We start from the raw sequence: 72,089 nt of genomic DNA on the forward strand, positions 1-72,089 counted from the left end.
GCAAACCCGGAAGTAGGTGTTTTGGTTTGTGAACTTTGCCTTGGAATAAGAACATGTTTTGCTTCCTGTTGAGTGTGTTCCATTTGTCAATGGAGTCCCCCGGTTCTGTGGGAAAGCACGCTTTGGTTTAAGAACACTTTGGTTTAAGAACAGACTTCCAGAACGGATTAAGTTCATAAACCAAGGTACCACTGTAGTCATACCTCGGGTTGAGTACTCTGCGGGTTGCGTACTTTCAGCTTAAGAACGCGGCTGACCCGGAAGTGTTCTGAGCGCTTCGCATGTGTGCAAAAGCACTCTATCGGTGCTTCGCACATCCGCTAAAGCGCTGCTCGGGCTGCATACTTTTCGGGGTGCGAACGGCATCCCGAAACGGATTGAGTACACAACCTGAGGTACCACTGTATAGCACAAAATAATATGCATTTAAAAACATATTTTATCTCAATGCACACATTTCTGAATGTATACTATCCTAAGATGCAGCTTTTTAGGGCAAGAGTCATGACACAAAATTTGAGAAGCATGAAATCCAAGGAATAGTTACATTCCAATCCATTTATTAGAAGTGCAAATTAAGGTCACTTTGTTTAAAAACATGGATCAAGTTAAATTCTTTCCTATCCCTAATTGCAAAAGCCTAGGATCAGGGCAGGACTGCCAACTTTTAAAATGCCCCCTGCTCCTGTGCCTTTCTCAAGCAGCTTGATTTGCAGACATTAGTAAATGGTCATGTTACCCTTGTGCCAATAATGTGCCATGAAAAGTTTCTTTTGCTGATTTCTGCATTAGAGACACAAGAGCAGACCAGGCTGTCCCTTCCTAGTGCCAGGCAAAGGGAGGGTTTTTTTCAAATCTCTACTCATCCAGGAACTCTTTTGCTGGCTTTGAAAAAGTTACAGTCAGCCACATCTGCAAATAATGGAATATGAATAATCTTCCAGGATTTTATGAGGATAAATGAAGCTTCAAGTCTAAACACACTTCCCAAGAAGTAAGCTCTGTTGGTCACATCCACAACATACATCTAAAGCGCATGGCTTCCATCAAAGAATTCAGGAAGCTGCAGTTCGTTAAGAATGCTGGGAACTGGAGCTCTGTGAGGAGTGAACTACAGTTCCCAGGATCCTTTGCGGGGAAACAGTGTGATTTAAGTGTGCTTTCAATGTATGGTGTAGATCTGCCCACAAGTGGGGCATACTTCTGAGGAAACATCACCTGGTGCGCAGCAGAACTACTACTGTCACCTGTGGAGCATGTGTAGAGGGAAGGATTGCATACTATAAATTTGGGGGTTAAATTAGGGGTTGTAAAATAAGCTCTGTGGGAGATTTGTTAGTGAGAACTAACCCAGCCAATGTCCAGGGTGGAGGGTGCATTTTGCCCTCAAATTAGTTCCCATACACAAACATTGCAATGCATCCCTGGAGAGAGTTGCATCTGTTGGATTTCCACCTGTCACACAGTGGCTAAAGACTTACCAGCTCTGCCAGCAGAGAAAAAAAGGCTGTGACTCCCATATTTAAGTTAACCATCAATGGGGAGAGTATTCAATGAGCTTCTGCAAATTTCCCAGCATTCAGATTCTTTACTTAAAAGAGTATTTGGTGATGCTGGCAGCTCTTGGACATTTGAGAAACAGGGGTCTCTCTCTGTCTCTGTTTCTGTCTCTGGACTCCAATCGCCCCTCTGTTTGGTGTCAAGAGAGAAAATGTAAGACATTAAGTAGCCAGCACTAAAAACATTCCAGCAAAGGCCAGAAAGGGGTTAATTTTCTTTTTTAAGAAGCAGACCCAAGGACTTATCATAGATAAGGGTGCATTCTAGTGGCAAAAGCAATGCAATGCAGGCATTTTCAGCACAGTCAGGAGAACTGAAATCCACCTAGAAGAGGAAGAGGAGAGGCCCGGTCGCTCCTTGAGAATCCCCAATGGAAATTGACAAGTTGTTCTCAGTCATAGACCCCACTCCCACCCCCCCTACCCTGCTGCTTTCCTTTGATGGAAGGAAACACCAACTTCTTAGTGGTTACTATATGCAGAAGGGGAAATTTTCAGAGCGCCAAGCTGTGGTTCCACATCTCCTGTGTTTTATTCAAAAGCCATGTTTGCATTTGAGCCTACTGGGAAGGGTGGTAGTAGGCATGACCATCCCAGCCACTGGAATCTTGACAGTATGCAGCCTTTCAGCACCCATGAAAATCAGAGAAGGTCATTGGTTCTATAACACGCAAGAGGAAAAACTTTTTCTTTTCAGACATGGTTTTTTAAAGTTACAGGTAGGTATCCGGGTTGGTCTGACGCAGTCAAAACAAAATTGGTATCTGAAGAAGTGTGCATGCACACAAAAGCTCATACCTATGACAAACATAGTTGGTCTCTAAGGTGCTACTGGAAAGATTTTTTTATATGGTTTTTTTAAAAAAAAAGTGTTTCAAGGTAACAGGTCAGAAGAGCATTGGGAAGGGTAGAAGAGGTAAAGATGCTTGGCAGTTCATGAAGTGTGGCTCTTTGATGTGGCAAAAGCCCTCTGATGATGCAGCTAACTTTGTTTCTGGTTTCTGTTTAGGTTCCCTGCTTTTGCTGGTTTGTTTGGCTTTGCTCATGCTCTGGGTTTGCTTAAGCAATTGGTATTTGAGAGGTAAGGAGCTTTTGTCAGACACACACACACACACACACACACACACACACACACACACACACACACTGGCGGAGAGCCTTGCTGAACAAACCAAGCGCTGCAACTCCACGCAGGTTATCGCCCTGCAGCGGTGATGTCATGCAAATGGGCACCTGCCATGTTAAAACCTGCAGGCGCGGTGCACAGTAACGGAATTGTCAGCCTAATCCTGCAAACAGCTCCTGGGGCCTGGAACGATGCCTCTCAACTGCAAAATGTCAGATTATACACAAAAGGAGCCACACTAGGCTGTGATAACCCACATTCTGTATACGAGCCTGATTTCAGGAACACTCTTTGGCATGGAGCAGACAAGGGTGATTAAGGTGATGGGAGGTTCCAGAAGGCAACACTTGCATAGTGAGTGTTGCCGGCTGAGCAGAAACGATGCCTGCCTGGCTACCGTTCAGCAATCACCAGGTAAAGATTTTTTGACAGGGTCTGCTAGGCAGCAGCAATTCCATACTGAGCTGCTGTTAAGTGCACAGGAGCAGGGATCAATAAAAAAGTTGGCAACTCCACATGTACCCTTGTGCAGAGCTACTCAGATTTGAAGCCCCACTGAGGCTTGCTCCCAAATCATGGTGTGCACACATGATTATAGCCTTGGGCATTTAATAAAACAAAAACAAGACATCAATTTCGCCCAGAAACTCTGACCTTTTTCCTCTCTTCCCTGCAGTCTGGAGCATAGAGAACTTTATTCCTTCTTGTCCGGTATAAATGAGGCAATTGGATGCCTTTGGGGTGGTGGTGTGTGTGTGTGTGTGTGTGTGTGTGTGTGTGTCTGCGAACAATAATGTTGCTGATCATTGCCAAGGGCTTTGGAAGCCTAGAAGTCAGAAGCTGCAGAGCCCACCCCCACACACATTTGGAGTGTGCACTGATCTTGCCCTGGTTCCTGGCACCCATTCAGGCTGAGGTGTCATTGGGATCTCAGATTGCAGCGAGGGGCTGGCAGGCAGCCAGGGCCAGTCTATTTAAAAGACATGCCTGCTCGGCACTATTCAGTCTCTTTAGAAACTTCTCCAGGGGAAAAGTGTTGGGAGATCTACAAAGTGGATTTTTTTTCCCTTCTTTTTTTCCCCCCTCCTCCCTCTTTCGTTCTCTTTCTACTGCCGACTTTGTAGAAATCCTCCAACTTTTACAGAAAACCTCTTTGTTGTTCTTAACCCAATCTAGGAAGAGGAGGATAAGGGGGGAGGAAAAAAATTGCAGCCAGTCCCATGCTAAATCTCTTCTTGACAAAGCCCAGCTCTACCTGCTTTAATGCTACTTCTCTCCAGGCGTTTTTTCATTTGCTGCAGATAATATCAGGACAGTCGAAAAGAAGCTGATTCCCTTCTCTGCTTCCTCCCCAGCCTCTCTTGCAGACGTTGCTTTTTTGAGTGAAGCCTGTGGATTATTATTATTATTTTTATACCTCTCGGTGTGCAGCTTCACCAAAGCTCTCCTGGCTCTTCTCTCCCCCCCCCTCCTTGACTCCCCAACCCACCCTCCCCATTTCCAACCTGTTGCATGCGTAATTCTTGCAACTGCAGATTTTGACAGCCAGGTTTTGTTTTTTGCATTCCGATCCTGAATCGTTTCTGAGTGGAAAAGCTCTTTTGGAATCTAAGGAAGGAGACGCTTCTTTTTTCTTCTTTTTTGGCAAAAGATTATTTTCCTCTTTTTTTTAATAGAACATTTATTTTTGCAAAAGAAATAAAAAGAGGACAATCGATATTGCCTTGGGTGCCTGCCACGCTGCATGCCTGCCTGTGCCTTGAAGATGCTGGTGACCCAAGTTTTGCTCCTGTGCCTCTGCCTGGGGCTGTCCCAAGGGCTGGGCTCCTTTGTGCATTGTGAACTTTGCGATGAAAAAGCCCTTTCCATGTGCCCTCCCAGCCCAGTGGGCTGCGAGTTGGTGAAGGAGCCCGGCTGTGGATGCTGCATGACCTGCGCCCTGGCTGAAGGGCAGTCTTGCGGGGTGTACACCGAGCGCTGCGCCCAGGGCATGCGCTGCCTGCCGCGCCAGGGTGAGGAGAAGCCCTTGCATGCCCTGTTGCACGGCCGAGGGGTCTGCCTCAACGAGAAGAGCTACAGGGAGCAAGCCAAGAACGGTGAGTCCTGCCCCTGGGCCTTGGCTCTCGAGGGGGGGGTCACGGGGCACCTCTTCATTTCGCTCCACTCTCTTGCCTCTGCACATCCCCGTCCACCGCCTGCCATGCTCTCTATGCGCCCTCTGAACATCTTTCCCTGCTGTCTCCTTGGAAGCACCACCTATCCCATCAGGTCACCTTTCCAATCCGATTACGCCCAGGTCACCCCCACCCCACCCCACTCACTTGCACCTCCCTTACCTTCCATGACACATAAACCTGTGCAACCTCCACGGTGCTGCCCTATGTTCCTCCCTCGCAGCGCATCTTAACCTTGCTTCACCTGCAAGTGTGTTTTCCTTCTTTGCCCAACTCTCACCTGGTCACTCTCCCCCTCCCCAAGCCTGGGCTTCTTATCTCCCATTGCATAACTTTCCCCCCATCCTTATTATTATATGCCTGGTTTCTCACTCAGATGAATTTTCCACCTCACCTGTTGCCTCATCGACCATCTCTTCACACCACCACCTTTCACACTCCCACCTCCTCCTTTGGTCCTTCCACAATCCTGTCACATTTTACTAGCAGTCTATCTTCTCTGGGTTTATTTTTAATGCTCTGCATCTATGTGGCAAGAGCACTCCAACAGAAACACCCTATCAAGTCCCATTCAGTTCAGGCTCCATACCTTGTGAGTGACTCCATACATTCTCTGTCCAAACTTGAGAGCGGCTTTTTCCTTGTGATGCATCTGAATGTTTTGATGGGACATAGAAAGGAGCAGGTGCGATACAGTAACAAAACAAAAATGCCAAAGAAAAGAATACTTTTGAACAGGGAACTTTGATACAGTATACGTTTTAAGGGGGTGAAGAAGCCAGCATTTCCTAACCTGTATTCCATTTGAGCCATTTCTTCTTTTTTGCACACCTGGATGCAAAAGAGAACATTCTCTCTCCCAAAACAGCCACTGATTTGCCCCCCTCCTCTTTCCATCTTCTGCACACAAAAACCCAAAAAACACATACTGTACTAGGCATCTGCTTTCTGCCAGCATGCCTGTTGCATCCATACAGTGAAGATTTGCAGTTACAACTTCTCCTTCCCAACACCCCATAAATCTTCCTGCTTTTATGACACCTCCCCCCTCTCCCCCCAACACAGAGCCGTTGCCTTTTCCTGCTGCTGCTGCTGCTTGAAAGCATTTGCTGGCTTTGGGTTGTCATCTCATCCAGCGGAGTGAAAATATCCTTAAGAAAACAAAAACAAGTTTCCAAAATGTCAGGTGCTTCATTTGGAAGAGGTGAAAGGCGAAGGCATTTTGCTTGGATCGTTCCATAAAGTGGAACTAGTCTGTTAGGGGGGAGGAGGAGGAGGAGGAGGAGGAGGAGGAGGAGGAGGAGGAGGAGGAGGAGGAGGAGGAGGAGGAGGAGATACGACTTGATTTCCTGTCTTGGAACCCAGTAAACTCTGTAACAATCCACTCACACTAAAACTATGTGGAATATCCCCATTGCACGTCATCTACAGTGCGTGTGTGTGTGTGTGTGTGTGTGTGTGTGTGTGTGTGTGTGTGGTCAGTAATACGAACAATATGGTTCAGTGCAAATACGGCAGCGTGCAGAGCAATACACTCTGCTCTTCCTTTTGGAGTTGCAACAGTGCCACTTACAGACAGATGAGACCAGCAACAGTTTGACTTTTTCATTTAGTCTGAACGTGCCTGAGCGTTTCTCTCTTTCCATCCCCCTTTCTCACCCCTCCCCCTTCTCTCACGCTTTCGGATCCAGCTGTACAGCAGGTGCTCCAAAATTGTCTGTAAGAGGAATAGCCAACTTCTGAATTCTTGGGGGCCACTCTGCTCTTCAGACAGCAGTCCTGAGGCTCAAAAGTATGTAGCTTGATGCACAAATAAACCAAACAGGGTTGAATCTAAATGTGGCCTCTCCCTCTCATGCATGCAGCCATTATATCATTATTTTTGTTTCCTGGGGAGGGGGGAGGGCTAAAGTCCTCCTTGATCTCCTGGAGACCAGCAAGGAAGCATGATGATTGGTGGGTCGTGACCATTCTACAAGTTTATAGCAGGACATTCCTAGTCAATAAGAATGGACTACTGCTTTAAAAAAACTTTTCTTAAAAGTAACTTAAGGTTTCTTGCAAATTTTATCTCAGTTGCACTTTCCAACTCTAAAAAAGTGGGGTGGAATCAAAAGGAGATGGAGAGAAAAAGGGAGAGAGAGACCTAAAAATGGCAGCTCAACTACTACCAGTAGATTGGCCATGAACCTATTTATTAGGCTGATGGAGGCTGGTAGGTTAAAAGGGTGACAGTTTTTGAGGACTTTGGAGTCAGAAGGTGGACTCTGATCAGAAGCAGACCTTTGTTAGTTCTCAGTAAAATCAGTACTATTTTTCTGGAAAAAGAAGTGCCAGAACTCACTATGAACGCCTCCCTTGTTCTCTTATAATGGCAATGGCACCTAGCTGAGAGGTGCCAGAACTGAGTTCTGGTGAGTTCTGGTTGGGGGAAAAAGCCCCAAGTAACATTATCAGGAACTGTTGGCATGACTGCTAAACTGTATTCTTGCCGTTAAAAGTTTCAGACATGGTGGATGCTGTGGATCCTAGGTGTGTGTCGTACTGCAGAAGTGTTGCTCTAGCACTCTGATGGGGCTGCAATGACATTTCCTTGCTGTCCACCTCATTCCTGTTTCCAAAACCTGCCAGTGAATATCTAGGGGCCTCGTTTTGCTCCTTAGTTAAACTTTGATCCAATAATGTAAAAAGCAGCCGTTGAAAATAACACCAAAGTCACCTTTTTCTGGAGATGGGCATGTGCTGGGAACAGATGACTTGCAGGCATAACTTTATGCCTGCAGGAGCTTCATATATATACCGTATATATACAGGAATTTCTGAGGGCAAGACATAGGGAAAATAAAAGCTCTTGGCACCAGAACAGTAGAGTGTGAGAACGGAGAAGTATATTTTCATAGGCATGTTTCTAAGCAACTGGTGAAAAGGAAAAATGAAGTTTGACTTGAACTTGAAGGCTTCTGCCAGGTTGGCCAGAAATCCAAGGAGCAATTGCTTAGGAAGCCAGTCCCGGCAATGACCAAAATTGGCCCAGAGCTGGAAACTGAAGAGAGTGGGGGGAAGTCAGGCCTGTATACAATAAATTAAGCACTGGTGGGGAGAGATGGTTGATTCTTCCCTGATCTTAAATGTTATTCTGCCCTTATTGGTTTTAAAGTGGGGTTTCCTCTCTCTCTCTCTCTCTCCCCTGACTTTTTCCTCTTCAAGATAGGCTACAATAGCCTAGTAGACAGCCTTTTGGAAACAGGGGCTAATCTCTATACCTCTGCTTGTCCATGCCCACTGATAAAATTGCATGACTGCCAAGTCAGGTAGAGTGAAGCAGTGGTCAAGCCCACTGAAAGTGCCTGCTCATTCTAATTGTCACTGCATGCCATGGGATGCTGTTGTTAATTACCCACATACCTGGTCCAGGGTACTGCAGCATCCTGTGCCCAAGGCAACTTGACCGCTTACATCCTGAGTGCCCAAACTGAACCGCATGCTCAACGTCTGCCAGCCATTAAACAGCAACCTTACCTGCAGCTGCTTTCCGCTATGATGCTTTTCTTTAGTTATTTATTTTTTGGCCAGCCATTTCCCAGCTGCCTTTCTGATCATTTGGTTATATGCTTAATGCTTATGCTTCCACCATCTGTAAGCATCCAGTCATAGGAGCAGTCATAGGGAGCTCCCATATGCCAGGTCAGACCATTGATCTATCTAGCTCTGTATTGTCTATACCAGGCACCCGAAAACTTCAGCCCTCCAGATGTTTTGGACTACAATCCCCAACATCCCTGACCACTAGTCCTGTTAGCTAGGGATCATGGGAGTTGTAGGCCAAAACATCTGGAGGGCCGCAGTTTGGGGGTGCCTGGTCTATACCGACTGGCTGTGACTTTCTAAGATTTCAGATGGAGGTCTCTCTCAGCCCTACTTGGAGAGGTGAACCTTCCTGCATACAAAGCAGGTGCTCTGAGCCTTTTCTCCCAAAGTAGACAGGTAGGCGCTGGCAGGCTGCAGAATGAGGTTGGTGGGGCAGAGTCCTTCCGGAAAGGCATGCAGCAGAAAGATCATAGGGCCCATTCTTCCTGAGACCAAACCAAATCGGAATGTGTGTGTGTGTGTGTGTGTGTTCATATAATTGAATACTTATCCATGTTCTGTTTTGTTTCAAAAGCCTTTCCTGCATGCAGAACATTGGCAGATAAAGGAGGAAGACTGAGTTATACTCCTTCTTCCTGATATGTTAGCCTTTGTGGTTCTTCTTTTAAGATGGGAGAGCATTCAATCATTTGATTCCCCTACCTGTCTTTTGAATGGTAAACTAACCTGCTGGAAGTTCTTGAGAAGGGCATCCAGTCATCTCATTCCCTGCCAGCTTTTTGAAGTAGTGTAATTCCCACCGAGCTTCCTTGTGTCATTCCAATGAACACATTGCTAACCTCAGACACCAGCCACACCCTCACAACCCTACCTGAGTAATGAAGGCTTTCAGAGTAATATCCAGCTGCCACAGAAGCATCCCCTGGTGGCCACATGCAGAAACAACAGCGGCATTGTAGAAAATAATGACTAACAGAAAAGACGGGTTGTGTGATAACAATTATATCATTGGTGTGATTTCCTAAGGAACCAAGCAACAGGAACAAAATGGCCAAGTTATTTTCCATTTTTATTTCTCAATTAAAGTCAATGATTTTGAGAATAGAATGCCAGCAGATATACTTCCCGGTCACTGCGAAAATATGGTAGTCATTTGGGGTGAACAGGCTACTGGATATTTGCATGCCTAGTTCAGAAACCTACAGCTAACCAACATGGATTCCTTTTTTCTCAAAGAGGCCAATGAAATCACCTACGAAGAGTAAATGGGAGATATTGTTTATTATTCATGCCAGCACCACACATATATTCCTAGGATCAGTATATCCTTCATATACAGATGAGTGGTCATATTCCTAGCAAACATTTGAATCATAGAATTGTAGAGTTGGAAGGGACCCCAAGGGACATCTAGTCCAACCCCCTGCAATGCAGGAATCTCCTCTAAAGCATCCTTGACGGATAGCCATCCAACCTCTGCTTAAAAGCTTCCTAGGAAGGAGAGTCCACCACCTCCCAAGGGAGACTTTGGCCATGTGGCTTACTTGCAGGGGAATTGATGCAACAGTGAAGAAATGAAATGGCAATCATATTTAATATGGCTGTTCCGGATTTATCCTTTTTTTATTTTAGAAATATGACCACTTTTTTCCACCACTTTTTTTCCTCACCACATCACACAGGCGTTTTTATTTTTCTGAGAGAAGGCAATTAGCAGCCCACTCTTTCCTAGGCATGTTTCTCCACCAGAAGACCCACTGTGGACTCCTTTTGCACATTACATTTCCCCCTCTTTTTTATTAATTGCTATTTAATGCAACACAAAAGTGACACTCATTCACGTATAATTTTCCAGACAATTTGCACATTACATTTTTCATATATGCATGCACATCAAAAGAGGAGGGACTGTCGCTCTGGGCCTGAGTACATCCTTGGCATGTAGAAGGTCACTTGGTCAGTTAATTCTCTCCCTGCTCCCTGCATCTTCACCCAAGGGTTGGAAAGGGGCCTGCCTGTATCCTTGGAGAGGTCACTCTAGCCTCAGAATAGACCGTGTAGAGTTAGAGGGATCTGACTCATCCTTTGCTCAAGACTCCATGCCACACCTTCCGACTTCACGTATTTGGCGCCTGAGATGTGTGAAGCATCCCAGAGAGGAATAGGACTCATGATTTGATAAGCATGCAAGGGATTGCAGAGTTCAAGGGGCCCAATTAGTGTTTGCTACCCAGATCCCCAAACCCAATGGAAGGTAACACATTTCCTAGAACTCACATGAAAGAAGAAGTACTTCTTCACACAATGCATAGTAAAACTATGACATTTGCTCCCACAAGAGTGGGGATGGTTGCCAACTTGGATGGCTTTGGACAAATCCATGGGACTAGTTTCAATTCCCTGATTCCATTAGTGGAAGCAGGATGCTGGACCAGGTGATCTTTCGGCCAGATCCAGCCCGGCATGTCCTCCAATATTTATCTGATGAAAATAGGGACGTCCTAAGGAAAAGTGGAGGGACGCGGGTGGCACATCAAAGTGCAAGTAGATAAATAGGTACCGCTACAGCGGGAAGGTAAACAGCGTTTCCGTGTGCTGCTCTGGTTTGCCAGAAGCGGCTTTGTCATGCTGGCCACATGACCTGGAAGCTGTACGCCGGCTCCCTCGGCCAATAGAGCGAGATGAGCGCCGCAACCCCAGAGTCGGTCACGACTGGACCTAATGGTCAGGGGTCCCTTTACCTTTTCAAGGAAAAGTGGGACATTCCAGGATCAAATCAGAAACCTGGATGGCTGTAAATCCAGAACTGTCCCTGGAAAATAGGGCACTTGGAGGGTCTGGCAGGGGTCTTCTAATGTTCTTATGTTGCTCCAAAGTTCTCTGTTCTTCCCTTCCCTCATGCATGTTTTAAAAAATATGAGCTGAAGTAATGAGGAATGAGTTGATAAACTACTGATAGGCTTTCTTATGAGACCATGAGCCAATGACAGCTGTTACTAGGGAGGAGAGAGTCTCGGAGGCTGGATTTTTTAAAAAAAAAAAGTTTTTGCTGTATCAGCTTTCACAAGACAGGAGAGAAGCGTCGACTTGAGCTTAAGTTTCCTGCGGCTAGTAGTAGATTTAATATTTTATCATTCCTTTGACATGCTTTCCCTTGCACTCCCCACTCAAATGAGTTTAACATGGGGTTGGGTATATAACAGACACACAACAGCTGCAGCAGGGTGTCTGGGATATAAAAGGGGGGCAGGTGCACAGCTAGGAATGGAGGAGGGAGGCCCTGGGTGAACTGGGGTTAGGGGGGGTGAGGGTTGGGGCAAGGGTCATGGGAGCAGCCAGCTGTGTGTGCCTTTGACAATTGCCAGGATGCGCTGTCCTTCCCAGGGTGTAACTGGCAACCCTTGATGAACCGTTCTCTCCCTCTCTTCCTTTCTCTGCATGAAGCCAAGACAACATTAAAAAAAACCCTCCAGACTGTTAAAGCCAAGGCTAGTAGCAACAGGTCTGTGGCTTGCTCAGAAACTGGAAAAACGCCATTCTTTTTTCTTGCCCCCCCCCCCATCTACAGGGATAGGGGGAAAGGGTGGGAGGAGAGCAACATGTTTAAACTGTCAGGTCCAAGCAAGAAAGCTGAGTTTCTGTGAACTTTGGGGGAGACGGCAGAGTGCTCCAGAGGGAAAAGGTGGCATGTGGATTTTGAAGTGGGAATGGGTTTAAGGGAGAGAAGCAAGTCAAACTCCAGAGAAACTCAGATTTGCAAAAAGGGTGTGTGTTGGGGGAAAAAAGAGTACAGGAAGCTTGCTTTCTGAAGTCAGTTTACCTTTTCATCTAACCTGGCTTTATCTCCTCTGGCTGGCTTTGACTGGGGTTGAGCAGAGGACTTTTACATCACCTTCTGTCTGATCCTTTTTCTCTTGAGAAGCCAGGGTTTGGACCTGGGATCTTCCTGATTGTCTCTACCACTGAGCCATGGCCCCCTCCTGAGAGGAAGGATCTGTACAATGGAGGCAGAATTTTATCCACAAAACTTATCAGTCAAAATTAGCTTATTCATGTGTTGGATTTTACATGCATAACGCTGATTCTAACATCACACATACATAAGGCTGTATTCTAACATCACACCCCCAAAGGAACATCAAGAGTCATTGGAGACAGGATAGGAATGAGCACATTGCTCCCTTCCATATATGGCCAGTATTATCTGTCATGGCCCCACACATGTATAGTGTTTACTGAATTGAAGCTGAGTATCATTTGTCCATGTGCTTTATGTTTGATGCCCCACCCATCATTTGTATGAAGATGTGTCCCAATTTTCCACATATGATAACATGCTGTCCTAGGTTGTATTTTTCTGCATTATTATTATTATTATTATTATTATTATTATTATTCAGATTGGGGTTGATCTGATGGTTAGGAGTGGCTGCTTGGGGTCCTGGCTTAGTGCAGAACCTTAGAAGACTAGTTGGCCATCATCAGAGGTTTCCCAGTCCCATAGTTTCATGATTGCTGCTATCATTACTGTGATTCTGTCATTCTGCCTGAACAAACTGAGATTCACTATTTCTCTTTGCAGAAGTTGTGATTAGCAAAAGTTTTTTTTTAAAAAAAAAACACCAACAGCAAAAGGCTAGGTGAGATTCCCTGAAACCCAGCAGTGTCCATGCAGCAGTGAACCTGATCAGCTTTGCTTTATAGCAGTGATCGCTCTGGCAGAAGAGTTCAAGTCAAGGGTTTTGGTGACCAGGTTCCTTTCCGGCTCTTGAAGCAGCTCCTGTAGCTCTCCCTTTAAAAGCAGTCTTATCTACAGCAATTAGCAGCTGATAATGCTCGACTCCATGCTCTGAAAAGCCTCACTGCTGATTCCTACAGATCAAACCTCTGCCAGAAGAGCAGGCCAGGCTGTTTGTTTTTCTGGATACAGTAGTTATTGAAGGTGGCATAAGGAGGCAGAGGTGTCAGGTTCAGCCAGCAAAGGCAGACCTAGAAGATGTCTAATGCTCTTCCATTGCAAAAAAATAAATAAAAATGTGAGGGTCCCCACCTGCCTTAGGGGCCTTCTGGGTCAATTCTAGACCTTTGGGGGTACTCTTTGGCCTCATGGTTACCACTGGATAACAGAAAAGCATACCAGAGTTGTTCTATATGGCCAACGGACTGAATAGCAGGCTCTTAGGGTGGGCAGGCTTGCTGCTCTCTCCCCCCCCCCCAATCACCAATTTCCTTGCTGGCAGCAGTCTTCTTCCAGAATTAATTGCTGATCAAAGTGATATGGCCTTGAAGAAAAAAAGGAAGAAATTGAGTAATTTCTCATTTTTCAATTTCCTCTCCTAACCTGTCAGAATATTGCCTTTTTCACTTGCCAGAGAGAGAGAGAGAAAGTCTGCATTTCACAAATTTATTTTATTGCACTGCACTGCATTGTATTTCTATCCCACCGTTTCCTGCATGGAACTCAGGGTGGTGTACATGGTTTTCTTTTCCCTGTGGTATCCTCACAACAACCCTGTGAGGTAGGTTAGGCTAAGAGACAGTAACCTGGCCCACAGTCACTGGCTCTCCTAATGTGGAGAGCAAGGCTAGATCAGCTCTTGGCTTTTAAAGTAACTCTGCCACCACCCCAAAAGAAAGAACATCACCAGCAACCCTGTCTAATTTTTTTTTTTAGAAATTGTTTTTTTCCCCTTTGCTCTTGCATAAACCTTGGGGTTTCCCTAAGCCAAATGTGGGGAACCTTTGGGCCTCAGGATGCTTGGCCCATTGGCCATGCTTGCTGGTGCTGATGGGAGTTGCAGTTCATCAACAGACCTAAGCCTTCCCTTTTGTGCCTGGATGGTGTTGTTCTGGATACATACCAAATCAGCAATTGGAGAAGGCATTCACTATTGGTGTAAGTACCGGTAGGATCTGCCCACCAACATACTGCAAAAGTTCACTCTCCAAGGCTCCCCAATTTGCATCTGGATCCTCCAGTTTTGTGTATGCAACCTGCAGGTGTTTGCATGTGCAAATAGACTTTCCAAAGGATGCAGGTGTTGGTGGGTGGCTTGAGAATTTAACCCATTAGGAACTGGACTCCATTAGACAACCCCTCCCACCTACCCACTGTGTGTTTTATTTTGATTCTTTCTTTTCCTTCGGTTATATCTTGCCTTTTTTTCTGTCATGCAGCCCAAAGTGGTGTTCCCAAGGGGTCACCCATCCAAGTACTGACTTTAGCAAGATTCAGTACTATGTCCCTGCAAACCATCTCCCCACCCATAATAGCAGCTACAGAGAGGGAAGGATTAAACAGGATTAGACAGGATCACAACAGAGTGGGAGGAAATTAACCCCCTTTCCCCCTTGTGCCATTTTGCTGATTAAAATCCCCCCCTCCGAAGCTGCTGTTTACACTAGGAGGGACGACTGCTTCCAGGTGTCACTTGGGTACCAATAAATGTTTCTCTGTAGGCTAAACACTAACTTTGGTATCGAGTGTTGACAGGATTAGACTTCCCTTCTTCAGCACCAGTTAAGGGGCCCTGAAGCACAGTGTGTGTCATGATGCTGGTTGCTTCCTCACGAGTAAGCAGCTCTAAACCCCGTGCTTGGTTTTTACAGGGTTTATTTATATACATATGTACAAGACAGAGCATCAAAAGGCATGACTGTACTATTCTGATTCAGAATCTGGAAGCACCTCCCATCGTGACTTCCGCCAACACAGCCCACTGGGCACCCTAAACTGCCTCCACTGTCCCCTTCTCTGTAGGGGTGAAGGCGCTGGCTGAGCGCCCTCTCCGCTAGAGCTGCCCAGCTGAGGGACCTATGCTGTATCTTCTGGAGCCTCCCCTTCGAGAATGTTTTGTCCGCCCCCTGCAGCCCTCCCTCTGGAAACCTAGCCCTCTCAACATCCCCAAGGGTCTGCACCTCCTCCTGAGCCCTAGTACCACCTTCCGGAGGAAGTTGCCAAACTCTAGGCTCTGGGGCTCCGGGTTCATCTGAGAGCCTTCGTCCCGATCTCCTGGGCTCTCCGCTGACCCCTAGTGGTCCCCTGACAGTGTGGGGGGTGTTTTAATGGAGACCCTAAACACAGATCTCCCACATCATGTCTAGCTTGGTTGGGTCCTGCATGAGTGTGGTCTTGGTCAGTCCCTCGGATGGGAAGCAATTGCAGGTGAGATCAGTTAAAAATCCATCGCAAAACATGGAAATCCAATCATGCCTGTTTCCCGGCTGCCATGTGAACTGTTCAAGGTGCAGAACCTTCATCTGTGAGTGGGGATAACACTGGCAACATGGCGCTTACAATTTGTGAGGACTCTTTTTGTGAGTTCTCCTCCTGGAGGAAGAAGGGAAGCTTCTGCAGAATGTGGCACCTGGTTGTGAGCCCTGCCAGGGCAAATTATTCAACAGCACTTTGTGGCTTTGTTGGGCCAGTCTATCCAGAGGCAGAGAGAAGGGTGGGGTTAGGGAAGAATTTGGAAAAGGGTGGGTGGGAAACAGGGTCCAGGAAAAACAATTTATTTGCTTGGCAAGCTTCTGAAGATGCTCCAAAGAATCCAGAGTTTCTGTTCCCTTACATTTTTCTAATTGCAAACACAAGCCAAAGGAGTTGATGTTGGGAGGTGCCGCAACTGCTTATTTCTAATGAGTAATCTCTAGGCTGCGGACCAATTACATACTCAAAGCAGATTTAGATGCTGTTTTCTCTTATTTATTTGTGCTCAAAAATACTACAATGTGAACACACACAAGTTAACTTCACCACTCTCAAGGGACATCACTTGAGCTACTCTTTACTTAAGTTGACACTACTGTAAGCCTCCTCTAGTTCCTGCAAAAGTAATACGAAGCACATAATTCTGGGATATGTGCAGAAATCCAGTTGAACTGAGCATCTTGGTAACAGCAATTACCTTCATTCCTGGCCATTGGCTGGGGCTGGTGGGAGTTGAAGTCCAATGTGGGATGTGTGTGGGTGTGTAGGGCTCACCTACAGAACTTATGAATGCTGCTTGGCTGGAGGGCTCCCAAGGCTGAATGAACTTAAAACAGGGTCAGAGTTTTTTAAAAAATTTTTACCAAAGTTACCCAATGGGAAATGTCCTTAATAGATAGGGTTTTTTTTTTGTTTTTTCTGTGTGTGCTCACTTGTCCTTACTAACACACATACCCCTTGGTAGGCAATTCTCACCATATACACCATAGAAAGGAGGCTCGCTGGTAGAGTGACCAGATGGCTCTGGCAAAGCTGACCAATATTTTTAATTAATTGCCCCTGATCCATTGATAGGTTAATTGTGCTGATTAATCAAAGTAATGCTTTTAGACCTGGCAGTTTCTGATTCATGGATGGCTTGGAAACCTGTCTGGCTCCCACTCTGCCACCCCACCCCACATCCCTCCCCCTCCCCCAGCCAGTTGAGGCAATGCTTCAGCTTTCAGATGGGTAAAGGTGAAGGAAATAATGATTCTGCTATTCCTTTGAGACCAGGCCACGCTTTCTAAGGAGCTTACTGTTTCAAGTACCCACCTATCCATCACTCAACTCCCCCACCCCCACCCCTTTCCAGTGTTATGCCTTTCAGGGAGCTTGTTGAAATCCCTCCTTTCAGCCAAAACACAAGGACAGAAATACATTGTGTAAACAAACAGAGCAAATAACATTGTGAATGGGTTTCCCTAAGTCACCAGGTGTTTGTCCTCCAAGCAGCTGCCCTGGGGGACCAATCCTGCTGAGCACTGAGAAGCAATGTTAAGAAGTTGGGAGGAGGGGCATTGAGGGAGCTCAGAAACCTTGTGTGATTGAGATGTTGTTAGGGTATTGGATCCTGGGCTGCCTTGTTTGATTTGTTTTAGCTGTAGGGTTGTTGATGGAGACAGCCAGTCTGTGTTTGCCATTGAAGGCAGCAAAGCAACCCAGGTGGAGGTTATCAAGGGAGCTGCTAATGTGGGGGTTGGCCCTGGTTTAAAAGAGCCTTTTCTGCTTGCGATAGGAGGTTTCTTATAAAAACAGCTGAAATGGATGTCACGTCTTACATCCTCCCCATTTTCAAATCCAACGTATCTATTTCAGAAATAATGTTACAAGAGTACAAGCTTCAACTTTTGGTGCAACGGTGTAATGCCACATGCACACCATATATTTAAACTGCTATTATGTGCAAGTTAAACAGCAACGGCTTCCCCCAAATAATTCTGGAAGCTGTAGCCTGCTAAGAGTGCTGAGAGTTATTAGGGGACCCTGGCTCCCTGCAAAGAGTTGTAATTCTCGGGGTGCTTTAACAAACAATCAGGGTGCTTTAACAATCACAGGGAACTCTGGAAATTGTAACCGTGAGGAGAATAGGGGCCTCCTCTCAGCACCCTTAATCAACCAGAAACTAGAACTCTTTGGGAGAGAGAAACCATGACTGTCTATTGTGATATCATAGTGCATGGTGTAAATATGGTCTAAGTCTAGGACTGCCTTCTCCAACCTACTGACCCAACCACAGGTATTTTGGACAACAACTGCCACCAGCCCCAGCCAGCATGGGTACTTGTCAAGGATGATGGGAAGTGCAATTCAAAAACATTTGGAAGGCACTGGGTTGGAGAAGACTGGCTGAAAAGTTTGTCTCAGAAGTGAGGCCCATAGGGTCCAATGCTGGGCCGACCTACAAGGTGGGCTGAAGCAGCCACCTCAGGCAGCAGAACAACAACAGGCGGCACCCCACCCCACACCCCACCCATTCCACATCCTCCACTAGTGGAGAAGCAGCAGCCGCTTCCGACAAGATCTTGCTGCAATCTCATGTGTTCCCTAAGATTTTACAACAGCTCCACAAGGTCTCACTGAACCTTCTGCCTTTGACATTTCTTCACAGGTGCTGCCACACGACCCTGTGACCCTTAAGGTGTTGTTGGACTCCAACTCCCATCAGCCCCCTGCCATCACGGTCAATAGTCAAGAATGATGGGGGCTGGAGTCCCACAACATCTGGAGGGCCACAGGTTCCCCATCCCTGGTGTAGACAGTACTGAGGTGAAGGGACCAATGATCTAACTGGGTATAGGGCAGCTGCCTATGTTTCTGGGCAGTGGTGCAGATTGGACCCAAAGGAATGGAGCAAGCAAATGGCCTGTAGTGTCTGTGGCAAGGGAGAGAGGCTCAGTGAGGGTATCTTGCCTGAAGACACACACACTGGCATCACCAAATAAAAATATGGAGCCAGTATTGTTGAAGTATAATCTGTAGCATGAGACACTGGAGGAAAAGCAATCAATATGCAAGTGAGCAATCCTGTTTCATGGACTGAGTGCTTGCCCACCTATTTAGCAGATGGTTGGCATTGCTTGGTTTGTCACCATTGACTTGAGAGTGATAGACCAATAACATTCATAACGCATGGTGCAACTTTATTGCTGTAAGATTCTGCTGTATCATCTACTGCTGGCCATTAAAATACTATCTTGTACAGCAAGCCAAGAGCAAACTTTGCAGAGGGACGGGAGTTGTGGTGAGGTCAAAAGGGAATCACAGTTGTTGACACCCTTCACTTGCCAGAGAGTATGTGTTGTTTGCTGAGTGTTTTGTCAGCTAAATTGTAATTCGGTTTGGAATGTGGTGTGTGTGTAGAGTGAGAGCTATGTATTATTGCTTCAGGCATGGAAAAAATGTACTTTTTCTGGTGCTGTGAGGTGTGTGTGTGTAATCTCTCCAAGCTTTCTACAAAGTATTCAAGGCATCTAACAACATGATATATGTATATATGTATATAAAGTACAGCAGTAATGCAAACCCATAATGCGTCAGAATTAAACAAATCAAAACAAACAAAACAAAATCCTGAAGAAGCAGTGGTGGAGATAAGCTACATTTCTGCTTGTCATACAGCTGTCAGGAGTCACCGGGGCTCTGCCAAATGAGAGAGAGAAAGAGAGAGAGAAGTTGGCAACCCTACACTTCACATACTGCATTCTTCACAACGCGCCGGAGTGACTCAGCATTAACCAAGCAGATTCTTCAGAGCCTAAGTGGTCCCGTTAGAATGTCAGGAACGCTTTTGGTACTCAATATAGCACAGCACAGGCAGTGAAGTGCATTGTGGGATTTGTTTGGCTGGCTTTGAATTATTATAAAGTGGGTCACTGCTTCCCGAAGCTCACATCCCAGCAGAATCTATGTCTTTAACAGCTGTATTACGGTCAAAGCTCAACAGGTACCGTATATCTTTTTCCCATGTAGGGGAACCACACTTGTTGAATTTCTGCATTTCAAGCAGCTGTTAAAGGCACAAGACTTCTGACTAGAAAATGGGGAGGGGCGAACCTGAGTTGTGTCAGTTACAGTAGTTGATTGGTGCCATAATGTTTTCAAACTTTGCTAGGCCATAGGTCTATCACATTGTCCAGTAGTGGCCACTAAAACCTCACAAAACACAGTATGAGGAGGTGGGTCTCATAGGTTTTTATAAAGTCAAGATGAGAAGATCAAAAATTGAAACGGAGGGCAATCCACAGACATATGAGGTAAACCAGGAGAAATAGGCTAACTCGGTGCTCAAATTATAGAGGGCTAGTGGGGCTGGCTATGCCCTTTGGGGGTCTTTTTTAATGGCTCCTACAGCTGCTGCTTTTAAGGATCGCAGAAGTAGCATGATAAAAAAAAATTCCTTCAGTAGCACCTTAAAGACCAACTAAGTTTTTATTTTGGTATGAGCTTTCGTGTGCATGCACACTTCGTCAGATACACTGAAACAGAATCCACCAAACCCTTATGTATATTCAGAGGGTGGGGGTGATGGGAATGGGTGATGGGCTGATGGGAGTGGTAAACCTGTAGATGGCTGTTAACGACTGATGATAACTGCAATAGGTCCTGGGGGGGGGAAGCGAGGGCTGAGGCGCTAAAGAAAGCTTGATCATGCATAATGAGATAAGAATCCAATAATGAGATAAGAAGTAGCATGGTTTGGCTAAAATAGGGAGGGGTGTCAGAGGGTGGGGCTTATATATTTAATAAAGAGTTAATAGTTTAAGTCTTTATATAGCTTTACATTATGGAAAAGCGAGGAACCTCTGGCCCTCCAGATGTGGATGGATTAAAACTTCCAACATCTGGTGCTGATGAGCGTTGAGAGTCCAGCAATATCTGGCCATTGCAGATATCTGCATTACAGTGCTACCTAGATTTAATAGCACTATCTGTTCTGGAAGTGGGAGCAAAGTATGAAAGTTCCAGGTGAACTTTGCTTGGATTCTCTCCAATCCTATCCTATGTGTGGTTGATATTACCAGACAGTCTATTATCTTTCAGTGTACATGGAAGCAATGCTTTCCTTGACTGAGATTACGCGAGTATGATTTTGCATTGCTTTCCATTTTAAAGGTTTTTTTAAAAAAAAAAATGGGTTGGAACAGATGACTAGATCTGTGGTGGGATAAGCAGCCTGCAGGGGAAATAGTATCTTAATCAGTTGGAGGGTTGGCATTAATCAGTGAGGCATCAATCAAAGGGTGCTTTTAGGTGTGGGATATTCTGTCCTTGGGTAGTAGGATGACCCAACAGTGTCTTTTCCAGCTCTCTGATTCTAGGAACATTTTGCTTCACAGACATTGTCAAGTGTAGTGTGCATCTTCCCTCCTTTAGATTCTTCTTTCAGACATTGCTATGCTGAATTTCCACTTGTGTGCATAGCAAATCCTCATGGCAGTGCCTCCTTTTGTAAAGTTTCAGCTCCTTCTCCTCCCCCTCCTGTTGCATAAATCCTTCTTAATTCCACTTTGCAGGTCAAGAGGTATTTGCATGACTGGCCTTTTCGGTCTGATAACCTGGGGATCAATATCTGCTGTTACATAGGGTCTCTGTGGTATGAGGACTGCAGGGGACAGGTCCTGTAAACCAGCATATCGGAGCCCCGGCCGGTACAAAACACATGCCCAGAAGGGATTTTGTCTTCACTCTTTTGTGCGTCTCCATTGATCAGGAGACACAGCACTTTCTTAAGATCACAGCTCTTGTCTCCCGTGTGCACCTAGAAGGTAGAAGCAGAGAGGGGGTGCAGTTTGCTACACAGACACTTGACCTCTAGGAACTGAACTGTGATGAATTCCCATACCCTTTTCCCCTTAGCTGGACACCAAACAGCTGTTCCCCAATAACAGCTTTCACTCACCACTCGCATGGCTGGGAGCCCAAACCAGAGCCTTAGAAGCAAAAGATCCCTATCCAGTTACCACCCCTTGGAGCTGATTCTAAACATGCAATGTCTTCTCCTTCTCCCCTCACCCAGCCATTTTTAGCTAGCAGAGAGAGACTTCTGGTGGGGATCCCATTTTGTGGCTCTAGAGAGATGTTGACAATCTGTACTGAAAGTCCTAACAGGGAAAGTGGGGTTGTTGTTGTTGTTGTTTTCTTTCTGGGGAGCAAACATAGGACATTATTGCAGTACCATGGAAGTGCTGAGGCAGCATGGAGATCACAGGGGAGGGTCCTAGTGATGTGATCTCATCAAGCTGGCCTGGCAGTTCCCAACAGGAGGAGGAGGAGGAGGGATGCTGAATTCAAGAACAAGAGAGCAGGATAATGACAGGCAGCTGAGCTGTAGATTGCAAGAGTGCAGTCCTAACACGTCCTTCCCCAACCTGGTGCCCTCCCAACATTGTTGGGCTACAACTCCAAGCATTCCTGCACATCGGGCCAAGCTGGCTGAGGCTGGTGGGAGTTGGGAGTCCAAAAAACATCTGGAGGGCTCCAGGTGCAGTCTAAAGCAATTATTAAATGTCAACTCTTGAGTCTCCAAGAGGACTGCCAACCAACAGTGGGTGGGGAGGGGAAAGCTACCTGGCTAGATCTATTTTCAGACCAGTGAAAGTTATTTGCAAGGCTAGCCTCCCCGCCTCCTCCTTCGGTCCCTTTTCCCTTAGAAGAAGGGGGACACATGTGAACAGGCAACTTTTGTGTTATGCTCCACCACCCGCAGGTTGGCTCTGCCGCTAGATTTGCTCAGGGTTCCACCCTGAGGTCTCACCCAGTAGCAGAATTTTTAGAGTTGGCAACCCTAATCTCTGGAGCCCGCCAAGAACACATTAAGCAGTCAGTGAAGGCAGTTGCAACCTTACCATGGCCACACCAGATCTATAGGGTTACTATTAAAATAATCTAGAGTCTAGACCAACCAGCATTTCGGATAGACTGAAGAAGACATGGGACATCATGTATATGAACAAGCTGACTTTAGATAATTTGAAGAAAGTATAGGCCTGAGGAAATCCTTTTGTTAGAAACTGGAGCACTGGCTTTGCAGAACCTATCAATTAATGGTGTACGTTTTGATCTAATGACTGGACTATCTTTCTTTCTTTCAATATTACAACAGTGAAGGATTCTTAAAATTAAAGATGAAAACGATCTAACAATACATTAGATTGCTACATATTGCTCCTGCTGGGTGGGGCCCAGATCCTGAGAGATACCCAGGAGCAAGTTAAGGCTGAAATTCAAAACCCATTTACTAGAAAGCAAGCCTCCTTGGACACAGTGCGAGTTACTTATGGGAAAACATGCATAGGATGCCTCTGCAAATAATGCTTCCCTGCAAAAGACTAATTGCCTACCGAAAGCTATACTACAAGTGTTCCTTCGAGCAGAATCAAAGACATCCCAACACTTTGTAACACTTTGACTGTTGGACTGACAAATGAAATAGTCTGGTGGAAGGTCCCCCCCCCCAATATTCAATCTAATTTTTCTGACTTCGCCTCTCACTTTTATTTCTAAAACTCCTCTGAGCACCTGTGAGTAATCTCACTTTGGTGCCTACAACCTGCCAATATTTCAAGCTCATTAAGAATATTCATTGGCTTTCCTCTTAACCTCCTCTAAGTGAATCAATGTCTTTTATATTATTAACAATAGGTTCATTGATAGTGGGAATTAAAGCGCCCCTTGAGCTGGGGGTGGGGAAGGGGGAAGGGGTAGAAAATTGAAGCCTACAGCAGCAGCCTTTCCCCCTGCTAAGGGGTTATAGTGAGTTGCACAGTAGAAAATTAAGTGTGAATGTTTTTCCAGGCTCCTTTGACATAATTTCATTTAAAAAGCGGCAATTTTTCTACTACGGTAGGTGCAGCATGAACTAAACAAACTAGTTGTTATAAGTATCACAACTGGGCTCCAATAATTTATCCCAGCAGCCTTACAAGTTCAAGCTTGCAGATGGAAATTTTTGATCCCCCTTTTATATCATTTTATGGTTAGTTTTTTGTTAATCATGCATGACCAAGACTTGCTTTGACCTTTCCTACAGCTATGTCAAAACTGCCACAAACAAGAGGATTGTTCTCTTGTCATTGAATTTTGTGGTGTGTGTATTTAAAATGATATTGTTCCGAGTGCATTGCTTGTTTGTGCTTCTTTGCAGTATTTTGTGTGATTCCTCCCAGTTTAGTGTTACCTGCCTCTGCAAGTGTTGCTCATTGGCCCAGTAATGGAAACGAGACCTTTGGTTTAGCCACTGGCCCATTCAGCAGTTTGTTCAATGCAACAGTTTGTTTAACCTTCTTGAACACAGAGATATCAGAACGAAATTTAGTACTGTATAAGTGTTGAGGACACACTTCTTTGTTTCAGGCTCTGGTACCAGCTCAACTTCCAAACCTGTTTTTCAAAGCCGTGGAGGTAAATTGAAAATACACTGTAATGTGATCGCTGCTTTCGAGACTGAGATAACCAGAATGAAAGTCAGTGTACATGTTCAGGGCACCATTTTACACGCCAAGTTCATACCCAGTTCCACCAATCCCTGCTTCACAAGCTCTTCACAAGTGTTGACAACCAACATGTGAAAATATGACTAGCACCCAAAGCATTTTCCAACCCTTTGGGCATGAAGCTGCTGCCCTCACTTAGAAGCCAAAAAGTCCCTGGGACTTGACCATAACTCATTCTTTGGCATCGTGAGCTATGGCTTGGCAGTGAATTCAGCCTTGGCTTGGCAAGCTGGAAACTGACACTGATGCTCTTTTGGAAATTCAGAGGCATTGACATCACCAGCTGACATCATCAGGGTGTGGGTCCCAAGCATGATCCTAAGATGTGATGGTTCTTCATGTTCTAACTGATCCATATTCAGCCTCCTGATGTCTCTACATGGGCTTTCTCTTCTTGCCTCCAACTCAATGGCAATCAGAATCCTTGCTTCACCCCTTACTGCCTCAAGGGCTTCGTCTTACTTTCCAGACTGTCTAGAATGAGGCCTTTTGTTTGAAGGTATTATTATCCAGCTGTAAAGGCTCCCTTTCTTGGAGTCCAAAGGGACTGCAAATTTCAACCACTTATTCTGCTTCCCAGTTAATTCAAGGATGAAAGTAAAGGTGGGTTTTTAAAATATATATTAAAAAACAAAAACAATGACGCACCTTCTCAGGCAAAATATTGCATATAATTTAAATGAATTGGCATGGTGTATTTGGTAACAAGGTGAAGGTCCCTACATCACCTAGTCACAGTTCTTACTGGAGCTGGATAGAGCTTCTAGCTCCTTCTCATCCAAGGAAGAAAGATTGCTTTCACCTTAACACTGTCAATTTCAGCATGTTATTCTGCATGACCCTGTGGGTAACTGAAATAGTCTTTGTGAGTATGGAGAAACATCATCCCTAGCAGGACATTTAAGCAGTTTGCTCAGAAATTATCCTATTAATCACAACTCTCCAGGGAGGCAATCTGAGCTCAAGGGATATCTATGAGCAGGTGATTCTGATGACCCATTTAGGCATAAAGTTTTCTTATGTACCTGCATAGTAAGTGGGATAATAACCCACAGATCAGAAACTCATGAGGAATATCCTGACTATTTAGTTGGTAAATAGTCTACGTTGTAGCACAGTTATGTAAACTTAGTCTCTGGACTTGATTGTCTTATGGGGAGCCCTCTTTGACTGATAATGGCCTGGTTCATGCATCACAGCTTAGCACAAATGTGTGCACTCTGGGAAAGGAGATCATGGCTGCCTTGCTTCTCCCAAGTCATTCTGCTGATGGACTGTGGTTTGGTTTGGTTTGGTGTAAAGCAGGCATCCCCAAACTGCGGCCCTCCAGATGTTTTGGCCTACAACTCCCATGATCCCTAGCTAAATAGACCAGTGGTCAGGGATGATGGGAATTGTAGTCCAAAACATCTGGAGGGCCAAAGTTTGGGGGTGCCTGGTGTAAAGCAACCTGAATCAGTGGGTGGGGGGTGATAGACAGAAATGCAACCTCAATCATTGTCATGTTGAGTGTGTCTCCTCAGACTTTACTTCTTCCTGCTTCTTGTTACATTAGTATTACTGTACTTTCCTTTTAGTTAACCTCATGACTCCATGAAAGCCATATATTAACTTCTCCTCTGAATGGCTTTGTTTGCCAGGGATAATAAACCTTAAGTGGTCTTACCAAACTATTTATTCCTGCAGTCAACTGCAATATATATACCGTACCAAATTCAATAGGTTTAGCATCTTGTCCACACCCAGGGAGGTTTTTTCCCCCCTAGATGCCAAAGAACTTGACCAGCCTAGAGTGAAGTACGAGCCTTGACCATTGCTGTCCCACCTCAGAGGCATCCCCTCTTCTTTTGCCTGCAGCGCCGAATAATAAAATCCACTTGCCCTCAAAGCCATTGCAGATTTCCTAGGGACTCTTCTTTCATCCAGGCTGGAGGGGCAAGTGGTTGGTGGTACATGGAGATTAACAGCAAAGTCCCAGAGGAGAGGAGGACCTCAGAGATTGTTTAGAAAACACTAATGTGTGGTTGACGTAGGTGGTGGATCCTGATTGCATCAAGTGAGTGTCGCGCAAAAGCCCAGCTGGAGGGGCAGCTCAGGTTCAGGCAGTTTGAGTGAGCCTCGAGAACCAGTCGGGGGATCAGGTATCAGCGCAATGCGGTATCAGTGACACGGCCCAGGCCGAGTGTGTGTGCTCCACCGGATGCAACCCGCTCCTCTGCATTCTAGCCGAGGGACATATGATCCCTGCATAATCCTACCAAGCTTCTGTGCAGGGAGAGGAAAAGAGAAGACACCTCTGCCCTTCAGAATTCCAGCTCTCCATTCCTTCAACTTTAATATCTGAGTTTCTCCTCACCACCATCACATCTACCCTTCCCCCCCCCTCCCCACCACCCCATTTCCACTATAAATGATAGATGTCTCGTCGATTTTCCTACAGACAGAGACCACCAAGGGTTGCTAAGCCGGCTAAATTTCAACCAGTCGAACCAGTTTGCAGCTAAGCCTGCCACCTGGCTGGGGTTTCTTCTTGCTTTTAAAAGCTGAAGCCTGCTCAGCTTATGCACAGAGATCCATGGAAAACTGCAGGATGTCCTTTGCTTGCGATCTCTCTTTTCCCCCCTCCACTGGCAAGCTGCGTGAGGCAGGGATCCAAAAGAAAGGTTGAAACTGAATTCTCATTTTGGCATTACCAATGCACATGCAGATGCACACAACATATACTCCTAGCAGTAGCAACTAAAATTGGTGTTGCATCCAAATCTAATGTTTTGGCACAAGGTGCCTATGTACTACCTCGAGGATCATGCCTTTAAATACCAGTTGCTGGGGGGTGCAAGTGGGAGGTGGCCATTGTGCTCACATCCTCCTTGTGGGCATCCCGTGGTTGTCTAGTTGGCTACTGTGAAAATGAGGTGCTGGAGACAGATAGGCCTTTGGTCTGATCTAGGAGGGCTTTTCTTACAACTGAAAAAAGCCAGCTTCATCAGGTTGCAAACCCCTATTCTTGCAAATCTCTAGGCTTCCCCATATTTCTCTTTCTGAAATGCATTTATATTTATAAAAAAGGTATCTATAACCTTTCCCTGTCTTTAGGGTGCTGAAATGCAGGACAAAACTCCTGCATCTTTCATAGAATTTCCTGCAATTCTCTTTTCTGCACAACTATTAAAGGTCCAGAAGCTCTGCCTTCTTTTTGCACCTGGCCACCCCTAGCGCCACCACCGCATGGGGAGATTTAAAATGAACAGGTTATTGTATGCTAATTGCATTTACTATGTGAAAAACCATGAGTTTGCATCTCTTCCATATCCAGCCTAGATGAGGCAATTGTAATATTACAGGGTCTAGATAAAGGACTGGGTCTAGCCATGCAGCAGAATGGCGTGAAGGGACATTGGAATGGTAGAATGGAATGGAATTCAGCTGAAGGATCGCGTCTGAGTCATCAGCACTCAGCACCACAGCAAGTTAGAATGCTGTCCTTGATGTAATAATTTTCTACTTGTGGGGAGTTTTTACATGGCAGGTGATATATTTGCCACCTGCAATGAGCAGTGTGCACTCCATTCTTCTGCCTCAGCTTTCTACCATTTCATTCTGAATTTTAAGACCAGCCCAAAGCCACTGTTGGTTTTCCCAGCAGTGGCTCACTTGGTAGCTGCTGTGGGCAGGACTTCTCATGCAGAGCAAGCCAAGTCGGTGCTGCCTAGATATTGTTGGGCTCCACTTTCACCAGCCCCATCCAACATGGTGCGTAACCAGGGTTGGGGGAGCTGAGGTCTAACTACATCTGCAGGCACCATATTGGCTACACCTGGTCGTACTGTAGCTACACTCACAAGGGAACCACTGGGCTAAATAATTCCCTTCTTGCACAGCCAGCGATCAAGTTTTTGGATGTGGGGAAAGAAGCGTCTGCCTAGCCATTGTTGCAATGAGATGCTGGAGTAGGTGGATCTTTGATCTGCGCCAGCAGGGCCAGTCTTGTGGTCACCTGGCTGCATGCTGGACTCAATGACTTGCCATCTGAGCATGGGGAAAGTGAAGGAAGATCTAAGATACATGAGGGGTGAATGATAGATAGTGTGCTATATAGTTCAGGGCGTTAGTAACCTTCTCCCCGCCACACTAGCACCCCCTTTCTGATCTTCTCCCCACCCACTGACCGCCCCTGTGGCTGCTCATATCTCCCCTCTGATTACCAAAAGGAATTAGAACTTGGCCAGCACTTTCCTGCCCTGGCTTGCTGACAAATTCCAGGTTTAAAGAATTGTTTATACTTTCCGTAATTTATAACTTAACTCTGTTTATGTGCCCAGATTCTATTTCCCGGGCTGATACGTGCGCTGCTGGTGCCCTCTTCGGGGCAATGGATAATATTGCAGCCAGGGCGGAGAGATTGCTTCCAGGCACTAGAAAAGGACTCACTTAGTGAAGGAATGTGACCATAGACACACACCACAGCTCTGCATAAAGGAGGTGGTGCTTATAGCTGTGGTTCACTATTCCTATGCCACACCCATGGCAAAAGAAAAAGCCTAACCTTTGAGCCTCCAAATGTCGGCGACCGGACCATTCCTGACCCTCAGCCATGCTGGCTGGGGCTGATGAGAATCATAGTTCAACAATATCTGGAGAGCCACAGGTTAGCCACCCTTCCTCTACAGACAAGCAACAAGGAGCCGTGAGTATTTACCCCCTCAGATGTGAGCTAAATAGTAGCTGAGGCTTGTTAAAAACACATGCCCATACGTTAAGCAGAAAAGCAGAATAATACACTGGACCAGCACTTTTGATTGGTCCTTTGTCCTCTGGAGACAGGAACGGACAAGAATCATGGGCCTAGTGCTGATCTTGAAGTGATTGGTGAAGTTAAGACAGGTTCGAAGGAAACCCCTGAGCCCTTCAGATGCTGTTAGCCTCCAACTCCCACCAGCCCCAGCCAGCATGGCTAGTAGTCAGGGCTGGAGCTGTAGCCCAGCAACATCTCCCACCCCTGGGTTGAGGGGTAAAGGATTTTGATATATATCCTTCATAGGACAAGAGGGGAGGAAGCCAGGCAAAGGTACCTATTTCACCAAAGCAGGATGCACACCTGTTGCCCTGAGTAGTGTTTCTGCAGACCTGATGACAGATCTTTGGATCATGACACTTCAACAGCATTCCCACCCACTTACTCTGGCTCCAACTCGCTCCCACCGCTGGTGTTTGAAGTCATGTGCGCATGACCTTAGCCACAATCCATATCTATCCTTTTCAATGAGTTTTTTCTTCAAACCAGCTTCCATCCAATATGAAAATGAGCACAATGTTCATTTTGCTCTTAAGCCAAGGTGTGCACATTTTTGGCAGCCATTGCCCATGTGCAGATGGCAACTTCATGAATAGGTGTTTGGGAGGGAGTTGCAGGTGTGAGTTAAAAAAACCAGTTAATGAGCATTGAGTAAAGACATCCCCATCCCTCTCTCTGCAGCAATGTAGAAATGTGGCTTAAAATGCAGCGGTGGATGAAACAACCTCACTGAGTATTAAGCCTCTATTGTTACATGTCTTGGCCCTAGTTACATGTCTTGGCCTGAGCTTCATCTCTATGTAACCAAAGCAGTGTTGTCTACTGAAGCAGCGTGCATAGGGTCCATACAGGAGATGGTATGGATGTGGATTGAATAGGTGAGGGAAGAAGCAAGAGGTGTGGCTCTCCAGATGTGGTTGGACCACCACTCCCATCAACTATGACCGCTGGCCCTGCTGCCTGGGGCTGATGGGAGCTTGGGAGTCCAACAGCACCCAACAGGTTGCCCATCTCTACACAGCACTACCAACCAAAAGGAACATCTTAAATCTGCAGCAGAGTCAGAGCCTCTATTTGGTGTGCTAGGAACAAAAATTGGTGTGTTTGGCATGAAGCAACAGAAAGATTAATAGCCTAATTCTAGGTAAGTGTTCAAAAGCTCATTCCCATTGGGTTCAGCTGTGCTGCAAGCCAGCAAATCGCAAGCTGGAGAACATATGCAACAGGAGATGGGAGAGCTGCCTGCTCCACCCTCACCCCTGTCACCTCTCATCTCACAAGCAGGACCTGAGGTTCACTGTACAGCAGTGGGGGAAAGGGCAGGTGATGATGTTTGCATACAGCTCCCCCCCTCTGCTCTATCAGGGTGCATTTGTGTTCTCAGGATAGCAACTTGGTACCCCTTCAAGGACTTATCCCCTAGTCCTTATGTTTATGACTGCATGGTAAAGTGGGGAGTACTTTGCAGGAAGTCCTGTCTTTAACCAATGACACTTCACTTCTACTTCTGGATAAGGATTTTTAGGATCGGCCTCTTAAATACAGTGAGGGAGATCTGTTCTAGATTAAGTGCCCATAGATGGAGATTGGAGAGAGGGTCGTCTTGGAAGAGGTGTAATAGTGGACTACCTTCTCCAGCAAGCTCGCCAACATAAGCTTAGCACCAAGTGGGTCATCTGTGTGACAGCTCAGATTCCAGGGTGATTTGAGGTTGTTGAAAACTTTAAGGAGACTGGGCACATCCTGGGTGCAGACAAAGCCAAGCTTCTGCCCTTCCTTTCTTCCACTCTGTGCTTGCTTTTAATCGTTTTCCTGTGACCACCCTAATCTAGTCTCAGCTGCCCTGGGTGGCCTGGTAGAAATGGGCAGTGCGGGATTCCATAGTCTCTGTGGGGTTAGGACTTTATTGAAATTTGGAGCTAAAAATAGCCTACTTTTGCTCTAAGGGCTGTATTAAAGGTCACAAGTGAGCTAAGTATAGGCTGTCACCAAGTCGTTCCTATATATAACTGTGCTGGAGCTCTAAAAGCGACCATCTGTTAATAAGATCATATTGGCTAGGATCAGAGAGTTTGAACACACACAGAGTTTAGGAGGCAGGGTGGATTTTCTCTGGGGAATGCACTGCCACAAGAAGGTAGGAAAGGCCACGTGCATAAATTGATGTCTGCAAGGATTAAATACATAAATGGAAGGCAAATGAGTGGCTGCTAGCCAGACCCAAGATACCCTGAAAAGGTTACATTCATCACCTTTTGTGATCAGACACTGAGGATTAATAGGGGATGGGTACCAGCATTTTGCCTGCTTGTAAACTTTGTGAGACATCAGGTTGGCCACCATCACCTCCAGGTTTTCTAGATAGCACTGGTGACTCTTGATCATTGCTCCTTTAACAGCAAACTTGAGTGGGGTGTGCAAATAAGATTGCAGCCAAAATGGGCCCACCAAGTCAAGAAAATATTGGTATGTTTGAACACTGAAGTTTGATGACGTACATAGATTTTTTAAAAAATAAAAACTTAAGGGGATATCTCAAAACACACACACACACACACACACACACACACACACACACACACACACAAAGTGGGAAATTGCACTTGCCCCCTGTACATATATTTCAAAATTCTGGTGGAATTCAGATATATTTGAAATGCTAGCAAACTGCTGGATTGGAAAGGAGAGGGGGAGATTTCCCCCTCCCACTCAGCTGCTTAATATATGTCTGCATGTGAGGAGGAGACTACAAATGTCAAGACATTTGACTGCTGGCTTCGTGACAGATTTCAGTATAGTCTGCTGCATGTGAACAACAGGACAGTTGCTGCCCCTGGGTATGTTTTGGCCCCTCACACAGTCTGCCAGAGTGTTTACTGATGAGAGCTGAGAAGATCCGCTGTTACTGAGAGGATTCCAACCCACCCCTTGGAAAGCCCTTCCCAGGCAACAAATCTGCTGCATCTCTTCACTCGGGGGAACTATACCTTGCAATGTCTCTTTTGACCTTGTATGGAGCACCACAAGCTTTTCTTAAAGAGGGCCTCACATTAAGATCCAGAAGCAGAGCGTTGTTGCTGCCCACTGAAAAGCAAATGACACTTGCTTCTCCCAGGGCATAGGCCAAGAAAACTCTTCTTGTGAACAAGCCTGAATGTGAGCCATCATGAGTAGGGAACTTTTTCAACCTGAGGGCTACATTCCTGCACTGGCAACCATCTGAGGGGTGGGCGGCACATGCTAGGGGTGTGGGGAGGGCCAGAGGCAAGTGGGTGAGTCTTCTCTTTGTGCAGTAGGCTATATTCCTGCCATGCAACAGTTGGAGAGTTCTTCGTTTGGATGCTTTCAGTTTGGCACTTAATATAACCTTTCCATTAATAACTGTGGCAGTAGCAAGAGTTGTGAATTTATCAAATTTAGTACACTCCACCTCCAAAAGAATAACCCTGGGAACCCAGATTATCCTGTCTTCTGCTGTCTGATTTCTATTCTGGCAACAGGATCGTGGTACAATATGCTGTAGTTTAGTCACCCTAGAAAAGCAACACTGTATTCAGCAACCTTGGATTGTAGCAGGTTGGGCTGTTATAATAACCTTTAGACAGTTTCCAAGGCTTTGTAGCAAAAGCGACAAAGATGCCTTCCAAAATGACCTGTTTATTGAGCATGCATCCTGATTTCTTTGCACAAAGTTTGCAGGAAGGTTACACGATGTTGCATCAGACACTATCCCAGTGCCTTTCCCCATTGCCGCTTTTATCACAAAAAGTTGCAGGGGGTGAGGGGTAAGGATTTGTTGTGCAAGAGCTCCAAATCAGCATTAATTCCATAGCTGCCAAGTTTTCCCTTTTCTTGCGAGGAAGCCTATTCAGCATAATGGAATTTCCCTTTAAAAAAAGGGATAACTTGGCAGCTATGTAATTCTGCAACCGGAATTTGCTAGTTTGTGATTGAATCCCACACAAAAATAGTCTGGAAGCGCACAAAGAGTGCTGTTGCACTTTAAAAGCCAACTAGTTTGTTTCCATGGTCTAGAGCAGGCATCCCCAAACTGCGGCCCTCCAGATGTTTTGGCCTACAACTCCCATGATTCCTAGCTAACAGGACCAGTGGTCAGAGATGATGGGAATTGTAGTCAAAAACATCTGGAGGGCCAAAGTTTGGGGATGCCTGGTCTAGAGTCTATTTCCTCAGAGACATAAAGTGTTTATCTAAAGGAGGAAAACGTAGAGTGGGGCCAAACGGCAATGAAATGCACCAATTACTACTGTTGTGAATGGTTAGTTTAACTGAATTGTCCTAGATTGTACTTTTTGCATCTCATTGCCATATGATCCCAGCCTTCACATATTTATCCACTTTTCACGCACATGTTCCAGCTAAAGATAACATTTCATGCACCTACCAAAGCAGATTCTACCAGCTAGCCCATGAAAACTTGTGCCACAATCCCTTTGTTCAATTTCGGAAAGCTACAATATTCTCTGTTTTTTGCGAAGCCTGGTTTAGTGCCAGGCTTGATCAAAGAGAGCCCAGCTTCTGCAAGATAATATGTGTCAGGCTTCAGGGAATCTGATTGTCCCCCCATGGCAGGCTACCAGTAATAGATAGACAAGAAGCTCTTACCAAGTCTTTTATTCAATATTCACAGAGAGAGGCTTAGAAATGCTGCCTCTAGGAGTAATGGTGTTGCTCTGAGTGAAACCCCACCCCCTCCATCTCTCCCACTATACGTCATCCCTATGGTGGCTGATCTGTGTCTTCTGCTTCTGAGCTCTCTGCTCTTCTACTTTCAATGCCCGCCAGGTTCTGGGAGAAGAGGGATCTGGAATGTTTTCTAAAGACACCGAGTCTGTCAACTGTCTCTCCCCTGATGATGCTTCTTCTTCCTGCTCCTCTCCCATTATTTACCAGCTTTTCACCTCATCTGTCTCTGAGCTACAACCTCCCACAAACCACCGTTGTAAATCTATACTGTCTTCCTCTTCTCTGGAAGGGTCAGGCTGAGGAGGCGCTTCCCACCATTCCCCCTCTGTCTGGTCCCTGACAATATGTGAGGTTTCTCAGCATGTGGGCTTCATGTGTTCCACAAATACAGACAAAGACAGATGGTGTGTTTTATGGATCTTGAGACTGCTGTTATGAAAGCAACGAGCAAAGAAGGATGCTGTGGCTCAAGGAAATGGGTGAAAGTGACCATCAGTCCAAAAAGCAATTCTTTTTCTTGCTTTCTCCCATCCAGAAAGAGAATCCCGAGAACACGAGGACCCAACCACCTCAGAGATGGCAGAAGAGACCTACCCTTCCAAACCGCACAGGAACAAGGGACACGTACGCCTCTCTGAGTCAAAGGTAGAGGCCCTGAGGAAGGATCGCAGGAAGAAGCTGACTTCATCCAAGTTCGTTGGTGGGGCAGAAAACACGGCGCACCCTCGTGTTGCTGCCCCTGAGCTGAGACCAGAGTTTGAACTGGTAAGTGTGGTCCTTCCCTGCACCACATGTGCTCTTGCCCTTCATTCTCTTACTCCATGTCTTGTCTCCTCCCCTCTTCCTACCATTTATGTTCCCACCATTAACTGCCATGACAGTTAGAGAGGATGGTTAGAGAGGGATATTGGTAAGTGGGAGAAATGGAGCTGGTGGGCACAATTCTAGCTGCTAGTTTAAAGCCCACTCTGCATAGTGACTCTTCCCTCTCCCCACACCCACCTTCATGAGCTCAGCCACCCACCACATAGTGAAGCTGCTTTCCTCCAAGCAGTGCCAGTTCCAGGTTTTGCCAGGCTAAGATGCTCTGTGTGTGTGCCCATTGCCTCACCACTATTACCATTGCCCATGTGCTTGCCTCTTGGCTCAATCTGCACATCCTCACTGAGATAAGCATGCAGAAAAAAAACTACTAATCTTAATGAATTCTACTTAATCTGACCATATCTTGGGAGTTCAGTGCTTCATCCTCCTCAGCACCTGATTGCTTTCTCTTCTCTTTTTTCAGGGCCCTTGCCGTAGACAGATGGAGGCATCGCTGCAGGAGCTCAAATCAAGCCAGCGCATGATCCCCCGTGCCGTCCACCTTCCCAACTGTGACAGGAAAGGCTTCTACAAGAGGAAACAGGTAGAAGCTCTGCTTGGAGTCAAGCTCAGCTTTGTGGTCCAGGGGTACAGGCAGAAGGGACTCTTACGCATCACACAGCTTTGAGTCAATTGACCCAATCTTCTAACAATTATTTCACCACAAAATCTAAACTGGTGTCCCTCAACCTTGGGTCCTCCTGGTGTTGTTGGACTACAACTCCCATCATTCAAAGCTCACTTAGCCATTAGGGATGGCAGGAGGTGTTGTTGTGAGCTTTGAATGATGGGAGTTGTAGTGCAACAACATCTGGGGATCCAAAGTTGAAGAACACTGGTCTGAACCAAGGTTGTTGGCCTATGGATTTATGCTCTGTACGAGCCAAGCATTATGTGGTGCAGGAGGTGATTAAATGAATAAAAGAAGATAATACGATTGCAAGTGACACCATTAGCATCATGTGTAGTTAGGAGCCCAAGCAACCCTACAGCAGACCCAGGACAATTGCCCACATTTAATTGCCTTAACCTACCTCTTGATCCACCAAAATTGCTCATCATCTCCATACTGGAAAAAAGTTTATTTCTTCAGATTAAGCTGCAGTTAAAGGAGCAGGCTAGGCTGGCTTCCACCTCTCTCACTCCTTTAGCCAGAAGCAAACTGTGCTTAGTCTAGTTAAGGCCTTAACCAGCAGGCCAGCTGGTTAACTCCCAGGTTAACTTCCTCTAAGGTCAGCAAGGGATGCCTTCCTTTCAGAGGAGGAGTGACCATCCTAAATGTCCTCCACTCACTCTCCACCCTTTTTGCCCCCTTCTCTCCAGTGCAAGCCATCTCGGGGCCGAAAACGTGGACTGTGTTGGTGCGTGGATAAGTACGGACTGAAGCTGCCGGGAACAGATTACGTAGCCGGAGACCTCCAGTGTCACAACTTTGACAGTGGCAACACTGAGTGATTTGTCCCTCTTTGCCTCTCCCTGCCAGAGCCCTTTACCCCACCCACCCACCCATTACCCACCCACACCTCACGACGTGCCCAGGAGACTGATTCCTTTCATCTCATTTTAAGAAACTGAGGACCTCGGAATCTACGGTTATTACCATCAACTTCTTTCAATGGCAATGGCAGAGACTAAAGAAGAAAAGGCAACACTTTGAAGCCAAATAAATGGATAAATAGAAAAGGAAGGAAGGAGGCAGAAGATGAAGATGACAAGGCAGCCACCACCTCCCTTGGGACATGTAGCCCGCCATGCTTGAAAGTAACGTCATCCAGCCGCCCAGTCAGCACCAATGTAGGAAGCTCTCAGAAGCACTTGAATTTTGTTTTTGTTTTCTTCCCCTCCCCCTTTTTTACTATGGTGGGTTTGAAATCTTAAGATTTTGGGAAGTACTTAGTTTAACCAGCAGAATCCTAGGACAAGCAGGCCACTCGCCACTCACTCTTTCAATCCACACGCACACACACACATATTCTAAGGTTCCTTTTTTCAATGTTGTCCTTTCTCTACTCCTTCCCCCAGGGCTAAGGCTCTCTCTCCCTTATTTTCTTTTCAAATAAAAATCAAATGGATCGAAGAACAGCAGAACCTACAGCAGGGTGAAGTTAAGCTATTGGTTAAAAATCAAAATTCTTCAGTTCCTGCTGGGACTGTTTCCCTGGGCAGTTAAGTCAGAGGTTTGACCTGATTATTTGAGGTGTCATTGTCCATCCCTCTCCTGTGTAAATACAGCTGTGCTGCACATGTTTACTCTTTGTTGAACAAGTCCCTTTTCTTCCAAGAAGAGTCCTTTGACCTCCAATCATGTAAGAAGCTCCACAAACCTCTGTGCAGTTTCTTGTGTATGTCAAAGGCATTCAGGTTTGTGTATTTGCAGGATCATGACCCAAGCTGAAGCAATAGCATGATGTCAGACATCCTGCAGGCACTTAAAGCATATTTTTCTTGTTGTCAGTTATGTAAACCGACCTGTGGATGTCCACATAATGCTGAGCAATTATCATCACTCTCTACCTTTTAATGTAAAGGTGAGGACAGGTGAAATGACTCCTGTTATTGTACTCACATATGCTAAATCATTGCCCGGAACAAGGACAATACAAAGGAGTTAAAACATGATTCATAAAATCATGCACACTAGATTTGTAAATCTAGTCCACAGCTAAGAAAACTATTTTGCCATCTTTCAATGTCTACAAAGTGACTGAGAGTAGGTTGAGACCTTTTTCTTTCTTTCCTGAAAGAGACTCTAAGTCTGAAACTGCTGCATGGCAGGCAGAAATTCAGTACGTGTCAATTTGTCCCCATGAGTGCATCTTTTGTGCTGGAAAAAAAGCTGCACCTGCTTAATTTCTGCCTCTTGTGCCGCTGTCAAAGTCTCCACCAGGAAAGAAGCAGCTATGCAAACAAATAAAAAAAATCACCCGCAGAAAATAATTTGGCAACTTGCACGTCCAGACTTGGGCATGCCACTAAAGCCATTAAAAAATAAATAAATTATTGTTTAACATTTTTTAAAACTCCTCAGTATGTCTCCATGGACATTGCCATGACAAGGGTCCTTCCTATGTTCAGGATGGTGAATGAGAATGCAAGAAAATGACAAAAGGGAGGGAGAGAGAAAGGATTCCCCATCCAAAGTCACTTGCATTAGGGGAAAATCACCAAAATAGGAGCCATTAAGAAACATGCAATCCACTTGAGGGTGCAAAAGAAATGGACCCCATGGTGATTTTTCTGGAGGAGGACACAAAGGAGTCGAGGACACTGGTGTGGTGGCCTGCAAGCACTTCTGGACAACATGCTAATCAGAAGCATGGAGAGAGACAGAGAGAGGACTGGGGTTTTTGCTTGCAGACAGATGAGGAAGGCCACACTGCCTGCTGAGCGTCAGAAAAGAGCGCTGTTGGTAGGAGAACCAGGAGGACACCCACAACATGCCACATGCACTACTAAGCACAGAAGAAAGGGAAATGAGGAATCGTCCTGGTGGAATGGCTACAGCATGAAAGTGACTGTGGTGGGTTTTTCTTCTATCACCCCCTTCACCGTCAGCGGTGTTCAGATCAGCTCCAGAACAAAGATGAAAGCCAACAAACCATTGGGGGTCTTCCCAGAGATGTGAGAACTAGCCAAGAAAATCTGGATCAGGGAATTCACATATTGGCTCTATGGAGATTTGATTTGTCTTCTATGGAGGAGAGCAGGGTGGGGAAGATTTCTCCACATTTCTATGTGCAAACACCCATCCTTTTGTGCAGAGACAAGGAAATATGGAGATGGAAACACACACACATCCTTCCAAAGTAAAAAGTCTAATAATCTGGGTGGAATTCCTGCCCCAGAATTCAAAGTGCAAACAAAGCCCACTCCATCCGTTCACCTCCATCTTTGATCCAGATTTTCTGGAAAGTGTAAATGACTGCTAGATATTCCAGTTATCCCCTCCCCTGGGCTTTGGCAGCAGTGGTGAGACATTTACCCTTTCTCCTCCGAATCAAAGCTAAACCTACCACAAGCTCCTGTGTAACAGAAGGCCGGACTGTGCTTTGACTGGGACGTTTGTTATCACGATGGGTGAGCCTAAGTCCCATTTTCCCCACAGCCCTGATTTAGCATGTGGAAATGTAGAAATGCCTCATTGTTTACTACCTGCATTTGGGTTGGATTATTTGGCTGTGCCTCTTTCCTAAACTGGATAAGTCCTTGGGTGTTCTGCTGACAATGCAATCTGAGCAATATACCCCCTAGTTAGGCAGCTCTTTCCCAGTTCCCTGGCAACAAGATCATCTATGTCAGTCAAGAGAGTTTGTAGGACAGAAGAAGCATCAAGGTCCCTTTTAGAAATTCTATACTTACCAGGGTGGTATAATAGTGCTTCTGTGTCAACAAGTGTGTGAACTGGGTAAGGGAGCAAATCTGTGGAAAGGAGGGGCAGTGCCCTTGTTGCCTTGCTATGGGCAACCTGAGATGGCTCCCCCCCCCTGCAATGGCCACAATCCTGATCTCCATGAAAGATCTTTCATGGAGATCAGCACCCATGTGCAACATTTGGGCTGTCCCTGAAGTCTTCTACAAAGTAGAAGGACAGAAATTGTTTAAGCATTTCTTCTCAGGCTTTCAACATGGTTCATTCATTTGGGCTGTATTGAGACTTGGTTGGTAAACGAAAGGTCCTGACCGCATCTGTTCTTTCCCATAGAAGATTGTGTGGACAGCCCCAGTGGTGGACACTGGTCCCTTAGGTGTTCACACTTGGGATTATGGCCAGTATTCCAAAAGGGGGAGACCTAAATTAGCACCAAAAGTAACGTATATCTTGAGAATGAACTACCAGAATGGCCAAGCCAGTGGATCAGAAATGGGGAACCTGAGGCGCTCCAAATGTGCTGGACTACAACTCCAAGCACCTCTGCCTGTTGGCCAGCGTGGTTGAAGCTAATGGGAACTGGAGGTCAGCAGCAACTGGAGGACTGCATGGTCCTTGTCCTTGCAACAGATTATATAAGGGTTTAATCTGATCCTGACATTTCCAGGGGTAATTCATACAGGAGACTTCTCCATTCTAGCCATTACAGAGAGGGACAAAGTGGTCCTATAGAACCTGGTGATATCTATGCTACAGCAAAGCTCAGCATTGCCTTCTTATCTCTTTGGAAAAATGAGGTTCAGTTAGATCCCCCTATGAACAAAGGGGAGAGGGAATTCTGTCATCTTCCAAAAGTGAGAACTGGAGCCATTTTGCTTGCTCCAGGGCACATAAAGTGCACTTTCTCTAGGTCCAAAGAATACATGGGAAAGGTCCATGGTAGAATGACTATGGGCTGAGAAAAGGCTGGTGAACTTTATCCCTTTGGATTTAAAAACAAATCTCTCTTGTCAAAAGAAGATTTACAAGGAGGAAAGGACAGTGGAGCAGAGTGCACATATAATCTACATAGCATATAAAGGGGCAGGAGATGTGCTGGGCACATAAGAAATTAGGGGTAATTTACACTACAAAGTTATGCTGATTTTGTACCATTTTAATTGTCATGGCTTTTGCCAAAGAAGCCTAAGGACTGCTCTTTTCTACAGTCCCTAAGGTTCCCTGAAAGGAGGGAGTGATTCCTAAATCAGTGTAAGTGTGTGGTGTAAATATATATCTTTACAGGGCAATCCGTAACATGTCTACTCAGGAAGAAGTCTCACTGAGATCAGAGAGACCTATTCCCAGGTACATGGGTAAAGGATTGCAGCCTTGGTTGCATAAAATGAAAGAATGTTGCTAAAATCCTTTTCTCTCCCCAATTGGTAGAGTCAGTCTCTTGGCACTCCTGGACTGGTTTCAACCAAAATCATCTTTTATCCTTCCTTCCTTCCTTCCTTCCTTCCTTCCTTCCTTCCTTCCTTCCTTCCTTCTTGATATGTATTTTTTTATTATTTCCTGAAACTTGAAAACCTTTCCCTATATAAAAAATAAAAACCCTTCTTACTCCGTAAACAGGGCATGGAGAGAGCCACTTCATCTCTCACTTCTATTGGACACACACACACACTCACAGAGTACAGATATTGCAAGCAGGTGAGGGGGGTTTGGAGTACATAATATTCCCACCTAACTGCCAGCCCACATTGTAAAATGATTTTCTCATAAGCTCAAAGGATGCCTTTGAGGACAGTTCCTTTACCTGGTTGCATACTTTGCTGGCTACTACAGTAGCAGAAACCATTCCAAGTGCATTGGCCACAGCTGATTTTCCAGGAGAGAGCACATCTTACATCCTTGCTGCTTAAGTACAGTATGGAGAACCCAAAGCTGATGTAGACTTTCACCATGAGAAGATCAGCCTTTTATGGATTTCTTAAAGCAGCACTCAAAATCTCAGCTGAAAGGCTGGGAAGCAGCTGCCCCAGTCTCAATCCTACAATGCCAGTGCTTTTCTTTTTGGTTAAAAAAATTGAGGTGCCAGTACCCATATATAGATAAAAGTCCATGGGCAAAGTCCAAAGTGCTAAACTTGCCACCCTTGACCTTAAAAGTTGGCTGACATTTTTATGTGCCCTCAAGAGGCCTCGAGCTAACCAATGGCATTACATTTGCAGAGTTTGCATGATCACCTTTGCATGATCACCTCCTAAGAGCAGAGGGAAAACTGTGTTTGTAAACAGGCTGGTGACAACGTTTGGGAAGACCAAAGTCTGTAGAACATGGCTAGAAATAGGACTGAGAACTTGGGCTACCTTATCCATCATATTCATTCATACCTACCAACAAACATTCACAATCCTATAACTATCAAAGGCAGAGGAACCTCTTTGCAACCTGTAGATGCCAAGGCACTATAGCAGGCATGTCCAACAGGTAGGTCATGATCTACCGGTAGATCACTGGACATCTGCGGTAGATCACTGGTAGATCATTGGCTCCCCCCAAAGAAGCTGAACAACTGTGGCTCCCCTTAAAAAAGCTCAACATTTTACCTCCTCCCTGAAAAAAAACTCAACAACTTTGACCCGAACCCCCCCCCCAAAAGGGGGTAGATCACTGCCAGTTTTTAACTTTGTGAATAGATCTCAGTCTCTTGGGAGTTGGCCACCCCTGCACTATAGCATAAGAGACTACGGGGAAACAAAACCTCTTAGAACTGATGCCAGCTTTAGAAGAAAAGTCCTGAACCTCATTACTCTAATAGCACCTGCTATTAGAAGAAGTCTGTTCTTTACCCCTCCTACTAGTCCTTCATTTCTATTAGCCGTTTGTGTTACATTGGTTACAGTGCCAACTTCTGGCAAGCCATTCTCAATCATCTCCCCCAACCATAAGCTACTGGTGGGTGACTCACACGACCCACCACGTTTTTTGACGAGTGCTCAATTCCATTATGTTATAAGCTTTAAAGATGGTGTGTTTGCCATTGAATGCACAGATCTCCCTCCTTCCCTTTGGCTGGCGACTCTGTGCCTGAATCGCTTTTCCTCTTCAGTTACCCAATACCCACGATCCCCCATAAAGACTCCAGCTGCCATTGGTAGGAGATGAAAGTTATGCCACCGAAGTAGAAATACCACCTCCAGAGGAGGATACCCTCTCCATTGTTGACCAAGGAGAAAAGGCTTGCCCAGTTTACTTCATTTAAGAAAGAGCTTTCCTGCCAGAGTAGTGAATCAGGGTGGGAGGTGATAAGAAAACAGATTTAAAAGACAATGTGGTGGGGGAGTCCCCTTCAGAGACATTGATCTCAGAGACTGTGCACAGGGAAAGTGTGGTGAAGGTTTTGGAGGCAATTGGCTGGATACCTTTCATCTCCAAAGCAGCTTTCACTTTTGACCTATGTGAGTGGGATTCAGGAGCATATAGAGATCTTTAAAGTCTTAGAAGGTCCCACTGCAGCTGATGCAGGTCACATGCATATCCTATGTTTGAATCACATGGCTTCCTGCAATCCTGGGAATGAGAGTTTCTTGCTCTCAGAGCTGCAAACTCTCTCGGGGGCGGGGGGGGGGAACCACCATAGCCTACGAACGACAATATCCAGGGGAGCAAAGACCTCCTTTCAAGCTGAGATATTCCTTGTCACTGTTGCAGACTAGGACAGTTTTATTTTGAAACCACTAGTACAAGAGCATATTGCACTATTTCTCCACTTCATCTCTCTCTCTCTCTCTCTCTCTCTCTCTCTCTCTCTCTCTCTCTCTCTCTCTCTCTCTCTCTCTCTCTCTCTTTCTGTCTTTCAACAGAGCATCTATAACTTCAGCAGTTGACAGGTCACTGCAGTCCCAGGCCACCTTCCTGGCCAGATAATGCCCAGGGAGGAGAGGGGGGCTTGCAGCACTCCCAACTTCCAACTCCACCCACTCTCAGCCCCTCCCACAACACCACTGGGACAGCTCTTCTACAATGCAGTTATTGCTTTCAATAGCACAGTTAACAATACACACATGATTCCGAGTATCCTACCTGGTTTTTAATCATTACGCAGAATTATTCACTACACATTTTACGGTAGCTTTTAATAGCTTTACATACATACAGTAGCTCTGTGGATATTTTTTTTTTCCTTTTGCAGTAAACAAAAAATATTCATACTCTTACCGGTGGGGGGCGGGGGGGAGCAGTTTGTGAAAAAAAACTGACAATGGATGAGGAGTGTAATTGCTCTGTTTAGCATTTTGTACTTTAAAAAAAGAAAAAAGAATCTCACATTTTATTAAAAAGTGAAGATTGCTGTATACTATTTATTCAACTTATAATTTATGTTACTCTTTGATCTTTGTCTTTTCTTATGACAAAGCATTTATTTAATAAAGTTATGCATTCAGTTAGCCTGTGTGCATGGCAGTTGGGGAATGTCTGTGTAATGCGCTTGTGCTGAATGAATGTGATTTGCCCATCTTCTACTAAGGGAGCCAGCTGAGAATCTTTTGACTTTACTTGAAAGTAGCAGAATGCCCATCATGTGAACAGAAGTCTTGCAGATTTCAAAATGTGGTGTTCCAGGCAGGTTTCATCCTCACCGCAGCCCTTTACTTTTCTGCAGAGGAGGCAATGGTGCCCATTCACTTACAAAGGGAACGGGGAAGGGCACAGGTGCATATATGACTAGGTGAGAGCTAAATCTACTTCATGATGAGCCAGACACTGAGAATCAAGTTTGTGATGTGCAACACGGAACACTTCAGTCAGTGACCGTGTTCATTCAGCCCTACTCTGAACTCTGATGGAGGGAACTCACATTTATCAGCAGCGTTTTTATGCCCGGCAAATGTTACCCCTCCCCTCTTCCCCTCTCCATGAAGAGCAGTGGTTTTTGCTATTTCTGAAATAAATTACTTCTGTTTTGCACAAAAGATGCAAATGTATCCTAAAATCATGAAGCAGAGATGGCAACTGCAGAAGAAGTGCCACGCCTGCCAACACAATGGAAAGTACAATTTTGCTGTCCACACACTTATCAGGAGGGGAGCATTTCTCATTTTGTTACTATTAAAAACAAACAAACAACAGTACTACTTTTTCTTCATTTTTGCTCTCACAAGGGACATGTGCTTTTAAATTAGTCCTAGAGATGGATCTGGTGGTTCTTCTGGTTTCAATGGAAGAGCGCCCATTTTTCCTTCACCCAGCATGCCTTGCAGCAACCCAAGATCTATTTTACACTAGGCATGATGTTCCACAACCTGGCTCCCTCCAGATGTTGTTGGGGCCTACAGCTCCCATACACTCCAGCCGGCTTGGCTAACATAAAGGCATATGGGATCTGTAGCCCAAAACATATGGAAGGTTCAAGGGGGCAGAAAGCTCTGTCTAATTGAGGCTGTGATCCTATATCTGAGAGTAAGCCCCATAGAAGACCATGGAGCTTACTTCTGATAGACATGTATAGGATTGTGCTGTAGGCCACATTCTCCATGCCATTGCAATATTGGCTAATTGACTGGAGTTGTTAGATGCCAACTACTAAAGTGAAACAGCCTCCAAGTGACTTACACTATAATACAGCAATATAGTATTGTTGTTTAGTCGTTTAGTCGTGTCCGACTCTTCGTGACCCCATGGACCATAGCACGCCAGGCACTCCTGTCTTCCACTGCCTCCCGCAGTTTGGTCAAACTCATGTTCGTAGCTTCGAGAACACTGTCCAACCACCTTGTCCTCTGACGTCCCCTTCTCCTAGTGCCCTCAATCTTTCCCAACATCAGGGTCTTTTCCAAGGATTCTTCTCTTCTCATGAGGTGGCCAAAGTATTGGAGCCTCAGCTTCACGATCTGTCCTTCCAGGGAGCACTCAGGGCTGATTTCCTTAAGAATGGATAGGTTTGATCTTCTTGCAGTCCATGGGACTCTCAAGAGTCTCCTCCAGCACCATAATTCAAAAGCATCAATTCTTTGGCGATCAGCCTTCTTTATGGTCCAGCTCTCACTTCCATACATCACTACTGGGAAAACCATAGCTTTAACTATACGGACCTTTGTCGGCAAGGTGATGTCTCTGCTTTTTAAGATGCTGTCTAGGTTTGTCATTGCTTTTCTCCCAAGAAGCAGGCGTCTTTTAATTTCGTGACTGCTGTCACCATCTGCAGTGATCAAGGAGCCCAAGAAGGTAAAATCTCTCACTGCCTCCATTTCTTCCCCTTCTATTTGCCAGGAGGTGATGGGACCAGTGGCCATGATCTTGGTTTTTTTGATGTTGAGCTTCAGACCACATTTTGCGCTCTCCTCTTTCACCCTCATTAAAAGGTTTAATACTATATTGCTGTATTAAATAATACAGCAATATAGTATACAAGGGGTTAAACCTCTTTGGGTTGTATTCAATGTAAGGGTATTTCCTGGTGCAATAGAACATATCCATCCCTTTCCCGCCCCTGCATCTGTTCTAGGGGTTACTCCAACCCTCCAGAGTAGATTTGGGGATCACAGTGGAAGGAGAGGTGGCAATCGCCTTACACTAGCACCAATTCTTGCACTAGCACAAAAAAACCTTGTTGAATATTGCCCTTTGTTCTCCCTCCCACCTTCCTGCCTGAAAGAAAGTGAACTTAAAAACTTGCTCACTTTATGAGTTCTTTGGCTGGTCCTAACAAATCTATCCATGTCACTGTTGCTGGCATAAGTAACTGCATTCTGTTGCACTGAAGAGGTGCAAAGAAGCCCGTAGAATCTCCAACACTGTGCAACTTGGTGCCATTCTTTAAAAGGGTCAGAAGCACATGGGTGGGTAAAATAAAAACACACTGTGTTGATGATGCATCCCATGTTAAAACAAAATTAAAAATGGCAGCAGCTGCTATATTAATTCTCACCACACGAGGGAAGCACAGACCTGAGCTACTTTGAAAAAAATACTGTACACCTGAAATGTTTGTGGCCGAAAACGGCAATAAAGGGAGGACTCCGTATTGCGCCAGTGCATCAAAAGCTTTATATAAAGAAGGAAACCTTGTAAACAGTTGTGTGATGTTCTGAAGTTATCTTTCAACATCTCATCCAAAAAACAGCACACAGGAGGTATTGTGAGAAACTCCCCTGTGTGCCTAGATTTTCTTTTATCAAGAAAGTGATGTAGTGAGTCTAGCCCAGGGATGGGGAACCTTTGACTCTCCCAATGTTGCTGAACTATGACTCCTTGGCCATTAGCCATGCATTAGTCCAGCAACACTGAAGCGCCAAAAGACTAACATGCTTCCAGCCCTCAGTCCACACCCTGAGAGTCAGACCATTGAGTCATCTAGCCCAGTAACCAATCAAGACCTCTGCTTGAGATATCAGAGGGCCCTAACACAGGGTCTCTTCCCAGTCCTTCACACTCATGCAGATAAGCCAAATCTATCTAAGGCAGCATCAGACCTCTGGCCAGAGGCCTTGGATGGGGATGAGAGATTCTTTAACTGCAGATACCGGGGGTTGAAAACTGGGATCTTTCACATGCAAAGCATTCTCATAGAAATGTGTTCCATACAAAGGCTGCCACTGTCCCAAATATACATGGTTGCCAGGAATACCTCTCACTGAATTCAGTGGGATTTACTTCTGTGGAAGCATGTGTGGAAGCAGCCAGGAAGTATTAAATCAAATAGTCATTATTTCAAGATAGAATCATAGAATCATCGAGTTGGAAGAGACCACAAGGGCCATCCAGTCCAACCCCCTGCCAAGCAGGAAACACCATCAAAGCATTCCTGACAGATGGCTGTCAAGCCTCTGCTTAAAGACCTCCAAAGAAGGAGAGACTCCACCACACTCCTTGGCAGCAAATTCCACTGCCAAACAGCTCTTACTGTCAGGAAGTTCTTCCTAATGTTTAGGTGGAATCTTCTTTATTGTAGCTTGAATCCATTGCTCCGTGTCTGCTTCTCTGGAGCAGCAGAAAACAACCTTTCACCCTCTTCTATATGACATCCTTTTATATATTTGAACATGGCTCAAGATAAGTGAACTTGTATAAGTGAACTAGAACTCTCCCCCCCCCTCCCCAACTATGTCTACATGCTCTCAGGCAACAGGAGAAGACCACTACAACCCAAACAATACACAGGACCCCACTCCCTCCAGAGCAGCTTGCATTGCTACCCGCAGGATCTGACAATTAGGACAGAAGGACAGAAAGGGGCTCCTGAGCGATGGGTGCTGTAATTGATGCATCTGAGCAAATTGGCACTGGGTGGCTCTCAATAAACCCTGCCAAGTGATCACAGCAGAAACACAGCGAAGGGATGTCCTGATCATAACACCAGCTCAGCCCTTTGACTAAGGCAAGAACAAAAATGCTGGCAACCCAGCTGAAATCTCTCTCTACATTCCTGAAGACGTTGTTTTGTGTATCCTGGACTGTGTGTGTGTGTGTGTGTCTGTGTGTTTGGGTGGGAGGACAGAGTTGTCAAGCCAGACAGTGGAGACAGGACCATGGCAGAGCTTGTTCTCAAATTTTTCAGGTTAATAACAAGGACCTTTTTTTATTTAAAAAGTACTCAAAATAATGGAATATTTCATTCTAGCCTTTTTAGGCTTTTCCAAAGGCACTTCTGTGCTTGCCAAAACATATTTATTTATAACTCATGCCTTTGGTTTCAAGAATTTGCTCCATGACCCCTCTCTGTTCCTTTGATTAAGTTAAAGTATCAAGAGAAGAACATTTTCTTCTCCTTACAACAGCCGTAAAACAATCTGTCAATCTCTTTTACTGCCGTTCTGAGAGACCTACCTAGATTCTGCCTGGTAGCTGCTCCACTACCTAGGAATCCAGAAAACAGACTATAACCATTCATTCATTCCATTCCATTCCACTTTGTTTCTGAATCGTTTCCTGTGAAACATCCCAAAGTCACCCACAAGAAGAACATCATAAAAAGCATCAATAAAAACATAAACACTAAAAACATGACAAACACAAATGGGGAAACATCTACCCCTCTCTCCCCAAAAATAACCCCAACATGGATATTAAAAAGTCCTCCATTGGATGTTTCAGGAACTTGATGTTCCACGATATAAATGCCACAGAAATGGCCACCTGCTGATTTGCCTTTCTCTTTATCTTCAGCGACTAGCTATAAATAAGGTGCAAGCATGCAGAAGAGTCTAGATCCAGACATTCATGGGAATGGGGAGAGGAAGTCTCCAATGACTACCCCTGATTTCTGCATGCTGCCTATGGCTGTATGGTGTTGCAGTCAAAGTGATTGATGGAGGAAGGGTGGTAGCTCAGCAGCAGGCAGAAGGTCCCAGGTTCAATCCTGACATCTCCAGGTTGGCCTAGAAAAAACTCTTGCCTTATTGCCTTATTGTTAATTATTATTATTATTATTATTATTATTATTATTATTATTATTATTATTCTCAGCAGCCTGGAGCATCATAGCCAGACACTGGAGAGACCTGTCAGGAGTAGGCATGGATCAATGGTATCAAATAATATGGGAAACAGCCTTAATTAGAAAAAACTAACCAACAAACTGAAACTGACACAGGGACAAATAGAAGAAGATGCCTTCACCCCAGTATGGTTCCCCTTTACACAGCCCAACAAGACAACAGCAAGAATCCCCCGACAGCATATAAATCAATCTGGCTAACCTGATTCAAAAATATGCATTCATACCCCGCTCACACAAAAACAATTCTCACTACAGCCAACCAAAGACAACCCGAGGCTACCCCCAACCTCTCTCACCCCAAAGAAATACAAGTGAATAATAAAAAGAACCCACACAAGTGACGCTGACACAAGACCCCACACATACACTAAGCAGAATAGAAGCATTGCTGCCCGACCCCACCCCCAATCACCATTCCCCCCTCCCCCTCTTTCCCCATTTTCTTCCTAACGTAACACAAATGTCTCAACAAATGAAACTGATCTGTAGAAAACACAACTGGGGGGGGAAAGAAACATTGCACATACTTTTGTAAACTAAGAAATCTTTAATATTATATATATATATATATATATATATATATATATATATATATATATACACACACACACACACACACACACACACACACACACACACACACACACAGAGAGAGAGAGAGTACTGAGAATAATGCGGCTTCCTGCATTAATGCATTTTATTTTGAGCTGAAAATATTAGATGTTTCTGAGATTACAAAACGACAGAGTGAGAAATCTGCAGTGCTCTGCTTGGGTTAGACATCTCTGGAGAGAGTCTGCTTGTGCTTGCTCAAGAACATGGGGACGCTGTACCAAAGGGAAATGTGGCCCAACCACTAAAGTTTGCAGCCTCTATAGCGGTTTCTTTTAAAACAAAAACAAAAGTCCATGGAAATACACACCCAACTGCACGTCATATGCCATATAAAGTTTTAGCCATAGCTAGTGCAATGCTGGGTTATGTGCTACATTTTCTCTGGCATGTTCACAGACCCTTAGGTATATTGCATGTGCACCAAAGGCAAGAGGCACCTCTTCAGATATTTTAGATAAGGCTTGTGGTGTTGTGAATGATTTTAAGCAGGCATCCCCAAACTTCGGCCCTCCAGATGTTTTGGACTACAATTCCCATCTTCCCCGACCACTGGTCCTGTTAGCTAGGGATCATGGGAGTTGTAGGCCAAAACATCTGGAGGGCCGCAGTTTGGGGATGCCTGATTTAAAGTGTATTCATGCACAAGTGCAAGTTGACACTTGATGCTGTGCCCATCAAGTGACAAACCTGCAAATCTGATCTGTCCCCAGTTCCCCTTCTTCCTTCTTCCACTATATACCAAGTCAAAGCCATCCTCAGGCAGGACACTTGGATTATTCTTGGGAAGGAGGTTAGGTGGGTCATCCAATGGGATACTGTATCCACTCGGGTGAAGCAACCAGCCTCATGCCTTGGCCCTGCTCAGTTAGGCCCATTTCACTGCAGAACAGCCCAGCGCAGGAAATGGGAACAGAGTGACCTTTCAAAAGCAAGTCCTCCACTTGTGGGTAACTGGGTTCCATTAAAAGCGCCAGCTTCCCCATCTGTTGTATTTCAAATGCTAGCAATGTTTTAACATCCAAGAAGCAATGGAAGATGAAATGTTCCTTGGTAAGTTAGGTCCTCCGCCCTCAAAAAGATGGAAGGGAATGCCCTTGATAAACATTTTCAGTTAATAAATTCCACTTTTTCCTTATAAAATTGTGTGTGCCAAGTCTTGAAGTGGGGAAAATATTTCACATAACTCTGAAATCTGTGTGTCTCCAAGGTTTGCTATGGTCTGGGCTGAGAAAGTCTTTCCATAACCTTGGGCAGGACTGGAGAGAGACCATCCACCCCAATTCTGAGGCGTTTAGCTTTATTCTCTTTCACTACTCCATTTAAGTCTGTAAGAGTTATGGTAATATATGTATGTACCTATTCCAGCAGGCACATGAACAGGAATGCGAATGTGAAAAGTCCAAGTGTTTGCAATCAATTATAACTTTTCTGCAGTGTTCCTGTGATAGACTTCTTCTAAAGGCATTACATTTGCCATGGGATACCACCAAAAACAACTGACATATCTATTGGAGCCAAAAGGAAGTTTCTTTCAAGTCTAATTGCAGCAAGGAAGAGGGGGGGAAATGGGGGGGTTGCAGCTGGGGAGTGAAGAATAAATGCTTCCTAGCTGCATAAGAATTGATGCTTTTGAATTATGGTGCTGGAGGAGACTCTTGAGAGTCCCATGGACTGCAAGAAGATCAAACCTCTCCATTCTGAAGGAAATCAGCCCTGAGTGCTCACTGGAAGGACAGGTTGTGAAGCTGAGGCTCCAATACTTTGACCACCTCATGAGAAGAGAAGACTCCCTGGAGAAGACCCTGGGAAAGATTGAGGGCACTAGGAGAAGGGGATGACAGAGGACGAGATGGTTGGACAGTGTTCTCGAAGCTACGAACATGAGTTTGACCAAACTGCGGGAGATACTGGAAGACAGGAGTGCCTGGCGTGCTATGGTCCATGGGGTCACGAAGAGTCAGACACGACTAAATGACTAAACAACAACAACAGCTGCATCCACCCAACCCCAACCCCACAAACAATTGCCCTTCCTCAGCTGTAAATAGATTTTCCATCTTTCTACCCTAAGATGTACAAGGAGGGCATTTTCTGCAGGAGAGTCACTCCTGGTCATGGGAGAGTTAACATTCCCCACTCCAGCTGTGTTCCCACGGGTGAAATTATCCCTCACACTGCAAATAGACTTTAAAGACTTAAATTGCCTCCAAAGAAACAGGTATAATATATGAGCCATATGGCTGATGGCAACCCAAATGGCAACCCAGTTTACAATTTGAAAATGTTAAGCTGAGGGGTGTACACCTGAAATATCCATTGCTCGTGTGCATGTACAGGTGGCAGCTTCATTGAATAGGAGCTCAGAGGGCTTGCAGGCACAGAGAAACAAATTAGGTAATGTTCATTGGGTGAAGACATCCCCGCCCCCTCTCTGGTACGTGGGGCTACATAAAAATGTGACTTGAAACACAGCAGGGGAGGTGTAAAACAACATTGGTGTAGTTTAAGCCACTAATGTGTATATAGCCTAAGAACTGAATCCAGATCAGCTCCAGCATTGATAGGACAGAATTGACTCTCTCTAGACACATCCCTAGAATGATAGGCATTAGGTAAAGGAGTGGCTACGCAGCAGAATCGGACATGCTTGCTTTGGAACTTGACAAGTTGAATACCATAATCTTGGCTCCTTCATAGGAGCAAAATCACAGCTCTTTTATTCCGGTATCCCAGTTTTGTCATGATGGGAGCAAACAGCTTTATGGGGGGTGGGGGGAGCCTAATAGGAAATCCTGGGGTAGTATTCAACAAAGTTTAACTCAGAATAGACACAGTGATGGTAATGAACATGTCTAAGTTAGGTCCATTAATTTCAGTGGTTCTACTCAGCCTAACTCTCAGTTAAACACTACCCTTGGTGTCTTCTTACTGACTGTACAACTCTTCAATTCATTAGAATTTAAATTAAGAGCAGAGAGCGGAGATATTTGCTAAATTATCCTCCTGGGCAGCAAACCAGTCTCCAAGCTGGTTCATTGATTTTGCAATGTAGTACACAGAAACCCCCCACCCTGTGTGCAGCCACGCACGTACCAGCCGGCATCTAATTATTAATTTGCAGTTAGCTAGTAGCGCAGCACAATTGGTGAACGGCAACATTGAAAAGAAAAAGAGAGCGTGTAAAAGCAACAATAACCAACCAACAAAGGTTTAAAGTTCTAGGGAAGGTCACCCTCCCTGTGGGTTACAACTCCTTGTATGCTAGACCACGCTGCAGAGTTTGTTGGCTAGCAATTTCACTATTAAAAGAGCTGGGCCTCCTCTTCTAATTCTTAAAGTGACCAAGCCCTTCCATTTCCAAACCTTAAAGTTGAGGCTCCATCCATAAGTATGTAAGAACTGCCTTGCCATGGAGGTCCAGCTACTTCTGAGTTGGGCCTCCCAGCACTGATCAGCCAGATGCCTGTGAAAGCTCACTGGTTACTGTCCCTGATTGTTTGTCCCCATAATCTTGTCCTCAGGAGTACAGTGCCTCTAGCAGATGTTTAAGTTAGCTAAATAGCTACCTTCTTGGTAGCCAGTGCCATGCCCCCGCCCCCCACTATGGAACACCCTATGTCAAGGAAATAAACAACTATCTGACTTTTAGAAGACACCTGAAAGCAGCCCTGTTTAGGGAAGTTTTTAATGTTTGATGTTTTAATTTGGTGGAAGCTGCCCAGAGCGGCTAGGGCAACCCAGTCAAATGGCCGGCATATGAAAAATAAATTATTAGTATTAGTATTGTTGCCATGTAGATCTGCCAAAATGTATAAACATGAATGACTCTGGTGCCAAAGCATCATCCTAATACACTGAGGTTTTAAACAAACAAACAAACAAACACCCACAAAACACAGATGACATCAGGCGGAGTTTGCCACTAGCTGAGGGCCAATGCGCACAACCCATTGCTTCCTTGCTGCTTGGTGAGGACATAGAGTTTCTGACTCAGGCAGCGGTGATGGCTGCTTCCTCAAGGAACATCACTCACTGGTTGTTGGTTTTTTTGTTCACTTGCTCTCTCTTGATGGCCCTGCTGTCCCCACTTTTTGCTTCTGAACCATCCAAGGAGAGAGAGGGCACATGAGTACCTGACGTCTTCTAGAGGCAGAGGACAAGTGAGGGACCAGAGGCAGCAACAGCAAGCATCACTTGTCCTGTCTTTGCTGTTGATCTCAATAGGAAGAAGCGATGAGGCATTGCTGCCTCTCCCTCAGCCTCTCACTCGATGGCATGGAAAGGAAGATGGAGCCCAGTCCTGTTCACCATTGTATGGTGTGGCTCCCCCTCCCATGACCACCCCTCTATGCAGCACCACCCAGAGAGACAGTTGCTCTCAATTTCCCTCTAGGTAGCACTGTGGACCCAATCTTCCCTGCTGAAAGGGTGAGCAAGAGAAAGTAAGAGCAGCTACTGTTTTCTCTTGCGTACATATGGCACTGCCACTCATAGGAGCTGACTCCTAAGGGCTGAGGTTTAAAATATTGGGGGGGGGGCTAGGCTCCCACAAAGTTTATTGACATTGTCATTCAAATGGTTTGTGTGTGCCATGTCTTGTGATTGATTATGCTGGGTGGAGCTTATCTCTCTCCCCCCCTCCCCCCCCATATGTTATTCAAAGTTGGCACCCTTGCGGTCATCCTCAGTGGCAGAGCTCAAAGGAAGAAGCATTGCATGGGGTGGAAGCAGGGGTTTAATTGTGTTTCTCAGTTGGTGGGTCCCTCCTCTCTTTTCCAGATGGCTGCAGTACAGGTGACAGAAGGAGACTGTGAGGGTGTGACTGTCAAGAAAAGCCCCTGCGCTTCAAAATGTATTGCTACACCACTCATTAAAGAGCTGTCTTACTTGGTTCAAGACTGCAGTGTTGAAGGCTTCCTGACCTCAAGTTTCTGCACTATAAATGCACAATCTTTTCTGCACACCTGTTTCCCAAACGTAGAAATATGAGGTTGTAATCGTAAAACAAATAGCACTCAATGAATGGGTTTCCTTCACCTCATATAGTATTTATCACCAAAGCTTGCTTCCAGTGGACCTGTTTATTGAGCGTTCATCTTGATTTACTTGCACAAAGTTTGCAGGGAGCTTAGACGATGTTGGCTACATATTGGACATTCATTCTAATTGTTTACAGGGATATTACATGATGTTGCATCAAGCAATCATTATTCAACACCTTCCATTGTTCCTCATCATGTTCCTCATCACATAAAGTCTAATTGTGTGTGGGGGGGGGAAGGAGGTCTGTTGTTGAAGAGTGCCAAATCGGCTCCGATTGTACAGCTCTAATTTTCTATTATGTGATTTAATCCTACTCCAAAATAGCAGCTGTCTGAAGGCTCCCTTGTGTTTATCTTAGCAAGTTAATCAGAGTATCCCTGGCTGCCTGGATGAATGGTTTACAATTTGACTGGAGAACGTTCTGGTTGTAGTTGTCATTGTTGTTGTTGTTGTTGCTTCTGCTGTTAGCAGAAGCAGTAGCAGCAGCTATTATTTGTATCATTTTTATAATCATCCTCCACTTTATAGAGAAAGACCTCTGTTCTAATGGGTGGAAGTCAGTAAGGCCTATTTGCACCATAAGCATTCAATGGTTTTGTACCAGTTAAACCACTAAAATATTCTGGGAATTGTAGTTTGGCGAAGGTGCTAAGAATTCTCAGCAAGATTTGGGCCCCACTCAGAAAAAGAACTACAGTTCCCAAGAATATTGTAGAAGGGGAATGAGTATGTAGTGTAGATAAGTATGCCATGTGGATATGTACTCACAAGGCAATGCTATGAAGTGTCCTCATTTGCAGCTGTGTTACAAATATTGGCCTGCAGTACCACACCACAGAGCATCTTGTGTTGAGCAAAGGAGTACAGCCATCTAGCCTTGTCTTACTTCTTAGGAAAAGGCATCTACTACCCGTCCACCCCCACAGTAACACAGGGGTGTCTTACCTGCAGCCCTGTGGATATTGCTGAACTACATCACCCATCAGCCCCCAGCAAGCATGTCTGAGGAGAATCATACGGTAGACTTTGCTATGAAGAAAGTGACTGGGAAGTGTGGGATAGCAACTTGAGTGATGATACTTTGTATAACCTCCCCACATACAAATCAGAATGAATGCCGACATCCTCTAACCCAGGCATCCCCAAACTTCCGCCCTCCAGATGTTTTGGACTACAATTCCCATCTTCCCCAACCACTGGTCATGTTAGCTAGGGATCATGGGAGTTGTAGGCCAAAACATCTGGAGGGCCGCAGTTTGGGGATGCCTGTTCTAACCTCCCTGAAAACCTTTGCCCAACAAATGTAGGCTTAATCAACATGTTGTCTGGAAGTGACCTTACACAAGCTGGGACAGGGTGGGAAATGGCCATTCCCTTTGACAAAACAACAGAAGAGATATTCAAACATCCAGACACAAGAAAGGAATAAAGGAGACGTCCCAAAGGTCTCTCTTCCGGAACACTGTGACTGTCCAAAATGTTAAAACAGCAGGTTCTTGAGGGCAAGGTCTGGAAAAAAGTATGACCTGCCAGACATTTGCAAATCATTTGAGGGCACTGTTTCCAGCAATCGAAACTTTGTTCTATGGAACCTTGTTCTTTGTCTTTGTTCTATGGAACCTTCTGGTTTGGCAACCATTCCCCAGAAATGACACAAAGTTTTGCTACTTTCCACCCACACTTTCTCCTCTTCTATTGTTAAATAGTGAATTTCTTAAAGCCCATTTTTGTTTCATTCTTTCACTTCATGGAGGGGCAGGAGCAGGGACTGGGTTTCTGCAGGATATCGATACACTTATCAGGGTTCCTGAGCTGTAAAAGGGTTGAAAATCCCTGATCTATAGAGTGGCTAGAGATCATGTTACTACAAACACAATCTTAATTGCTTGAGTGCCCCATCTGCTCTATATATTTAAAGCAGCATCATACCACTTTAAACAGTCATTGTTTTTCTCAAAGTATCCTGGGAAATGTAGTCTGTTAAGGGTGCTGAGAGTTGTTAGCAGAAGAGCCCCTTTTTCCCTCAAAGGGCTGCATTGCCTCGTCCCAGAGAACTTTGAGAACTCTGTAGCTCTGTGAGGGGAATAGGGGTCTCTCTCAGCACCTTGAAATACACTTTTAAAATGTTTTAAGATTTATTCAGAGTTCAAGCAAAAGCTCTTAGGCATAAAAAAGAAGAAGACTTGGTTAATGTTGGATACTCTGTTGTCTTTCTTTATATTCTGTTTGAAGAGTGACCGGGGCAACCCAGACAGATGGGCAGGGTAAAGGTAAAGGTAAAGGGGCCCCTGACCATCAGGTTCAGTCGTGTCCGGCTCTGGGGTTGCGGCGCTCATCTCGCTCTATAGGCCGAGGGAGCCGGCATTTGTCCGCAGACAGCTTCTGGGTCATGTGGCCAGCATGACAAAGCTGCTTCTGGCGAACCAGAGCAGCACACGGAAACGACGTTTACCTTCCCGCCGGAGCGGTCCTTATTTATCTACTTGCACTTTGATGTGCTTTTGTTATGTACTGAGCTGAATCCTAGAACAATAGGATTCAGAATCAGCGGGAGCTACCCAATCCAACTCCAGGTGGAAGTGAATCCGCAACCTGATTGGCCTGCGGGAGCAGCCAATCAGGCGGCTGGCAGAAGTGAATCTGCTACCTGATTGGCCTGTAGGAGCAGCCAATCAGGCTGCAGGCAGAAGTCAATCCACAATATAATTGGCCCACAGGTGTAGCCCTGAAGTAGCCAATCACGCAAGGCCCATTGTGTAAATAATGTATATAAGCAGATGGTTTTGGGAAAAGAGCCATTTCGTCTTCTCTTCTTCTCCTTGATGAATATGAGCTGAATAAAGAGCATGAAATTCACTCTCGACTCCGAGTATATTTCACTGGCGACGAGGATGGGATCCTGCTGAGCTGACCGCCACCACGCACTGCACCACAGCACCGCCACCTGCTGCACCGCTGCATCGCACCGTGCATCCAGGCTTCAGCTCCAGGACCCAAGGAACCCAGAATGGCAACCGACAGCAGCTTCTTGCCATTCAAACCAGCATCAGGAGACTGGGAAGGGTACGCCGCCCGTTTCAACTTCCTCCTGCAAGCGAAAGAAGTCACCAACGATGCCATGAAGAGGGCGACATTCTTCAGCGTCTGTGGAGAGGAGACGTTTGAAATCGCCCGGGCTCTCCTTGCACCTAGAGATGTCGCTACCGTCTCTTACAAAACAATAATGGAACGGCTGAAGGAGCACTTTTCACCACAGCCCTCGGTGGTAGCTTGCCGAAATGCCTTCTACGCAAAGCGGCAAGCCCCGGGGGAAACCATAACTGGGTTTGTGACCTCCCTCCGCCAAGCCGCCCGGTTATGCAACTTCTCAGAGTTGGAGAACATGCTTCGTGACCGCCTCGTCGGTGGCCTGAGGGACGAGATGTTGCAACGACGCCTCTACGCCAAAAAAGACCTCACGTTCCAGATTGCTCTGGAGGAAGCCCTGGCAACCGAAGCCGCCGAGAGGTCAACGCAAGAGGCACGACCGGCCCCGCCATCCCAACCGAGGGTCTACCACGAAGACCTCACCGACGAATCCGAATCTGACAGGGAGGAAGTACACCGAGTACAGCGGCGCACTCAAGCAGCACACACACCACAGCAGCCTCGACGAGAAGGAGGGAACTGTGCAAGCTGCGGGGAGAACCACGAGAGGAGGACCTGTCGTTTCCGCAACGCAGAGTGCAGGCAGTGCAGAAAATTGGGACACATCGCCCGGGTGTGTCGGGCTCGACTCACCCGTCGACAAGCATCAGATGACCGACCCAGGAGCCCCAGGTCACACGGCACCATGCACCAAGGCAACTCGACGGAGATCACGGACTACCAGGTATTCCAGTTGCCCCATCCCAGCACAGAGAAAATTTATATAGAGGTACAGATAGAGGGAGCCCCATGCCGCATGGAGCTGGACACGGGTTCAACTCTATCCATAATCTCGGCCCGAACATTAAGGGAACTGTGCCCTAATGGGGGTCCCAAACTAAGGCCGGCCCCATTCACCCTCCGGGACTTCCAGAAACGTAAGGTCCCTACAATGGGGGTGGGGACCTTCAGGGTGCAATATCGAGGGCGAAAGCAACAATTGGACTTGCTGGTAGTTAAGGGCCCCTACGTTAGCTTACTGGGACTGGCATGGTTTGGACCTCTGGGGCTAGCCGTTACCGGGGTGAACCGCACTAGCTTACAAGTGGACGTGGACGCCATATGCAAAGAGTTTCCAGGGGTTTTCGATGGGGCATTGGGACGATATACAGGACCCCCCATTGCCCTACAGCTAGACCCCGCTGTACGACCCATCAGGCACAAGGCCCGCCGGGTCCCGTTCGCCCTGAAACCCCGCATAGACGAGGAATTGGACCGGCTCGTGGAGCAAGGAGTGCTGGAGCCGGTGCCCAACGCCCCCTGGGAAACTCCAATTGTCACACCCGTCAAGCCTAACGGTTCGGTCCGCATCTGTGCAGACTACAAATGCACCATAAACAAGGCTCTCACGGCCCATGCATACCCAGTGCCAGTGGTCAGCCATGTCCTCGCCACCCTGGCTGGGTCAAAAATCTTTGGCAAACTGGACTTGGCCCAAGCGTATCAACAGTTGCCTGTGGACGAAGCCACAGCAGAGGCTCAGACGATTGTGACGCACAGAGGGGCATTCAGAGTAAAGCGGCTGCAATTTGGCGTTAGCGTGGCACCAGGCATATTCCAGAATCTAATGGACTCTCTCCTTAAAGGGATTCCTGGCGTCACCCCCTTCTTCGATGATGTACTGATCGCCGGGCCCACACCAGAGGAATTTGAGGACCGCCTCCGCTCCGTCCTGCACCGTTTCCAGACGGCGGGCCTCAAGGTGAAGCGGGAAAAGTGTTTACTGGGAGTGCCGCAGGTGGACTTTCTGGGATTTAAGGTGGACGCAGAAGGGGTCCATCCAACCGGTGACAAGGTACGGGCCATTTGTGAGGCCCCAGCGCCCAAGAGCAAGCCCGAACTTCAGTCATTCTTGGGACTATTGAACTTTTACCATGCCTTCCTTCCCCATAAGGCAGCGGTAGCGGAGCCCCTACACAGACTCCTAGATAAAAGGGCCCCTTGGGTGTGGGGCCAGCGACAAAGGGCCGCATTCCAGGCAGTCAAGGACTTGCTCGTCTCGAACTCGGTCTTGGCACACTTCGACGAGAGGCTGCCAGTGGTGCTGGCATGCGACGCCTCTCCCTATGGCATCGGCGCTGTCCTGGGACACCAACTCCCGGATGGAAGAGAGGTGCCGGTGGCATACTTCTCCCAGACGCTTGCTGCAGCCGAACGAAACTACTCACAGATTGACAAGGAGGGTCTGGCAATCGTGAAGGGCGTAAAAAAATTCCATGATTTCTTGTACGGGCGGCCCTTTACCATAGTGACTGACCACAAGCCGTTGCTTGGCCTGTTTGCCCCCGAGAAGCAGACCCCCCAAGTGTTGTCTCCACGTGTCCTCAGGTGGTCAATTTTCCTTGCCGGCTACCAGTATGCACTAATCCACCGCCCTGGGAAGGCGATGGGCCACGCAGACGCACTCAGCAGGCTACCACTACCAGAAACAGGCCCCGACCCAGCGCCTGCGCAAGAGGTTATGACCCTGGAGCTGCTTCCCGACCGACCCATTCAGGCACAAGAAGTTGCGCACCATTCCACAAAAGATAGGGTCATCTCCCGGGTCCTGGACTGGGTGTGGCGAGGATGGCCCAGCAGCAGCCCCGGGCCAGAATTCGCTGGCTACACAAACCGCAAACATGAACTGTCGGCCCACAAGGGGTGCCTGTTATGGGGAAGCAGGGTTGTTGTTCCCCAGCCCCTCCGCAAAAGGGTCCTCACAGCCCTACACGAGACACACCCAGGGGTAGTGAGGATGAAGGCCCTTGCCAGGAGTTATGTGTGGTGGCCGGGGATTGACAGAGAGATAGAGGCCTGGGTCCAACACTGCCAGACCTGCCAAGAATCCCGCCCGGATCCCCCAAGGGCCCCAGTCCAGCCCTGGGAGTCCGCCCGACATCCATGGTCACGCTTGCACGTGGACTTCGCTGGCCCCTTCCAGGGAAAAACATTCTTCATAGTGGTGGATTCCTACACCAAATGGCTGGAGGTCGCACTGGTACCGTCCACTTCTACGGCGGCAGCCATCCGGGTACTACGTAAGCTGTTTGCAACCCACGGGCTCCCTGACACCCTCGTCTCGGACAATGGAACCGCATTCACGTCAGAGGAGTTCCAGACCTTCACAGCGCAGAACGCCATCCGCCACATCCGCTCAGCACCATTCCACCCTGCCACCAATGGCCAAGCGGAGCGCATGGTGCGGACCACCAAGGACAGCCTCCGCCGCATAACACAAGGGGACTGGGAATACCGCCTTGCCGCATTTCTTCTAGCACAGCACAGCACCCCAAGCACAACGACGGGCCGGAGCCCAGCTGAACTACTCATGGGCCGGCGCCTTGCAACTAGACTGGACCGACTTCACCCCGACAGAGCTCAGGATGAGGTAGTGGTGGGGAAAGGCAGGAACCCCCGGACATTTGTGGCCCAGGACCCAGTGTATGCAAAGAATTTTGGGGCAGGCCCAGCATGGGTACCCGCCACAGTCACCAAGGTGACCGGTCCCGTGTCGTACGAGGTACTAACGGAAGGGGGGCAATGTTGGCGCCGCCACTGCGACCAGCTACGGCGACGATTCCCAGGAGGAACCCGGGAGGAGAGCGGGACAGAGGGGTCCCAAGGGGACAGCAGGGCAGTGAGGCCTGTAGAGCGAGAGGGATGGGCAGGGGAAGCAGAAGCAGTAGGCACAGAGGGGCGCCCCGAGGCTGGAAGGACACCGGAACCAGAGTCACAACCTAGTGGTTCAGTGGCGCCAGACCAGACAGCCCCGGCACAGCCAGCAGCCTCGGAACACGAGCCAGAACCAGAACCCCTGACCAAGGAACACCCCAGGCCACAACGCACACGGAGGCGGCCAGCAGACCTTGGGGACTACGAATGCAACTTCCCGGGCAGGACTGGAACTTAGAGGGGAGGGGTGTTATGTACTGAGCTGAATCCTAGAACAATAGGATTCAGAATCAGCGGGAGCTACCCAATCCAACTCCAGGTGGAAGTGAATCCGCAACCTGATTGGCCTGCGGGAGCAGCCAATCAGGCGGCTGGCAGAAGTGAATCTGCTACCTGATTGGCCTGTAGGAGCAGCCAATCAGGCTGCAGGCAGAAGTCAATCCACAATATAATTGGCCCACAGGTGTAGCCCTGAAGTAGCCAATCACGCAAGGCCCATTGTGTAAATAATGTATATAAGCAGATGGTTTTGGGAAAAGAGCCATTTCGTCTTCTCTTCTTCTCCTTGATGAATATGAGCTGAATAAAGAGCATGAAATTCACTCTCGACTCCGAGTATATTTCAGCTTTCAAACTGCTAGGTGTGCAGGAGCTGGGACCGAGCAACGGGAGCTCACCCCGTTGCAGGGATTCGAACCGCCGACCTTCTGATCAGCAAGCCCTAGACTCTGTGGTTTAACCCACAGCGCCACCATTCTTATCATCATTATCATTATTGATTCAAAGCACCAGAGAAGAGATAGTGTCTTGAGATTTTGTGACATTTTGTTGTTTATTTTATGCACACACACACACACACAATTATTAGGCCTTCAATGCACCATTTATTCTTCCCTAAATGGATATTTCTTTTGACTCGTATTGTAATGACTCTTAAAAGAGAAAAGAATTATATCCCTTCTCATCCACATGGTAAAGTGGAGGAAGAATCTATACAACTCTGTCCACAAATCACATAATCTGGCAATTAAGACAAAGTCAGAGAGCTTCTATGGTGTCCTCCAACTCTTAGCAGGTTTTCTAATAAATGAACAGAAGTAAAACTTTACACATACAAAAAATGCCTGTGCAACTAGGATTAATGATATAAATTAGAAAACTCCCCATGACTTTCATAATTACATAATTCATCAAAATAATAAAAATTGTGGTTGCAAAATTCCAGGCTTTCAAGCAGAATATTCTATCCAGTGTCAGCCCCCTACCATCCTGTTACTAGTAAGTGTGAGCCAAGATACATTTCAATAGTAGCTTTAGTTTAGACAAAAGGCAGACAAATTGTCCACTAGTATCAACTGACCTCCAACAATGAACAGGACATATTAACTAACACTTAAGAGGAAAGCGTGACACATAGCAACACTAGGAATGGCAAGGTGGGGTTTTTAATAATACAAAGGAAGAAAAACACATGAAAGGAAGAATTAAAATAGCATTTTATGTGGATTTAATCAATTTATTAGGTGAATTTTACAAAGTACCTAAGCAGAGCACAGAAACCACCAACCCAAATATTTAAAAAAATTGAAGAGAATGCCAGTCCCAAAGCACAGCCAAACTGACTCAAATAAAACCCAGAGTAATAGGAAAACCAACCATTTTTAGGCCAGTCCCCAAAACAGGAGATATCTTCTCCACCTTTGGCAAGCTGTATGATCCACTAACTAGAATCACTTCCCCACCAAAAAAAAAACCACAAAAATGATCCATTCCTTTTCTGGTAGATTAGCCAGAAAACAGATTATTTCCCCACAGATTGCAATGGATGAAAAACAGTTTTTAAAGAAATGTAGTTCAAAAACATTATCTACAGCATAGAATGTCATAACTAGATAGATCTACAGAATAGACATCTGTAGCATAACTAGTTTTAAATATGATCAATTAGAGCATAGCATAGCTATATAGTTATTACAGCCAAATCCCAACATTCTCTTCCATACAGTTTTCATCCCAGTTTTCATTCCATACATGCTATCATCCCAGTTAGCATGATTAACAAAATGAATCCAGATCTGCAGTCAAAAGATTGGGGATATGTTAAAAAAAGAGGGTGTGTGGCTCAGTTCTGGGTTGCTCCTATATATATTTCAACTGAGTGTGTATCCCAAGCATCCCCAACAACTCCCATGATCCCTAGCTAACAGGACCAGTGGTCAGGGATGATGGGAATTGTAGTCCAAAACATCTGGAGGGCCGAAGGTTGGGGATGCCTGGTTTATCCTTATGCAGCCAATATGGCACTATCCAAGCACAAGGAGACTTGGGAGAACCCCAAAGTTTGCAGAAGTACAAAGAATATTTAGGGAGGAAAACCCTAAAAGGGTGGCAACTCCAACACAACCTAGGGAGCATGCTCAGTGGTCACTGAATGCTGGCTGACTGCTGGGGCTAGGAGGGAACAGAAAAGCACAGAGAGGGTGGAATGGAGTTTCCTGAAAGAGAGCTAGCTGGAACCCTGGACAGGAGTTCTTCACACTTCATCATTTCCTTGTTTTTGTGAGTCCCGCTAGTTGACTTTTATGGGACAGACTACCATGTTGCTGGACGTGGGTGGAGCTGTGGGTTAAACCACAGAGCCTAGGGCTTGCCGATCAGAAGGTCAGCAGTTCAAATCCCAGGACGGGGTGAGCTCCCATTGCTCTGTCCCAGCTCCTGCCCACCTAGCAGTTCGAAAGCACGTCAAAGTGCAAGTAGATAAATACGGTAGGTACCACTACAGCGGGGAAGGTAAACGCCGTTTCCGTGTGCTGCTCTGGTTCGCCAGAAGCGGCTTTGTCATGCTGGCCACATGACCTGGAAGCTGTACGCCGGCTCCCTCGGCCAATAACACGAGATGAGCGCCGCAACCCCAGAGTTGGTCACGACTGGACCCTTTACCATGTTGCAGTCTAGGGCAGTGTTGAAAGGAGTCAGAATGTGTTTCTCATAAACAGGGGCTATCCCAGGGGTGACCCTGAAGGCATGCCTTTACTTTCTCCCAAATAAACTGCCACTCATTCCTGTGTAAAGTAAAACGCTGCATTTGTGGAAGAGACAAAACGTGCCCGGACTACATAACTCAGAATACCGACGTTTGGGATCTCATGGTTGGGATCAATGCCTGCCCCTAAAGGCCACTTGAGGGTTTTAATATGCTTCCAGTGCCTTCTTACTCTCCCCTGCAGATGAAGGAGAGGAGTTCAAGAGGCACACTTACCTTCCAAGCAAAGTTTTTGGGTTGGGAGAGGATGGAAACTTAATTCCATTCATAGGAAACTGCCTTTAGCCAGCTCAGAATATTAGTCCACCTGCTGGATGGCCTCCAGACCAGAACATTTCCCAATTCATTGTTATCTTGAAACTTTGGAACAGCGCAGCATGGATAGATTTGGAAATGGAGAACCGTCCTGAAACCTTGCTCAGACCTTAGTGATGGAGTGAGGAAACTATGTGTGGCTGGAAAGTGGAACTGAGGAAAGCTCTGGGACTGTGCCTCTCTCTAAACTGCTCCTGGGTAGATGAACTTGTTCAATGTTTATAGCACTTGTACAGTGGAACCTCGGTTTATGAACACCTCGGTTTATGAATTTTCGGTTTATGAACTCTGCGGACCCATCTGGAACGGATTAATTCATTTTCCATTACTTTCAATGGGAAAGTTTGCTTCAGTTTATGAACGCTTACTCCGCGGACCGTCTGGAACGGATTAATTCATTTTCCATTACTTTCAATGGGAAAGTTCGCTTCAGTTTATGAACGCTTCAGTTTATGAACAGACTTCCGGAACCAATTGTGTTCATAAACCGAGGTACCACTGTACAAAGAACAGATTCAGTGCAGAAAAGCTTCTCTCCCCCAGCTTAGCTGACAAAGGACAGGTTGATGCTCCATCTAATAATAATAATAATAATAATTCCATGCTATACTAACAGGTCTCAGGGGCAGTTCCTAAGATAAAATCAGAATATAAAACCACAAAGCACATGCTCAAAATAAAAAACAACAACAACCCAATAACCCCCCCCCAAACAACCCAATAACAACCCCCCCCCAAAAAAAATGAGATGAGAAATTGTTAGAAATTGTTGTTTACAGAGTGGGGGAATATCTACAGTTTTTAAATTAAAATATTACTTCAGAGTGCACACAAGATCCCCATTCAGTCAAGTCTTATTTTATATATAAAAGAATCACAAACACATCACACTGATTTATATTCCATTCTTCGACATGTTTCCAGGGGATTGGATCTGCCCTTTCAGCTGTTTGCTCAGGTTGGCTCTATATATGAGGTCAAGGCTATGTGGCCTAGTCCAAGGAAGGATGCCAAAGGTGAAGATCATCTTTGCTGGCCCCAGTGAGGCTGGAAAGCCTATCTTGGCAAACTCCTTGTCAGAGAGCACTGAAGGCATTGGTAGTTATCTCCCAACACATGCAGTAAGGATTCTAGAATACGAGAAGCCAGATTTCAGGGGAAATGGCAAAGGAGCAGGGTGTTGGATCAAACTGTGGGGGTTTTTTTGGGGGGGGGGCTAAAAAATACAAGACGTTCTGGCCAGCACTGATGAAAAATTCCCATGGGGTCACTATTGTTTGTTTTTAACCAAGGCTCATCTGGCTGTGTGAAGGAGATTGAAATGTGGCACTCTTGTTTTGTCCAGCAACAGCAGCTGCCAGAGAGCCAGTGCCTGCTCATTTCACATCACAAGCCAGGCAGCGCAATGAACCCGGGAGAATCTCACTTTGCCTCCACTGCTGAACAGGCTGCAGGTCGTCCACTCTGGCCTCGAAGAAGACGCTGAAGATTCCAGATGGAATTCGCAAAGTCCCTCAGTGGCATTATCAAGTTGGGAAATGAGAACCGAGATAGAGAGATGCTGCTGATCACTTAAAAGCAGGAGGAACGTTGCTGCAACGAAAATAAAAGAAATGCCCGTTTAAACACACACACACACACACACACACACACACACACACACACACACACACGTAGGTTTCCAGGGCAGCTCTCAACAAGTTTAAAATTTTAAAAAACAAAAAGAACATTAAAATAGCAAGACATAAGAGGAATATAAAAGCAGTCAACAAAATTTGAAACAAACACCAAGCAGCATAAAAGAGGTAAAGAAAGGGTTAATGACTTGAGCCCATCACCAATGAATCAGGTCTAACTGGAACATATCAATGTGGATGGCCAGAAGGTGGCAGTGCTTGCCTGCCCGATCTTTCTCTTAAGATCTCCTTTCTATTAAGATGGCCTCATAAGAGTTTCCTCGCACACCCTTGACTTTTGAGGATTACCACACAACTTTTAACAACTTGGCCTTCTGAGATACATTTTGAGTCTTTTTGTCTGTGGAAGCGATGTTCAAAAGACAGTGGGAGCGATGTTCAAAAGACATCTGCAATCTCATTTTGCTGCCTGTCCTCCTTTCCATCCTTCATGGCTTCTCCTCCCAACCAACCCCAATGATTACTTTTCCTTTTGATGAAGCCAGTAGCCCCAGTGTGGGATCTGCGCTGCCTAAGAACAGCACTGCTGAATCAGGCCAAGGGTGCCCTCCACTTTTACTCCCATCCCTGAGTCAGCATGGCCAATGCCCTTCAGAGATATACTCCAAAGGGACCACATTGGCTATCTCTAGTTCAGCATCCTTTTTCAGGAAAGCCCCATCTGTCCCAGTGATGAGTCTGTGGCATCCATGGATCATGCTCTACTTGTCACCCTTCCCAGAAAATGCATTTTGTACATTTGGTCTGCATTTCTTACCTGGGTATTGCTGCCGACTTTGCTCTTCTCTTGAGCACTGTCTCATTGGCACACTGAGCAGTCACCTTTTCTTGAGCCGTTTCCTCCCATGTAATCCTCATTGACTGCAGATGTCATTTGAGCTGCAGCAGCAAGCTTCATGGTGCCTTCCATTGACTGGATGTGCTCGAAAACGAAGTCATCCAGGCGCGTGGGTAGGGATAGGTGTTTAAAGTGTGTATGTTTCAAGTCCTTGAAATAAGCCTTACAGGGAGCACTGCTGGCTGTAACACCGCCATATCCATAGAATGGAACCATCACAGCTGTCCACAGTGGAATCAAATGGGAAATTTTAAGTATGTCTCTTACCAGGTCTGGAAGCATTTGCCGGTTAGGCCTAGTTCCAGGAACAACACTGGCGGTGACAGTACGCCTTATTTCCTCCACCATGAGTGTGAAAGCATTACCATTGCACTTTTCTATGGGATCAGCAAGAGCACATACTTCACTCCATTCTTCTTCCCTTTCATCTCCTGCAGGACAAAAACCTTCCATCCTTTGCAGAAGGGTGTGTCTGCTTAGCTCACAATCTGTTGGCTGGCCTGTATCCTTGTCCTCTCCCTCAGTTTCACTCACGGCAACAGTGATGATGTGTCTCAGCAGGGACTTCACATCTTTTATATCCCGTGCTTGCGCCACCAGACGCATAGAACTTAAGTAGAATTTACAAGTCAGTGGATGCTGTCCCCGCAGACTAGGCCAACTTGCTACCAGGTTCATCATGTGCCCTACATCATTCCTGATGTAGCTATAGGGCAAATTCTTCAATCCCCGATTGTCATTCAAAATCTTTGCACACACATCCAGGTAGTCTGACAGCGATGGAAATGGTGTGAATGCCCGAATGCATGCCGACATGAGAGTTTGAGATGTGCTCACAACAACCTCCTTAGGCCTCTCTACACCATCTTGGAGCCACATTTTCAACCAATATTGGACGGTCTCTGCATCATGTTGTTCAGACACCATGCTGCACACCGGGTAGATTTTTTTGGCCTCGGGGTTTTGAACAACAGCACTATACAGAAGTATGTGCCTAGATTTTTCACGCTTTCCACCCCTATCAACCATTTGGACCAATCCTCCTGTTGCACCAATGCTGAGACTTGGAAGCCTGGCAGTGTTCATGTACCGATGGTAAACCTGGAGCTGTGCTGAACTGTGATATCTCACAAACAGGTAATCATACGACACCTGCCGGATAATACCTTCATATGGCGGTATGTTCATTGCATGTGCAACAGCACAGATGGGATCGTCATGCAGGCGAGTTCCCTTCAGAGTGTTCCACTTTGCCACACTCGGGAGATTTGTCATAGGCAGATAACTAGGTTCAAGATCACCAAATGTCATTGTGACATCTGCAGACAGCTTTCTTTTCAGATCTGGTGGGTGAGAATCACTGAATCTGCCCTTGTAAGAGCATTGCATTATTGCTGGTGCTTCTGCTGGCGGTGCTTTTTTAACACATCCTATGAACTGTGACTTACAAAATGTGCATTCTCCTTCCACTTTCAAATACGGCTGTGCCAGGTCTGACCTAGTGACCTTTCCTTCCCTGTATCTTATTTTACACGGCGATTTCAAAAGAGGCTGCACACAAAAGTCTAGCTTGTGCCTCAATACATGAGGTTTCAGCACATCGAAGGTGCAAATCTCAGCCCATTCCTCTTTAGAAAATATGATTGTGAATTCCTTTCTCTCTAGAGTTTCATCCACATTTGTTTGCTCGCTCCAAAAGTATTCATCCTCTTTACTTTCTTCAAGGCTTCCCTCTGTTTTGTAGTCTTCGGACTCAGCAGAGGATAAAGTTGGTGAACACTCATGATTTCCCCTGTCAGAATCTGCAGGTTCTGTACAAATTCCCAGTGTCTTGCAGAACTCATAGCGATTAGATACAACAGCTAAATAAAGGTTACAGGGAGAAATTTTGATTTCCTTCTTGGCAAGTTTGTCACTAAGTCTTCTCCAAACCATGTGTTTTTTCCCAGAAATCTTTCCATTATCTTGCACTATTGCTTCCCGTTCTTCAATGAGTAAAGGCCTAACCTCAGAAACAGGAAATGTGCGCGGTCTCGGCATTGTTTCATGTACTATGTGAAATATATGAGAAGTACAGCATTAATTAATTTCGTAAAATTTATACACTGCTTGACTGTTAAAAACAACAACCTCAAAGCAGTTTACAAAAGATAAAAAAGTAAAATCAAGGGGGGGGGGTCACACCTCTACTTTCAAACATACAAAAAAATAAAATACTAAAACATATTAAAATTCCCTCAACTTTCTGAGCATCTGGGTAGACTTGTCTAAACAGGAATTTTTAAGCAGGCACCAAAAAGTGTTTGGAGCATAGCTGTCAACTTCTGGATTTGAAAATAAGGGATCAGCAGCCTCACCTGTCTCGGGGACAGTCTACGGTATATCTAACAATCCAGGATAGCAGCAGGAAACGGCGCTGGAATAAGGGAATTTCCAGCAAAAAAAGGGAAGGTTGACAGCTGTGGCTTGGAATGAGGGAGTTTCCCACAAAAAAAGGGAGGGTTGACAGCTATAGTCTGGATGGCCACCTGTCATGTATGATCTAGTTGAGATTCCTGAATTGCAAGGGGTTGGACTAGATGACCCTCAGGATCCCTTACAACTTTACAATTACAGTGGTACCTCAGGTTAAGAACTTAATTCGTTCTGGAGGTCCGTTCTTAACCTGAAACTGTTCTTAACTTGAGGTACCACTTAGCTAATAGGGCCTCTCTCACTGCCACCGTGCTGCAGCCACGCGATTTCTGTTCTCATCCTGAAGCAAAGTTCTTAACCCCCAGGTACTATTTCTGGGTTAGTAGGGTCTGTAGCCTGAAGCGTCTGTAACCCGAGGTACCACTGTATATGATTCTATGAAGGCACCTACTTGATCCCAATAGGCAAGGAGTTCCAAAATGCAGGCCCTGCCAAGCTAAATGAGGCAGGATTCCAATTTCTAACTTTCCTTTCACATTGCAGTACAAGACTACTGGTGCGATTGAAATTTAGAATGGCATAACATTATTAAAGATTCTGGTGTGAGAAAAGATAATTAGAAAACACAACGGAAGTGCAAGCTTTAGAATCAGTAAAACTAACGGAAGGAACACCATGTGTGAATGCAGCCATAGCCAACTCAACTTCCTGTCCATTTAGTTACAGATCTTAAAGTCATAAACATCAGGAATACAAAAGCATAAGTTCAAAAAAAAATCTCAGGATGGTACAGGACTCCAGTTAGACTAAAAAGAATATCAGCAATGTGCATGCTTATAATTGTTTGTTGTAAAATCTGCTGTTATTATTTGAAACACACATACACACAAAAAATATACACACATATATTTAAGCAGACTCACAGTACGTACATATGAAGTAGGCTCTGGCTGACAAAAGTTTATGACATACTAAAAACAGTTCTTAAAGTCCCACAGACTATTCGTTGTTGTTTATTCATGGTGAATGAGAGGCACCCCCACCCCCACAACTGTCTCAAAGTGCTCATTGCCCCTGCAAAATATTCTGAAGATTTTATTTATATTTAATATTATAGAGGCTTGGCATACCGTACCTGTTTCAGTCTTCCTTGCTTTGCAGTCTGTTGCTCCCAGGAAATTGGGTGGAGTGAGGGTTAATGACTAAGCATTGTGAAAGCTACAGGCCTCTCCGCTACTCTTGGGTGGGGTTTTGTTTTGGGCGATACCTGTGACTCCTGGTTTGAGTATCTGTTCCTCAGTTTGTAGGGCGGAGCAAAATGCAGAGATCACAGTGCAATATTTTGGCACCGGAAGGTCAATGCCATAGTTAATGAACTTCACATTGAGGTCAAGGCAAACAACTGTATTTTACCAGTTACAGGTAGGTAGCCGTGTTGGTCTGAGGCGAAACAAAATTTTAAAAATTCCTTCAGTAGCACCTTAAAGACCAACTAAGTTTTTATTTTGGTATGAGCTTTCGTGTGCATCTGACGAAGTGTGCATGCACACGAAAGCTCATACCAAAATAAAAACCTAATTTTGTATTTTACCAGTGTATCTGAAGAAGTGTGCATGCACACAAAAGCTTATACCAAGAACAAACTTAGTTGGTCTCTAAGGTCCCCACTAGGGACGCGGGTGGCACTGTGGGTTAAACCACAGAGTCTAGGGCTTGCCGATCAGAAGGTCAGTGGTTCAAATCGCCCCCCCCCCCCCGTGTCGGCTGGACCTAATGGTCAAGGGTCCCTTTACCTTTTAAGGTGCCACTGGGCTTTTTTTTTTTTTTTACCATTGTTAGACTAGTCTCACCCACACCAGCTATTTTTATTCACAGCCTCTGGACAAAGGGGGCTGCATTTAACTATGTTGGCTAATGGTCACTGATAGGTCTGCTATTCATGAATTTGTGTAATCCCCTATTAAAGCCATCTAAGTAAATGGTGGCCACCACAATGATCTTGTGCTGACCAGCTCCAGTCAAAAGGGAGACAATCCTCCAAGGAATGCCTGTTCCAAACTTGCAAAGACAGACATCAAAGCCCCCCACCCACCCACCCCAAAAAAATATTTCCGTGGAAACTGTGTAACACCCATAGCAATCTCTAATCTTTGAGTTGTTCTCAGTTCCTCATCATTCTAAACCAGTGACTATAGTATTACTGTAATGTGATCGTTGCTGTCCACATGCCATTGACTGTCTTTGGCAAATGTTTCATTTACGTTTTTACTTTACACATGACACCACACATCCCACCGTTTCGTTTTGTTTTTCCTTGCTGCAATTATTTGTATCCCAACTTCCAGACCCTTCCAGTGGAGGAAAGTTTGAAACTGCCCCTTGTGCCATTGTTATGCAAAGCTAGCAAAGAGGTGCCACAATTTATTTTATTTCATTCAGTCATTTATTACATGTATATACCAACTTTCCCCTAAGGAGTTGAAGGCAACTACAGTACATGATTCTCCCCTTCTTCATTTTACCTTCACAACCACTTGGTGAGGGAAGTTAGGCTGAGAGGCAGTGACCAGCCCAAGGTCACCGAGTGAGCTTCATGGCTGAGTGGGGATTTGAACCCTGGTCTCCCAGGGCCTAGTCCCACACCCGCACCTACTGTTTTTGCTAAAACAGACTAAAGACTCTCAAAGTCTTAAAGGCTAACAAATGTATTAATGCACCAGCTTTTGTGGACTTGAGTCTTGTGTCTGTTGCAGTGGATCTGAGCCCGTGAACAATGTCATAAGAAATCTGTTCATATTTTAAAGCGTTGCAAGTCTGTGTCGGGGGGGGGGGGGAGAGAGAGAGAGAAGATTTGAAAATGTGTGGAAATC

The 72,089-nt window shown here is 45.8% G+C and overlaps 1 protein-coding gene and 1 pseudogene across 2 annotated transcripts; both read left to right on the forward strand.

The window, feature by feature from the left end:
* Nucleotides 1-3,674: 3,674 nt before the first annotated feature.
* IGFBP5 (insulin like growth factor binding protein 5) lies at nt 3,675-43,362 on the forward strand. Of its 2 annotated transcripts, XR_009558115.1 has the most exons (5): nt 3,675-4,781; nt 34,229-34,458; nt 34,982-35,101; nt 35,881-41,405; nt 41,456-43,362. XR_009558115.1 is itself a non-coding variant. In XM_035128162.2 (4 exons), exons 1-4 carry the CDS (start codon nt 4,430-4,432, stop codon nt 36,010-36,012), a joined length of 834 nt encoding a protein of 277 aa, XP_034984053.1. In that variant the 5' UTR covers nt 3,675-4,429; the 3' UTR covers nt 36,013-43,362. The 2 variants fall into 2 exon arrangements, 1 of the variants encoding a protein (XP_034984053.1); XM_035128162.2 differs by having other exon boundaries at nt 35,881-43,362.
* Nucleotides 43,363-65,178: 21,816 nt separating this feature from the next.
* On the forward strand, nt 65,179-65,845 carry LOC118091746 (intraflagellar transport protein 22 homolog; annotated as a pseudogene).
* Nucleotides 65,846-72,089: the final 6,244 nt, after the last annotated feature.

The sequence above is a fragment of the Zootoca vivipara genome, chromosome 1 (genome assembly GCF_963506605.1).
Source record: "Zootoca vivipara chromosome 1, rZooViv1.1, whole genome shotgun sequence".
In the NCBI taxonomy this organism is placed as follows: domain Eukaryota; kingdom Metazoa; phylum Chordata; class Lepidosauria; order Squamata; family Lacertidae; genus Zootoca; species Zootoca vivipara.

Excerpts from the sequence above, each read along its gene's own strand:
- IGFBP5 (XM_035128162.2), top strand. The coding sequence starts at position 4,430 with ATGCCTGCCTGTGCCTTGAAGATGCTGGTGACCCAAGTTTTGCTCCTG. Across the intron at positions 4,782-34,228 it reads CAGGGAGCAAGCCAAGAACG|AAAGAGAATCCCGAGAACAC; the intron begins GTGAGTCCTGCC and ends TCTCCCATCCAG. Across the intron at positions 34,459-34,981 it reads TGAGACCAGAGTTTGAACTG|GGCCCTTGCCGTAGACAGAT; the intron begins GTAAGTGTGGTC and ends CTCTTTTTTCAG.